We start from the raw sequence: 64,285 nt of genomic DNA, 5'->3' as shown, positions 1-64,285 counted from the left end.
CAGGACAACACCGGTATATGTTAAAATTCTTAAGATCATGTTTAAAAGCCCAAAAAAGGAACTTTCTTTCATTCAGTAATCACTTTTATTAATCAATCAACAGAAAACATGTCACAATTTGAATCTTTTAACCACTAAATTTGTTGCGTCTTGCCTGGTTGGTTAGACCAGTGTTCCTTTTTTTTTTTTTTTTTTTTTTTTTCTTTAGTTAAATTGTTGTCCTGCAACCCAGAGGGTTTCTTTGTCAGTAATGTATAGACTTCATCATTTAAGTATGTTAATTTTTCTTTAACCTCGCTGGAAAATCTTCACGTGTTCATGAGTGTAAGCTGTTTCTTCATTGCGTGTATGTGCATTTGTATAAAAGCAGGTTAATTTTATCTTTTCTCAAACTAGGCGTTACCTTAAAAGGAGCCTTTCTCTCAGATTTCTCTGCTTGTGTGTGTTTTTGTTTCACCTTTTTGTTGTGATGCTCCGGACGCCTTCCCAACCTCCACAAGTCCGTTGGCCCCAATTTTATGTGTTAAAACTTCTCTTAATTTCTCCTCTAATTCTCTCCTCGCTGCTGTCTTTTTCACAGCTGCTGATTCGTGCTGGGTGTGGTTCCCATTACCTATAATTTTGCTTCGGCCGCTGTGCTTGTGGGGGCAGTTGGTCCAGGTCCGCAGCTTCCTGTATTAACACACTAAGAGATTTATTTAATTTCATTTTCATCACTGTTAAACAGATAAGCAGGCAACACGCCTACCTTGACAGCGTAAACTGTACGCCAGTCTCCCAACACATTCCTCTCTCTACTCCTCCATAATTCTCCACTGCACACCTCTTACTATCTCTCCTTTTTATTTTTATTACACCACAGAGTAATACACCCAATTATGCCCGTCTATCTCCATGTGGCTCCAAATTCCCTCTTTATTTTAATTTCACACTCGTCAGGGGACAGGCACACAACAATTTCAACCACTGAAACGAGGAATTCAACCTTTTTATATTTCTTTACTAATCTAGACTCAACGTTTGTTCGCAAAATGTGTCTTGTTCTAGTCCGGAAATAAATGTGAACCCGTGATTACACGGCCGTTCCAGTGTTATTTCCGTAGCTATGCGGGGGCCCTCACCTCCCCAAGTCACCACCTCGGCACCCGGACGACGCCGGTCCTGGCCACGCGTCCACGGACAGGAGGGTCGCCACTCCTAGGGCAAAGTTCCACAGGTACACTAGGCATCAACCTTTGATCCTAAAATGTGTATTTGCTCTAATGTCCTCCTAATCAAACACATCAACCGTCACTGTCACTGTGTTCAGACTTCACACACACAAAAAGCACACTCAGCGCGCGCCTCACCCACAGCCAGAGCGCGCCTTACACACACAGCGCGTTTCACCATCAGTGAGACACACAGAGAGCGCTCCTCATCAGCAGAAATTTGCACAGAAACCTCTGAGCTCAACTATTAGATCTTCTGAAGCACACTGCACCATAGACCAAAATACCCCTTTCTCTGCGCTTATGACCGCCACAACGGGGCAAAGTCGCATCATAAAAGTGATGCTTGCATCCCCGAAGTTATACCCGACATCATAAACCAGGTTTTGCTCTATGTACTTCTTGGCAAGTAAAATTTTACTTTGTTTTATGACCGCAGCCCTTAAAAAAAAAAAACTCGACTGACGCCACAAACCACCGTCAAGCCTCTGTTCAATGTACTAAAATTAGCACCAACCACTACTGCACTTCACGGCCGCACCACCGGAACACGGCCGTATCATAAACCAAACCTACGGACGTGTTTCGCTCTCGCGTTGCCAGCGTTCAACCGCACCGTGAAGCCAGCATCTGCTTTTCCTTAAATCAACTTCTATTTCATAGCCGGCAAGAGCCAGGACGTAACCGACACCATAAACAAACTTCAAACCTCGACTTGGATTTGGAAAGCCCAATATGCACATTTGGTATTTATAATACAACAGGCTGTGCTTACCTTTTTATTTTTGGACCGGTCCTCTGTTCACCTCGCCTCACGATCTCACCAAAGGTCAAATCTGCACCTCCTCAGCACACCAAAGATCCGGGTCACACGGCACCAAGTTGTTGAAATCTCCCAATTCTTTGAATCTTTGGGCTGAAGGAAGGACAATACTCGGTGTATCAATGCTCAATCAACAATCATTTATTTCCATACAATTCAACAGTCAGAACATTACAACGTCCGGACGGGAGAGATGCTACCAGAGGGTCAGGCACATGTCTCTAAATGGTGACGGGTTGCTCAGCTTTTTATAGTCTCTAGTGGCCCCCAGCTAGTCGTAAAAGCCAAAACATCACATTTTTTCTCTGTTACAGCGCCTAAGTTATGACCTCGGCAGTTGTTTCTCTGCTTTCTGTAAGGTGGGGGTGTGGAATGTGGTCTATCTATCTCCCCTGTCTTTAGACACAGAGTCTCCTGCTTACAACCTTCTCTTCATGATTCAACAATTAAGCATGTCAAGAAAACAGTGTAACACATTCCCAGCAGATCAAGGATACAGAGTGATGCACATTTATCTAATGAACTAATATGTGAATATGTTCTGTTAACTCAAAAGTATAATGAGAACTAAACTACATACAGCTCACACACTCTATATTAAAGGGTATAATGTGATCTACAGCAGTATTCTAATTCAACTACTTTGATTACATATATAAGGTAACATATAATAACAGAATAATCTAATACTCTGTAGAAACTATCTACACCCTCACTTATCTTAACTGCACTACTGTATAGCTCTGTGTAAATAATCATTCTGTACATTCGATAATCTTTAATCCTACAACTGTTTACAACTTGCATAGTTCCCATTTCTGTATAGCTGTATATCCCAGATTCTGTAAAGTTATTTATTTCATATTCTGTATAGTTTTTCATATTTATATCCTGTTCATATCCTGTACATAGCTTGTACTCACTACAGCCTGTACATACTTATAGTTATAGAATATTCACAACATACTTCATACCGTGTACATTATAACATACCATAATAGACCCATTTCTGTAATATACTCACATATCTATATTATTGCTAATATATATTGTAATATATCTATATCACTAAAGCACTTCTGGATGGATGCAAACTGCATTTCGTTGCCCTGTACCTGTGCATGTGCAATGACAATAAAGTTGAATTCTATTCTATTGAATTCTATTCTATTGAGAGTGCTGTAACTAAGATTAAGAATATAATTAATTCATTGTTATTATCTTTGTGGAGAGCAAGCTACCTGAACTACTCCCACAGAAATAGATTGTCTTTTTAAATAGGATTTACACTGCATATTACTCTGGATAAGGTCGCTCTCCTGAAAAAGCCTTAAATCTGAAGTACTTGACATCCTGGAAATAACTCTCTAATGCACATCTTAAAGCAGATGATGTGTAAGCTGCAGAGGAAACGACATCTTGCTGATTTAGAAGATTTCCATTTAGCCTCAAAAAAAATAGTTTGTAGCATTAACAAAAAATCCATCACTTGACCCAGGTGTCCTACGTACAGTTATGTACAACATAACAGTGTATTAAAAACAGAGGAAAAGGTCCATGTTGTGCTATGCAAATTCACTCTCAAATGAAATCATGAACAATTATTTTTCTTTATTTTTACTAAAAATGAAGAAAAAGAATATTAGGTTGTTCAAAAAAAAAAAAGTGTGTATTTTCATTTACAAACTGGAATATTTACAGTCAACTAGCATTTGACACCTTCAAACAGAAGTTGCAGCCCAGGCTAACTGGACCACATTCCACAGATTTTCTGTATTCTTGGGTTTTGCGTCAAAAACAGAATTTTTGAGGTCACACCACAAATTTTCAATCAGATTGAGGTCCAGGGATTGGGCTGGGCTCTTTTTGGTCTGCAACCAGGATGTTACCTGCTTGCTGGTGTGTTTGGGGTCATTGTTCTGCTGAAACACCCATTTTAGGGGCATTTCTTTCTCTGCGTAAGGCAAAAAACAAAACAAACCAACAAATTATATTTAGTTTGAAAAATATGTTAAAAGTTTCGATCAAGTACCTAAAAATACTCTTCCAGTATTTTTAGGTACTGAAACTGGTCCATGGTGCCTGTTATGTGATAAATGGACCCAACTCCAAAGTATGCGAAACATCCCCAAACCATTATGCTTGCACCTCCTTGTTTTACGGTCTTCACTGTGTACTGTGGCTTGTATTCAGTGTTTGGGGGTCGTCTCACAAACTGTCTGCAATCTTCAGACCCAATAAGAACAATCTTGCTTTCATCAGTCCATAGAATATTGTGCCACTTCTCTTTGGGCCAGTCAATGTGTTCTTTGGCAAACTGTAACCTTTTCAATACTTTTTACGAGGTTTCTTGGAAATAATTTGGCTTCACATAGGCATCCTCTCCTCTGATTGTTAAAGTACTCACAGGTAAATGGAGATCTATATATCTCCCTTGATCTCTCTGGAGCTGATCACTGGATGCTTCTTTGCCATTCTTGTTATTCTATCATCTAGGCAGATGGTAGTATTCCTTTTTCTTTCCCATTTCAAAACATTTGAAATCTTTTTAGCTGAGCAGCCAATTATTTCCCCCTCTCCAATCAACTTTTGATTAAAGTTCTTTCTCCCCCAGTGCAATGTCTGGAACAACTCATTTTACTCACTGAGCAAGGGCTAAAACCAGCAGGTACAACAGCTGCTGCCTTCCTTCCTTAAATAAGGGCCTTAATTGACACCCATTTCTTCACAGATTGAATGACCTGAAATCCACACTGCTATTAATTTGAACACACCCCTTTCACTGAATCAGTCAATTACCCCCAATTAGCAGAATGCGTCTCATGTGTGTTAAGTCTGTTGGTTGGCTACACCTAGTCATGAATTTGTTCCCATGTTGTATCATCATTTTGCCAAAAGCAGTACTTAAACACATTAGTAATGTAAGACTGCTATAATTTTATTCTGTAATTATACCTTCCTTTTATGTGAAAAATTCTTCAAAGAGGAAAATCTGCAGTGAAATAGTTTAAATGAAGATCAAGTAATTAAACTACATGTAAAATAACAAACTTTTTCACAATTGTTTTGGAGAATGCTGATTAAATAATGACAAAATGTTAGCCTGTTTACAATGCCAGTAGCAGTTTATAAAAAGTTAAAATTAATATTGAGATGAATTTAGTTAATCTCATTGGTGCAGCCTGGTTCTGCTGGAGGTTTCTTCCTTTTAAAAGGGAGTTTTTCTTCTTTCGCCAAAAGCATTTCCTCATAGGGGTGGTGTTTTCCCTGTACAATACTCTGTAGTATTGTAGGGCCTTTTCCCAACAATATAAAGTGCCTTTAGGTGATTGTTGTTGTGGTGGCTTTAAGTGTGAATAATAGATAAAAAGTGCATAGAATAAAGTCATGTGTCTTTTAGGTGCTTAGTAACAATGACAAATGGTTCTAGTTCTTATATAGTGTTTTTTTTAACTTTACCTGACCACTCAAAGCACTTAACAAAATGGGAAAAAATGATTTAAAAAAAAACCCAAAACATTTGTTGTGTATTTATGGGGCGATCGTGGGCTCAAGACTTGGTAGTTCATGTTGTAATCGGAAGGTTGCCGGTTCGAGCCCTGGCTCCGACAGTCTCGGTCGTTGTGTCCTTGGGCAAGACACTTCACCCGTTGCCTACTGGTGGTGGTCAGAGGGCCAGGTGGCGCTATTATCCGGCAGCCTCGCCTCTGTCAGTGCGCCCCAGGGCAGCTGTGGCTACAATGTAGCTTGCCATCACCAGTGTGTGAATGTGTGTGTGAATGGGTGGATGACTGAAAGTAGTGTAAAGTGCTTTGGGTTCAACAGAGACTAAGTAAAGCGCTACACAAATACAGGCCATTTACCATATTTAGATTCATTATCAGAAGAAAACCAGTTCATGTAATGACATGCAAAAGGACAATATACACACAGAAACTATACAAAATAAGCAGCTAGGGCAGCCATTTTATCTTTAGGTTTTTTAGCATTGCCACGACGTCCACGTCCACGTCCACGTCCTCCTCTTCTCCCACCCCCACCACGGTACATGGAATGCCGCATGGTGGCATGCTTGAGCTCCACCAAATCCTGAAACACTGGATCACAAAAAACACAGCCAGTGTGTTGGGTCTCACTGGCAGGAAGAGGAGTGCGAGTCTTGTTAAAGTCCACTGCAACTAGAGAGGCATCACAGACATCACAGCTCTCCTGAGCAACCTGAGAAAAAAGCATTAACAAAAATAAATAAATCAAGGAACTGGGGTACTGTTTCATACTTTCTTCGGTTTCAGTAATGCTATAGATCAAAGATGCTTGTATGGAAAAAACTGAAACAGTTTGACCTCTCTGTGAGGAGGTTACATGCTCTCTGTACTTACAATGGGCTTTCTCCCACAGACAAACAACATGGGTATTACGAAATGACGATTCTACCTTGGCATTAGGTGAGGATGCAACGGCAATAAAGAGTGTAAGTGCATAGAATGAAGTGCTGTATGAATATGTGAGAAAGTTTGAACGTTACTGTAGTATAGAGTGTGGTCAGTTTGAAAACATCTATACATGCCAGTCCATAATAGACAATAATAAAGTAAGACAATAGGTAGGTAAGACAATTTTCTTACCTGCACTTTGTGTGCATGTTCAAAGAAGTGCACCACCACATTGCATTTATTACAGGCCATCCTCCACTTTGGACCAGATGTGGGGTCCAACACTAAAACTCCACTATCACACTCCACACATTGTCCAATGCCCAACGAGTTGAGAGAGTGCTGACATGATGGATGGGTACATTCATTGCATCCCATACCTGAGAAAAGCAGACAGCGCCACAGTGTCAGAGGGGCCCATGAGACCAGAAAGCACAAAGAAACAGGGTCGCTTTTCCTAAGACAGTAGTGGGTGTATTGTATGTATTGTGTTGTGTGTATTGAGCTCCTTCAATTATTCATTCATTACACAGTCAACTTCAGTTCCAATGAAGGGATAACCAGCATGTAAATATCTTGTAGTTTCCTCACTTTCTCTCAGTCTCCCTTTGATTCTGTGGTTTCATTGGAGCATGCTAGAAGAGTTGACACACTGTCCTCAAACATGCCTAAAACATTGATTAACTATTTAACACAGCAATCTTACAGAGGCAGCTGTTGTTAAGACAGTGTTGGTACAATCTTAGAAATATCATATGTCTGAGATTTTAGGGCCAAGTACAATAACCTCAGTTTTATGTGACTTTAGAAGAAGAAAATTAGAGATCATACAGGTCTTTATGTCTTTAAGACAATCCTACAGTCTAATTGGTGAGTGTTATCTGGCTTCATGGATAGATAATATAAGTGTAATGTGCTTGAGTTCAGCTGAACCACCCCCAGACCCACCTCAAGAAGAGGACCAGGGCACAGTATGCTTAAATAGAACTAGGCAGTAATCCTACTACTATAGTACAGATCACCTAGTTTAAGTACTCTGGAATAGAGCAGGGCGATATGACCAAAAATATTTATCACAATATACATTTGAAAATTTGCGATAACGATATAATTGACACTAGACAAAATACTTTACAACTCCACAACTTTATTAGTGCAAAAAAACCCAAACAAACCATCAATGTATTTTCACTTAAACAAGCAGCTGCTTTTTATGTGCATTAAAGTTAAAGGCATTTTCAGTGGAAATTGGCCGACAAATCCTCAGCATAACCATATATAATATCCACAAAACTTAAAAAGAGGTTATACACACACAATCCGGTAGTATTATGTTGAAGCACACTACGTATCACTCCGTGAGGCTCCTGACCACAGTAGCCGTAATACTCCTACAATCCATCAAGCGGTGCGGCTTCGTAGCTTAGCAAAGTCGTGCTAAAACATTTGACAGATTTTCGAGCGCCGTGTACCACATACAATCGTTTCGAGGTCAGTAAACACAACCAGAATTCATACATAAGGCACACGGGATTATAAGGGGCACTATTGATTTTCAGAAAAATCAAAGGATTAATTTTAAGTGTGCCGTATTTTCTAAAAAAAAACAAACCCACGGGAATAACAACGGCCCGCTAGCATGCTCTACCAAAAATAGTGCTTTGTCGTGTATCTGACAAAAGCTTAACCATTTCCACACCACTGGAGTTGCAGCATTTTTACAAACCAATTCTGGTTCATCCGTTTCATTCAACGATCCGCTTTCGCCCTTCTCATTCTCTGTCACCGCCATGCTTTTCCCGCCATGTGCGTATGAAAACAAAGGTACTGCGCATGCACGTTTTACCCATATTCTATCGCGATATTTCATTTCCTTATCGTTGCCCAACAGTATACAGGTATTACCGTGAACAGTATGATATGGCCCAGCCCTACTCTGGACCTCCATCTTCAAAAAGGTATTTCTGCGAAATGAAACACTCTTACAAACTACTTTCCGCTGCTCACAAGGGGCTGCCACAGCAGGTGGCTCTGCATGTTTTATTTGCCACATTTTTAACATGGATGCCCTTCCTAACACCCCCAGGATCGAACCGATAAGCTCTTGCATTTTTAGGTGAATGTGTAAATACCGTGAACAAAGGTTTAAAAAATACTATTAAAAAACTTTCAGAGCTCAGTTGATTTCAGCGCAAATGCAAGTGGAAGTATAATTGATAAGCAGAATCAATGGGCAAGCAGACTGAAATAATGGGAACCAGTTCTCTACAACATCTGGTTCTTAGTTCCCTAACCTTCACTGTGGCTCCCTGATGCCCCGTCTTTCTCGGCTTTTTTGACCATACCTGATTGACCATGCTAACCTTTTAGTGTTAAAAGAAAGAAGCAACTCTGTATTTTTGAATTGTTTAAAGTTGAGCATTGTCCATCTTGATTAAATGATTTTCAGGTTGAATGTAGCTCAGGTCAGGTCTTCCACTGATCGGAAGGATGGTGGTTTGATCCCTGGCTCCCCCAGTCTGCCTGCCAAATATCCTTGGACAAGATACTAACCCCAAGTTGCTCTCCGATGCTGCATGAATGTTACCTAGGAAGCACTTAATGTATAGAAGTATAGAAGTGCTTGTGTGAATAGGTGTATGTGGCATGTTGTATAAAGCTCTGTGAGTGCTCCAGGAGAGTAGAAAAGCGTTATATAAAAGAATCAGTCCAGTACCAGAAAATTATATTACGGATTAGTTTGATTCTTAGAGGGTTTCAAGGCTCATGCTAGTTAACTATAGTTGGTGGGCAGTGGTTAACATAACATTTCCATTCTGCCTTACCTTTCTTCATGTCCCTGAATGGCGGGTTGCTGAAGCAGTAGGGGCACAGGGGGTAGCTCTTTCCCCGCGCCCCTGAAGTCCAAAGCACAAGCTCAAAGTCATCCAGTGGACACCGGAGCTCCTTGTAAAGCTTGATGGCTCCATTCTGGGGAAGACTATAGGTCTCGTCACAGTGAGAGCAGTGGAGTCTGCTGGGCTTGGCCTGCATGCACATGTTTGCTTCATTTCATTTAAGAATCACTCACTGCCACTCATGGGCAGTTACACATTTTACCATAAAGTGGCTAAAGGCCACTTCAGATCAATATCATCACCAAGTCTGAAAACACACATCTATGTCTTCGCCGCTTCAAGCTATATTATATATATATATAAAAATAAAAAAAAAAAAAAAACACCCAGCACGCCCCTGCGGGCGGTTTATCCTTCAAGCTCGGGTCCTCTACCAGAGGCCTGGGAGCTTGAGGGTCTTGCGCAGTATCTTAGCTGTTCCCAGGACTGCGCTCTTCTGGACAGAGATCTCCGATGTTATTCCCGGGATCTGCTGGAGCCACTCGCCTAGCTTGGGAGTCACCGCACCTAGTGCTCCTATTCATGTAGCCCCTTCCGCCGGGGTTACTTGCGTAGTAGCATTCCAACAACGCCCTGTTTTCGTCTCTTGCCCACCGATGCCTTCTTGTTCCAGTAGCCCACTTTTCGTCAGGGTGCCCTGGTTCCTCAACACCTGACGCGGACCTTGTTGATCCGGGCGACGTCCGAGCCGGCATGCCTTCATATTTATCTGTCTCGCTCATGTCTGCGGTAGGCTTGCTTAGCATAGGGGGTCTAGCCTTAGGACCCTTACTGGATACAGACGCCCCAGGCAGGAATCGAACTTGCGATCCTCATTCATATATATATATATATATATATATATATATATATATATATGAGTCCTCTTCAGTCTTGTGTGGAACATACAGATCAAGTATTGAATGACTCTAGTGTGTAAGAAATAACACCATCAACACAAAGCAGCAGCCTCTGTGCAGTGCACAATGATAACATTGATCATACGTTTCAGTATAAAAGCTGCTTAACTGTTGTGCACCATGTTTACTGCCCTATGAAAAATAGAATTATACCAATGTGTCCTGATGTGTGTTTTTTCCCCCAACAGTAAAAGTAAAAGACACACTAAAGGCATTTTCTAAACTCCAAAGAAGACAAAAATACAAAAACCAAATTTTGTTCACTTGCTCGTTCCTGGAGAAAAAAAGCTAATGAAGACCACTGTGTTGGTACATTGCTCATATATCTCATATAGTGATAATTAGCAGAACTGCAGCTTCATGATTCATTCATGAACTTAAAAGTCCTTCCATCATCGGACAGAGATGGTAATAAAGGAAGCACATGAGCTTAATTCTCAAGGCCACAGTGAGTGGTCCACACAGGATAAATAAATGGTCATTTATTACTTTAAATGACAAAAGCACAGAGGGTAAACTCACGTGTCTAAATCCCAGCCATGTGGCTGTGATTTAGAATTGCAATGGTTAATTTCTTAGATGATTCAAAAATGCCACAATATATCAAAAAAGGCAGAATTTCCAAAGTCCTTGTCCTTAAACCCAGACAATAATATTTTAGGCTGTGAATCATGTTGAAAGAATTTGAACTGCAGAGAAATTTTTGCATTTTACATCTACAGATCTTGAGCACTATAGTGTTAGGATTTTCTTTTACAATCATGCTCCAACAGTCTTGATAATTCAATCTGTCTTCAAATGCTTCAGACGGGGTTTAGTGGCTTTGACTGCTCACCTGGATATACTTCATGAAGCGGTGGCATTTGCCACAGCGGGACAGCGGCTTACCAGTAGCAGCAATGGGAGAAAAGGAGACCTCCATCAACTCATCCATGTCTGGAAAAAATAACACACAAAGTCTGAGCTTCAGCTGCATACAAGAAACTGGAACCTGCAGTGTGCTTTAATAATATGTCTCCTCTGCATTCACAGGTCACATGTTTCTTGTTGATGTAAAACTGTAATTACAGCACTGTTACCCAGTCCCTGCCATGTTCGACCCATTTAGCAGAAACCAGCCTGTTTAAAGCTCTGAGATCTTTTCCATCTGACTTAAAACAGTTTTAATGGCACAGTTTTCTTACTCAAAGATTCAATGTGAGGTCACTAGCCACTTCACCATTTCCTCAGATTAGCAAACAACCTGTTCTGAGCCACAGCTACCAATAATAATCCCAATAATAATAATCAATAATCCCTTTAAGGAACTTGTGACACTGCGTTCCTGTGGTTTCACTGGACTTACTGGTAATGGAGTCAACAAAGTAGTGAAACTTCCTCTTGAAGATATCCAGGGCGTGCTGTAGGACCTGATGGTAGTTGGCCTTACCCTGCGCAATAAGGTTAAGCTGCTTTTCTACAGCACTGCGTATAGTGGGAAGCACCAGTTCTGCATCTGAGAAAAACACAATTAAATTTGCATTAATAATAATCTTGTATTTTATTAGCTCTATAAACCACTCTGTCTGGTCCTATATCCTGCAGGTATTTGGTTATATTCAAGTACCTGCATTAGTTGCCATAGCATCCAAAGATAAATCAGTTATGTTCCAGAAACCCTCCACTACTGACCAAGCACAAATTCATTACAAGAGTAAGAGAATACAAAGGTAACTTAAGCAAATGACCTATCTTGTAGTAGCCATGTACCAGGACTATGCCTAAGTTGGTTGGTTTCAGCTTGCGTCCACTCTCAACTGTCACATAGTTCCTCTGGCAGATGTTATTGATGTGGACTGGGATACTAGCATCAGTTCCTGGGGGGAGGACAAAGACCAACATCTATAAGACTGTTTTCAGAATTTACAGCCAAAGAACTGCTGTCATGCATTAAGTCCTCAAAGGTTGTCCTCAAAGATATAATAAACATGAGCAGAAAGATTAATGAATCATCCATGCAATAGAGATGACAGACTGGGTGACTGGCATCTGCAATCCGTTTCTGCCTTGCTTCCCAAATACCACACAATTAAAATATGACCAGACATGAAGTGATAACCCACAGCAGGTCCATTTCCTGGACACAGACCAGCTTTCCATCTAAGCGAACAGCTGAGTTTAAATTAAGCAATGTGCACAGGCAGCTTGTTGCTTCCATCCATCCATCCATCCATCCATCCATCTTCATCCGCTTTGTCCGGGGCCGGGTCGCGGGGGCAGCAGCCTAAGCAAAGAGGGCCAGACCTCCCTCTCCCCGGCCACCTCCTCCAGCTTGTCCGGGGGAATACCAAAGCGTTCCCAGGCCAGCCGAGAGATATAATCTCTCCAGCGTGTCCTGGGTCTGCCCCGGGGCCTCCTCCCGGTGGGACATGCCTGGAACACCTCACCCAGGAGGCGCCCAGGGGGCATCCTTGTCAGATGCCCGAACCACCTCAGCTGGCTCCTTTCGATGTGGAGCAGCAGCTGCTCTACTCTGAGCCCCTCCCGGATGGCCGAACTTCTCACCCTATCTCTAAGGGAGAGGCCAGCCACCCTTCGGAGGAAGCTCATTTCTGCCGCTTGTATCCGCAATCTCGTTCTTTCGGTCACTACCCACAGCTTGTGGCCATAGGTGAGGGTAGGGACGTAGATCGACCGGTAAATTGAGAGCTTCGCTTTTATACTCAGCTCCCTCTTCACCACGACGGACCGGTGCAGCGTCCGCATTACTGCAGCTGCAGCCCCAATCCGTCTGTCGATCTCCGGCTCCCTTCTCCCATCACTCGCGAACAAGACCCCGAGATACTTGAACTCCAGCTTGTTGCTTAAATTATTTAAAAAGTATTTAAGTATACCAATGCCATGTTTCTCCATGAGGGTGATGAGTTCAGCCTCAGTCAGGTAGTCTGGTGGGCTGGTTTGCTTTTCTATCAGCTTGATCTCATCTACTGAGAAAGTGTCTCCACGCTCACATACTGGTATGGACTCTTCCAGAGGGATGCCCTGCCATGGCATTACAGTTGTGTAACCTGAAAACAAAATGCACATTTAGCAAGGATTAGCTTGCTGCAGGCGTGGTAATTCTTTAATGTTCACAAATCTCTTCACTACGGGTGGGTGATATAAACGATATACGATAGAAACGATATAAATTTGGCCAACGATATCGGTACCGCGATAGCGCATGATGATGATGTCATCAAGCTGCTACAGCTGCGATGCTTCCGACCAAAACAGTAGTTGTAGCAACCACTATCATCTACAAATTATGCCGGGGGACAGTCATAGCAAAGAGATGAAGCACTTTTTGAAATATGGGGAAAGCTAAAAACTGTGCTTCCTCCACTTCCGTAACATTGATTCATTAATGTTGAATTCTCTCGCAGCTGTTTTATTCCCATATTGTTGCAGTATATTAATAACTAACCTTGTATTGTGGATAAATAATCTCAGTTCTTCTCCTGACTGAAGTTTGCCCCATGTATAGCATCCTGCTATGCGATTGCATTTGTCCCTGACCACCAGAATCCGTCACGTTAACATTTATTGAGTAGGAAAAAAAGTTAATAAATGTTAACGTGGGAAAAAAAGTTGGCGTTCATCCTCCAGCTTCACTGTGCTAATATTATGCTAATATAGCTGTGTCACTAGCAATCACGTAGCACAACATTATATACCAGGCAGTCCAACTTCAGTAACCCTGCAAACGCCCTTGCTGTTTAGTTTTCTGTCTTCATTTATGTCGGAAGTGGTAGCAGAGCTGTACGTTTTAACTAGTTTCAAAAGTCTCTCAGTCAGAACATGGTATGTTATGTTTAGCTGTAAACTAGCGAGCTAACTTCCTGTTAACTTCTAACTCCGTTAAATTTAATAAATTCTGTTTTCATGGATGCATGGATGTTAAACTTAATTGTTACACCTGGTAAAGCAGCAACGCTGATGATTTTATTAAAGATTAAAGAATTTAGACCGTGTTTAACTCTCAGTGTTCGTTTGACTTAGGGACCTGAAGAGACGGAGTTTTGGACCCAGATTACTCCGCGAAGCTCCTCACTACGGCAGCCGTAATGCTCTGACAATCCATCAAGCAATGCGGCTTACCAAAGTTGTACTAAAACATTTTTTAACAGATTTCTGCACGCCAAAATCGATTCGAGGTCAGTAAGCACAACCAGAATTCATACATAAGGCACACTCTCAATTTTTGAGAAAATTAAAGGATTTTAAGTGTGCCTTACAGTGTTGGTCAAGTTACTTGAAAAAAGTAATCAGTAACTAATTACTGATTACTTCCCCAAAAAGTAATCCCGTTACTTTACTGATTACTTATTTTCAAAAGTAATTAATTACTTAGTCACTTTTTAAAAACCCGATTTACAACCTGAATAGGTGATAAAGCGATAGATCTTTCAGCCCAATTCTACTTTTTCTGCATAATCCATCATACAAAATGTAATCAAATGGAAAAGTCTCTTTTTTTTAAACTTGTTTTTATCAGTTTTAATCTTTTAACTTTATGCATCAAGCGAAAAATTTAATTATATGCACCATTCTCTGACTTGAAGAAATTAGTTTAACATTTAAACCTATTTTCTGCACATTCCAGCACATAAAATAAAAAATTTTTGTCAAAGGAGCTTGCAAAGAAAAGTGTCTGGACTTCTTTAAGTTGCTTGAAGATGTTTCACCTCTCATCCGAGAAGCTTCTTCAGTTCTAAGGTCAAATGGTGGAGAGTCCCAGATATAAACCTAGTGGGAGTAACCCCCCCCCCACAGAGGGAGAAAAGGACCCCCTGATGATCCTCTAATCGCCTGAGCCAAGGTGTGAAACTGGGCGTGGGTCCCAATTAGAGATGGACCGATCCGATATTACGTATCGGTATCGGTCCGATACTGACCTAAATTACTGGATCGGATATCGGAGAAAAATAAAAAATGTAATCCGATCCATTAAATATCACGAAAGCACCTCACAAAACTTGCAACACGCTGTAACTCACCTCAGAACGTTAGCACGTCGGAGCAGTATGCATCACGTGATAGAGCGGCTGTGGCATGCGGGACCTGTCGGTGGTCTGGATAGCATTTGGAGCTTCGCTAGCAACCCGGCATTTCATCTCCGACAAAGTTATCCCCGAGAGAAGTAAAGCAAGTGTGTAAGTCTATCTCTGAATGTCTGTAAAGCATTCCTGCGTTAAGCTTAACGAGCGACTGCCTCTCGCTCTCCGGCTGCTACTTCAATCATGAAACTGCTTAATGATCAGCTGATCGGCTTTTCTGTCGCGACTCTTGTTTGTCTCTTGTTTGCTTTTGGCCCACTTTGCACCAGACAGAGGAAACCAGCGACTAAACAACAGCAGCACGTTTAAGCTTGATCAGCTGTTGTTAGAATTTATTTATTATTACTTTCTACTCCAGGATCTTTTTCTACAGCTGACGCTGGTAACTGTGCAGGGGCGGATCTAGCAAAGTTTAGCCAGGGGGGCCGATAGGGCATTAACAGGGAAAAGGGGGCACAAAGACATACTTTTCTTTCTTATTCTCATTTAAAATGTCGAGCTTTTAATTATTTAATATTTATCTGAATCTTACACCCAAAGTTTTAATCTGATGTAAAATGTATAGAAGTCCATTCTTGTATATAGTAACTGTTAAGTCTAATATACCCTAGTAAGCTATAGTACTTTTTCCTTTGGGAAGGTACCATCTGTGCAGTCTGCAATTTTGTTGAAGAAAGATGTTGAATCTATTTAATATTTCTTGAAAAAGAATTGATTTCTGTGTATTTTTTTTCACACTGCATCAAATTAAGGTTGATTACGTCGATTAAGCATCATGAGGTGGAGCGTGAGGGGTGGTTCCCTATTTTTTATTTATTTATTTTTGTTGTTGCTGGGAGTTGGAACCCTATTAGTTAGGTTGCTTAATATTTATGCTAAGTACTCTTTAAAATACCAGAATAGGGAGGATGGTGTAGGTTTAAGTTTATTAGATTGATCAGTATTGCTGAACTATGAATTTTTTTTTTTTGCATACAGGTATAACAGAATAGCTTTGGTGTAGTTGTTGTTTTAAACTTGAGTATGAACTTATACAAAATGCAGCAAGATATTTAAAAAACAGTTTTGTTGATTAAAAAAACACTATATCGGATTCATATCGGTATCGGCAGATATCCAAATTTATGATATCGGTATCGGACATAAAAAAGTGGTATTGTGCCATCTCTAGTCCCAATCAGCCAGAGTTTCGGGTGAGCTCATTGTGAAACCTGGCCCCATCTTATCATGCGAATTCCTGAGGTCAGCTGGCCCAGGATGTAAGTGGGCGTTAAGGCGTCTGGGAAGGGATCTCAAAACTGGATTATAGATGGCAGAGAGTTGGTGTCGTAAACCCCCGCCTCTGTTCAAAGATGGTCGCTCACAGTGGACATAGATGGCTTCTTTCACTCCTCTTTCAAACCATCTGTCCTCTCTGTCCAAAATGTGAACATTGGCATCCTCGAAAGAGGATTTTAGCTTCTCGCAACTTAAAGAAGTCCAGACGCTTTTCTTTGCAAGCTCCTTTGACTACGATGACCTGGATGACTGAGAACCTTCACAGACAACATTTTTTTGTGTTTACACTTTCAAATAGATGCAAGTAAAACACAGCAGAAAATAAATAAAATCAAAGACTCAGCGGTCCTTTTGCTCTATTTTCACCTGTAAAGCAGGAGTGGGGTTGGCGGAGGTTTGCCCTGGTGCAGGTGTGCCGCAGTGGTCAGTTGAAGAATCCGCGAGTTTCTCTGTGAATTTCCCATTACGTCGTTGCACACTCGGTGCTTGTTTAGGGGTTTTTTTTGCTGTAAAAAGAAGTTTTCTTCCCACGCACAATGGACGCAAATGTTTTTGTCACTTTTTATGGAATCAAACTCAAAATAAGGTCAGTACTTCCACGCTTTAAATGCTGCATGCTCATACTCTCTCCCGCACTCGATATATTATCCATTGTTGATCTGCACACAGCTGTTGTCACGAACGTCGCACTCGCTTACGTCATTGTCATGAGACATTCTCGCAAAAAAATAAATAAAAAAATCACGGTTTAAGTAACGCAGTGTTCCTACAGGGAAGTAACGGTAATCTAATTACCGTTTTTGCAATAGTAATCCCTTACTTTACTCGTTACTTGAAAAAAGTAATCAGATTACAGTAACGTGTTACGTGTTACTGCCCATCTCTGGTGCCTTAAAGTGTGGAAAATACGTTATACAGAAGAAAAGAATATATCGCGATATATATCGTTACCGCACATGCTTCAAATTATACCGCGATATGGATTTTAGGCCATATTGCCAGCCCTACTCTGCACTGAAGATCTAAGCCATAATCTGATTGTTATACAAGTCAGAGGAGTAGACAAATAGATCCTTTCTTAATGTAAAGATCTATTAAGGTTTGATCTTCCCAAGACATGTTTAAAGGAAGTGTACACAACATTAACAAAAAACATTTCTGCAGGATTCTTGTCACTCATCATATCAGCAAAGCGACTAGACTATGGGGGAACAAAGTACTGCTCTGCAAAAAGAACACTCAAGCCTGAGATGCATAGACTCATGTAAATTTTTCTTCCACATGACTGCACGTTTAAATGATAAAAATTTTGTTGGAAGAAAGGGAAATACTGTTGCAGTTTGGGCCTGTTTTCCTGCATCTGGGTAAGAAGTATGGGTGAGACTATGTTTAATGAAGCAGTAAATTCTTAATCAAGCAGCTCTAAAGCACAATGTCAGGCCATCGTTCACGGACTCAGAAAGCTGATTAAGGACTCACTGCTGACATTATTTGCAGCTGTATTCTAAAATAGTTATGAAGAACCACAAAATATAGACAGGTGTCAAATCCTAAAAACTCCATCTGAATAGTGCCACCATGTGGTCTGTATCTTGTCTACACCAAAAGGGCATACAATCACAGAGTCTGGCTATAAGCAAAGTTTATGATGTCATAAGGCACCTTTGACAGCTACATAGTCACAAGCAATTACTCCATACACTAAGCAAACAATGATGTTAATACAATGCAATGGTTTACTGCAGGTAAGTACTGCAAAATTCTGCAAAACAATCATCTATGTTTACCTGGTGATATAAGGGTTCTTCCACTACATGAGAAAGCCTCTGTGCCAATGCTGAACTCTATAGTGGTTTGTAGGTACTTGCAGTCTTGACTTACAGTGGCAATAAAATGCCGGGTAATGTACTCATATAGCCGCCAGCCATCACTTCCTGTGGGAAGAAAAGAACACATTTGGGTATACATAGTTATTGATGTACTATTCTAATATTCTACAGTGTAATAACTTCACACTGTTAGATGTTGGGTTATTCAATTTCAAATACTTTTTAGAATAGTGTGTCTTGTGCCATATTAGCACAGTAATGTATTGACAGAGCAGTGCAATTAAAACAAGTGACCAGAGTAGTATACACAGTAGTGAAGCAGCATGATCAGTCTAGCAGCATGTAACATAAAAATGAATCAGATACGATATGAAATATGACCATGAAAGTTCTGTGACAAGAATACAATATAAGGTCCTGTTTCAGTCACTTATGGATACTGTGAGGGGAGTGGGGGCACATTCTGATTTAGGACCAGAGGACAGAAGCTACTAGAGTCTCGTGATTTTTGCCCCCATGGTGCGGAACCTTCTGCCTCATTGCAGAAGTTGAAACAGTTTGTTACTGGGATGGGACGAGTCCTTTAATATACCTGTTTCAGTACCACATGGAAGCTCCTGTCAAGCATCATGGTGGCTAAGATGAAAAGGCACATGGCTCAGTACGTGAGTAGGACACAGAAAGGAAACACCAGAGGGGCAAAACACCAGCTCCTGGTAGAAAGAGCAGTTGCCTGAGACTGTAAGACCAGACTGACCAACCTGTGCACTACCTGGATTGACTACAAGAAAGCCTATGACTCAGTGCCTTCCACATGGATCTTGGAATGCCTAGAAATATACAAGATCAACAGGACCCTAAGATTCATCAGCGATTCAACAGGGACAACTTCAAATCAATAGCACAAGTCACCACCAAGTCCGGGATGTACCAAGGAGGTGCCTTGTCCCCACTGTTGTTCTGCATAACCTTGAACCCCCTCAGCCAGATCATTAACAAGACTGGCTTCTTCTGTCTGCCACGCTGGGGCCTGTCCTTCAATAATGGTTTCTCTTATTGCTCCCCTTCATTCTTGGGTTTCTGCTATCTGTGGTATTCACCAAGCACATGATCAGCTGTGACCATTGTCAATAAGACAATGTGTCATTCACACCTGGCATCGATGGAGGCATTCATGGAGAGGAGGTGACTAATGAACGAAGAGGAGCAAGAAGTGAAACCATTATCGACGGACAGGCCCCTGCATGGTATGTACCACTGGCAGACAGAAGAAGTGGCTGATATTGAAAAATCCTACTGACACCTGGAGAAAGCTAAACTGAAACACAGAGGCACTAATGGTGGCAGCACAGTACACAATACAGCACAACTTAAAAGTGAAGCACGAAGTCGATAGAGGCTGGGGTCTACCACAGCAAGCAAGATGCCAGGTGCAGGCTGTGCAAAGATGCCTCTGAGACAATCACATAACAGCAGGGTCTAATATGCTAGCAGGTAGGGAATAGTGTGTATGTATATATTGAAAATAAAAATTCCTGTTTAATTAATTAATTTTTTAAAGGATAGCTGACCCACTTTCAGGACATTTTTTCACACAGTTATTGATTTTACTATGCCTGTTGCTCATTTTTGTTGAATATTTGTAACATCTAATCTTAATAGTAACAGTTTGTAAAAAGAACTGAGTTCATCTTATTGGTGCTACCATCTACCAGTTAGTCATGCAGTGGCCCTGTGGGAAAATTAATTGCCCACCCCTGTGCTAGAGAGAATTTAAGAGTTCAAGTTAAATGGACTGATTCTTACATATAGCACTCCCCCAGAGCATTCAAAGCCATTTTTATACAACATTTCACCCACTCAAACAAGCACTTTCTTCTACTCTTTAAGTGCTTTCTATCAAAACATGCACACATTCATACTCTGTCAGATGCATCAGAGAGCAACTTGGGGCATGCAGACTGGGTCAAACCACCAAACTTAAGATTAGCAAGTGATCTGCTCTATCAACTGAACTACAGCCAACTGTGTGAAGTTTTCAACTACTATCATTTGTGAGATTTTAGAGCACCTAATGCTTCTAAATGATGACAAGCTTTGTGCACAGGTTGCTTTTGAAATCTGTTGACTCGCCTCAATAAAAATGCCCAAACCATCATTAATTTGTGACAAATTGCTTTTTTAAACCAAATTCACAAATTCCACAACAAAGGATATTTTTTATTTTAACTATAATAATATTTTAACTATAATAACCATCAGACATCCTAACATGTTATATATAGGGCTTTGAATATTCAAACTCTTTATTAACCTAACATTTCCTAGATTGACTAACAGAAAATATGTCTACAATATTGCTCATTGCTCCTTGAAGGCATGCCCTATATAAATAGAGGTGTATCATAAAAAGAGGTGATATTGTTCAGTTATTTGCCTGTATTGCTCACCTAGTTCTGCTTCCGTGGCAGCACACATGGGAGTAATAGGTGGATGATCTCCAGCATCAGTGCCCTTCCTGGGTTGGTTTATTCCAGTTGAAAGCAGAGCTTTTACCTGATGAAAAATTAAAAAAAACCTTTTATCATTTTCAATCACATTAATTTCTAAGTGGCTCTTTCTTTGTACTACTGTAGGATTGCCTTGATGTGACTGTTGTTGCGATTTGGGGTTGTGTGAATAGAATTGAATTGAACTGAATTGAATGAATCACTTTATGTATACACATATGAGCAGCCTTGAATGAATGTACTCACCTCTTCTACCCAGAAGGGGTTGTTGGTCTGCTGCTTCAGTGTTCCCTTCAGGTCGAAGTTTGCTGGGTAGTGGGTCGTCTCGGTACGTGGGTAGCTGATGTAGCCCTGTGTATATAGGCGCTCAGCAATCTGCATAGTATGCTGGGGACCCATGCCTGAAACATAATATCACATCCTTTATCACATCCTTTTTCTCTTTAATTCTTTCACATTTTTTCTTCCAGCAGACAGAGTACACCGATGAGGAAGGCTGGATGTGATTGGCTGCAAACTGGACACACTTGAAACTATGGCATAGAGGCTGTCACTAAACAAACTCTTATCCATCTATGTATAACCCAGATCACCATCTGCACCATTTACTGGACAGGCAGTGGAGCATCTTCTCTAACAGACTCATTCACCTGTGCTGCCACAAGGGCACACCCAGCAGTCTTTCATGCCACATATAATAAGTACAAAGAAATACATCATCTAACAGAGAAATGCATTGAGATATCTTATGTCACATAAGTAATGGGTGTGATGGTCAAACTCATTAAACATTAAAACAATAGAAAACCTGAGTCCATTCCTGTGAATATAAATTCCATTCAAAAGACTTTTTATGATAAGTTTAGATATAAGGTAAGAATAGAACAGAAGATACTCTCCAGTAAGTGACTGTTCCTCTCGATCGCAAAGGATAAAGTGTAAGGTGGGTTTTCCAGTACATGACCCTTACCTTTCATTGAAACAATATTAAAAGTACAAGGATCAAATATAAAGACAGTATCATTTTATTTTTGCAAACATAATAATCAAAGATCAGAACAACTGTCAGTGTTATAGCAGCCATATTCACAACCCGAATTCCGAAGAAGTTGGGACGCTGTGTAAAGCGGCGATTGGCAATAACAGTTTTATTTATAAAGCACATTGGATTACAATTTAACTCACGGTGCGTAACACAGTAGCTAAAAATAGTGGATACCCCTCAGCCTCCTAGTAGATACACCAAGGATATCCTATTCCGATCACTCAAAATACTTTACACTACACCACATATCCATAAAACACATCCTGCATCAACACATGTATCAATTTAGAATCACCAGGGAACCAAACGTGTTCAATTATATTTGAGTCAGTTTCATCTAATCAAGCTTAACATTCTTAGTTCAAACTTCATAAAGATTAAACAAACCAAAACAAGAAAAAAAAACTATTGTTTTTCCTATCCATGACTCATGAAAAACCACAACCCCATCCCCTCAGTGTATTTGTATGCTCAGGAGAAATGACAGCTCATGAAAAAGTAAATATAAATAGCTGTAAATGTAAATATACATATGTAAATACCTAAGGCAGAACTAGCCACTCTCAACATCTCCACTGTGTTTAAGGCTTGAGGCCTCTGCTTGGTCTTCTCCTTCTTACTCACCAACTCCACCTGTGAGAGAGAGCAGACACCTGCTTAAGCAAGCTGACCTAAATTTATTATAATTCAGATTGACTGGAAAATGTTTTATAAAGCAGACGTTTGTCTTTGTAGTTAATTTAATATTTGGTGAAACAGGAAACGGAATAATAATCATGACCTTCATAATGTCAGACAGCACATGTACAATAAAAAAATATTATCTACAAACCACAAAGTCTGGTTTTTGCACTCACCTGCGCATCCCTGGATGTTTTCGCCAGGTTGACAAACATTTGACCCACCTCTCTGTCAAAGACCCTAACTCTGTTCCAGTCCAGTGTCAGTGGACTCTCCTTTCCTTTAAAAACCTGAACAAAGCACATCATTTCTGTCAATACCGCACAGCAGAAAGGAATCTTTGACAGTGTGGCAGGAAACTGAGGTCATGGTTTACCTTTGCCTGGATGACCCAGTAAGTCTCTGGTTTAAAGGACTGGATCTTGTCATGGCGTTCCACACAGAAGCCAAGTGTTGGGGTCTGGCACGGACCAAAGGAGATTAACGAAGAGTCTAGATTGCCATATTTCCCTTGAAAATACTTTGTTTGGAACCTGAAAATTAGTTTAGTCAAGAAAAAAACCTTAAATGAACAGTATAAATATCTTTGATCAGCTGTAATCAACCATGTTTTCAAAGATTCTGGAATTTCATAAACCTCTGACCAGATGAACTAAGCTTTGGATGGAGGTGAAATCACACAAAAACAGTGCTCTGTGGCATTTTGAGTTTGGGACCCCCTTTTTTTTTTTTTTTTAAATTAGTGCAGTTTGAAAGTGTGGTATTTAACTAACCTTCCTCTTCTGCTTGATTAATCACACAATTCTGAGCTTACGTGAGAAATCAAAGTCAAAGTCAAAGTAAACTTTATTGTCATCTCTGCTACATACAGTACAGTATATAGAGAGATGAGACAATAAGGCTCCAGTATCACCAGGGTATTTATTTGAATTGTAATTTTGAAACCTTCTACATCAGTAGACAGCTGTGTGCGGGTGAAGAGAGCAGTGTACCGGGTGAAGGCACAGCCAATACGCAGATCCAGCTCTTGCCGTGCATCTACTGACAGAGCTTCATTGTGATTGGGCTCTCCAAGGCGGTTCATAGCATTCCAGATGTCAGTGTCAGTAATGGAGCTGAATTTGGCACGGTAAACACTCCTGGCACTTCCCTTATTCATCACTGGCTGAATGGCATCCAGCACCTTGAAGAGAATTACAGGTGAGGCAGAACACAGAAACAAACAGCACAAAAAGATCAAGAACACGAACAGGACAAAACTAGAAAGAGCACACAAAATTAAATGACAGCAGCTTGAGCATGTACCAGGTCACTAAAGGATGACTGTAGGCCATCTGATACAGCTACAACTATAAGTTTTATCAAAAAGTTTGAAAGCCTTATGTTAATAGAGAGTACTAATAAGAAACAGATGTGGTGACCAGCATTACCTCGAAACATATGTTCTCTCCTTCTTTGTCACAGTCCAACCACAAAACCACACAGTCACTGCCTCTGGCTTCAACCTGACATGATACCACAAACTTACGGTTAACAATGCAGTGCAGTGAAAACATATTTGCACCCTCCCAAATTTGTTAGTATGCTGTGCAACTGTGACACGTTTCAAATCTTCAAAAGAATTATATTAGAAAGAGAAAACCTGAAATAAATACAAAGTGCAGTTTTAAAATGATGATTTCATTTATTAAGGGAACAAAATCTATCAAATATACCTGGCCCCTTTGTTGATAGTGAATTAAATGTGATTAACTACATTTTGGAAAGCTGAGTTTAATTTGATTAGCCAGATAGCCTGATTAGTGCCAGATCTACTGAATCAAGAGATCTTTTAAATAAAACCAAGTAGGCTAAAAGATCTCAAAAAGCAACACATAATGGGTTTTTTTGTATTGTGGCACCCAGAAACAAAGTCATTTCTCAGGCTCTGGGACTCAAGTGAACCACGGTGAGAGCTATTATCCACACATAGAAAAAAACCTACAACTGAACTCCAACTCCAAAACTTCAAAAGTATTGCTCAGTTGGGTTATTCCGCAGGACAATGATCCAAAACCATTCAAGGCACTTTACATTAGGGAAAGACACTACATCAAGATCGATAACATAATAATACACCAGCAAGTCTACATCTGAACAGCTAAAAAAAAAAAAAGCCAAATAGGTTTTGGAGTGACTAATCAAAGTCCAGACTCTAATCTGATTAAAATAAGAAATCACATAACAACTAGTACCGATGTATTGTAAAGCCAATTAATGGGTCAACCTACCTGAAGAAACTTGACCATATTGAGTTTAGGGTTGGCCTCCTTCTTTTCAGTAGGAGCTTTACTAAAGAGTTCTGCAGGGTCTACTTTGTCCCAGTTGTTATATTTCCCTGGAAAATAAAGAAAAAGTGCAACATCCTTCACATTCACTACACTATTGCTGTGGACCGATATCAGCCATACAGTTCATATCACTTGATCACTGCAGTGTACTACAATACAATGACTGACACTTTTTTTTTATACAATGGTTCTTCACAGAAAATAACCCCTTCATCATCTGACACCAATAAGTTGTGGCGTTTTGAACTGTATTATTTTATAAAACTGTCCCTAATAATCTGTTTTAATTACTCCTCCCATGTAAAATTAGGAGGTGAAAAAAAAAAACAGTGAAAATTTAGATCAAGGCTGAGCAAGACCTAACATGGAGGATACCCACCAATAAAATCGAGACTCATCACATGCCCACAAACAGAAGTCATCTTAAAGTGTACAGTTTGGCCCTGGAAAATGCCGGTGTATTCGTGCACTGAGCATGCGCCATTGAGCCCCTTGCGACTTGTACAGTTTCCTAAAGAAAAAGGAGAGCAAATTAGGCATGAAAAAGGCTACACGGTTATCTTATTATAATTACAAACAGATAAGGTCATTCAAAACATTTCAATGTTCATGTTAAAAAACCAGAAGCCTTAATACAAATTTAACAGCTCAAACAGCAGATGAATTTTAATTGACAGGTCAACACCTACACCTTCATTTTGCTGCTCCTTTTATGGAGATCCCATCTCATCCTATCTCTAGCATCCTCCTCTGTCACACCAACTCTCTGCATGTCCTCCACGACCCTGCATTCCGTTTTCTTCTATGGGCTTGGAGAGTTTGGAGGTATGGTCTTCACTCCAGACTGTATAGGAATTTCAAGACCATACCTCCAAACTCTCCAAGATCTTGTCCACCTGCTCCCTACTCTCACTACAGATCACAACGTGTTTGCAAACATCACAGTCCACAGACACTTCTGTCTGAGCTCATCTGTCAGTCTGTCCATCATCACTGCAAACAAGAAGTGGCTCAGAGCACTTCTCTGATGTAATCACCAATCTGCCCTCATGCATATCTTGCACCAGTTTGGGGTCTTTATGGTGTAAGGTCTACCTTACAACATAAAGTGCCTTGAGGTGACTGTTGTTGTGACTGGGTGCTGTATAAATAAAACTGAACTGAATTAATAAATGACTTGTTTTGCTTTTTTTTTTTTTCTACTGAGCATTTTACATTTAGAAATCAATTTAAAAATGAACTTCTGAATCACGGTCAAAAACTTTACAGAAAAGTTACTTCACTTTTTTGTTCTCTCATACTGTAGTCTAATTGCTGATGAGTCATAGAAGCAGCCATTAGCACGAGGCCAAAGTGGTCGTGAGCAAGCGTCCTCTCCCTGCTTACATGAAATTTCTGGTACAGGCTGATGTCCTTATGAATAAAATGACTCTCTCAAGGCTGAATTATAATGACAGTACGCAAACTATTATGACAGTAACTAATATATTCCCCACCCCCTACACAGACACAGCTACCCCAGCCTCTTTGAGGTGAACAACCCAATCAACAATGCACACAAGCAGAAATCCAGCCAAGAACAGGGCACATATATAGAGGTAGGTCCAGAAACAGTTCACAGATCGACTCCAAGCCAAAGAACAGAGTGACCACCAAAGAAAGGCAAAGAAGCTCCACTGCACCTAACTCCAGCCAAACAGTCAAGCCATGGAACAGCTCCAGGTAAGTATGCTGCCTTTTTGGTTTTTAGTAATGCCGACTGACATACAGCAACGTTAAACTCAGATGGGCTTTAAGGAACACACTAGTAGATTTATGGATGTTTTCACATCTTTCAACTCTATTTAATTCAATCTGCAGGTTAGTAAAATTAAACAACATTCATTTTCTATTAGAGCTGGATATCGTCACAGATTTCTATAACTGAATTGATTTGATTTTGACTCAGACAGTCAGAAATATTATAATTCTTATTACTTATCAGTACATATCCATATTTTTATATATGTATAAAAACAAAGCTGACAATTGTAAGACTTTAGAGGTGCAAGCATCACAGCAGATGCCTTTTTATCAAAGTGACTGAGGATAAAACACAGAAAAAAATAAAGTAGATTTTCTTGGCCTGGCTTTTATAGCAGATAACCCTTAAAAAGATTCTGCAGTAGTTAAAAAACTGAAGAAAACCACAAGTCAGTATATGAACATTACCCAATGCTGCTGAAGTGAAAATCAGAGCAAAGTTACAGAGGTTTTATAAGAGAAATAGCCAAGTGTTTTGCAATCTAAGCATATTTTGTAAAAGCTTAAATTTCTTTGGTATTGAACCGCAGAAATTAGGCTCTCTTATCGGAGGTCGGTTTGGGAAAAAAAAATAAAAAATGGCGGGTGACAGCGTGCAATCAACAGTATACTGGTGCGTAAAAAGCAAGCAAATAATGCAGAAAACAGAGATTATTGATGGTAAACTGGTCTCTTGAGCACACTGTGAGAGAGCAGTGAAAATGTTTTTCAAACATGAAGCGTACTTTTGCTCTTCTTTTGCTGCTGGTTCAAACTGGCAGCTTCTGAATGTGTGAGATGTCAGCTTTCAGCACCCCACTGCATGTCCGCAGACATGAATGAGCTGTGCTTTGTGTTTACATCTGTTTACCTGCTCTCAATTGCTGTTTTAGCCATTTGGTGGTTGTTGAAATAGTTTTGTGAGGTTTAACCTGAGATTCTGGCGTTTCTGGCAAAATACATTTATATTTAAAAATCGATATTGCATTATTCAAACTAAAATCGATTTGAATTAGAAAATCAATTTTTAAAATCCCACCCCTATTTTCTACATACTTACTTTATTAGACATCTATAGCGGTGTTCAAATATCTGCATATCCTGACTGCACAAGTTAAGTGTATGAATCTATTACAAAAAGAAAAACATTTGTATGCTGAACCCACTACAACATTTCTGTGAGTCCATTTTTTAAAGACCAGTACAGGAATGTTATTCACCTGACTGGCAATATCTACCAGTAGCTCAGAATAAGTAATTTGTACAATAGGAAGAGGTTATGCCAGATTTCCTAATATAATAGTAATTAAAAGCTGGGTCTCTGATAATGTAGGGAGTGTTGTTCAAGTAAAGTAAGTCAGTAAAAAAGAAAAGAGCAACCCTGTAACATCGCTGTATGTGATCAATCTTGAGAGCCAGACAATGTAAGAGAGAGAACCACAACAACCCACCATGAACAGGCACAGTGAAGTGGTGGTGAGGAAATCTTTTAACAGGCAGGAGTTTAACAACTCCTGGCAGAACCAGGCTCAGTGTGGGACCCATTTACCTTCTGTGGACAAATTAGATAAAGGACCCAGTCACACCTGATGAACTGAACAGGGTGACCTTATCTACTTCAAACCAACTTCCAAAATTATGTCAAGGCAAAAGTAGCGCTGCGTGTTTTTTAACTTAGAGGTGACAGAATATTTGACACCTGTATAATATTTTTCCTTAAGAAATATGAGCGTGGCTTCCGCTAAAATCTTTAATAATTGTAAGAAGCCAAAACTTACAAAGTAGGACAGGAAGTCTAAAGTCAAAAACTATCCCATCATAGGAGACCAGTATTACATTTGCCACCTTTAGAAGGTATAGAAACCTTGGTGATGTGTCTGGGTTCACCGATAAGAAACTCATCAATCCATCAAAACATAAACTCGCTGACTGTGTGTTCAGCAGCTGCGTGTCTTTCTGCTGTGTCTGCTGGCCCTTCATCAGTGCGTGGCCCTGTCACTGAGCAGCCAGTGTGTGGACGAATCTTTCTGCACGTACAGCCTGCAGGACTACCACAGCCAGCTGGTCAACCTGCCCACCCGCATCAACGAGCGCAGCATTGCGACCTGGAGCTACGTGTAAGTGCTGGAACCTGCAACGCAAACTCTTATGCTGATTCTGCTTGGCTGAGAGAATGTTGAATGGGATGGGTCTATCCAGCAGTGTTAAGTCTAGTACTAAGAAAAAGCATCTCTCCATATTGGAACTTTACAAATTAGCAGAAAAAGCTGCGGGAGTCCTTCATTAAAGCACAAACTTTGCGAAGAAAAGCAACTTTTGTAGCTTTTTGTTTCTCTGTTTGTTTTACACAGAGAAAAATCTCCAGTATGTCTGCAGAAGTTGAGGCTTTCGTAACATTTTTCAGATCGAAAGTGAAATAATACAAACTATTGTATTAATTAAATATCTTAATTTTTATAATTAAAATATATATTTTTTAAAAACTCCACACTTTTCACAAGCCAATGAGCCATTACACTCTGAGCCATGAGCTGAGGGTTGTTAGGTTAGACAGTAATTAATATTAATAAAAATGTCTACACCACCATAACATCTGTTTTCAGCAGCACAACAACATTCCTCCAATTAACATCGGAAAGCCTTCCAAGAAGACAGAGTAAAGGTAGATTTCTTATGCCTTAGTATATTGTATATTTTATTTTATTTGACTTTGACCTTTGTCTGTACTTGAGACTATTTACATATTTTTACATTTAAGATTATGGTTTCTTAAAAAAAAAATGGAAACCAATGAGTAGTTCATTCTTAAAGACCTGTGTTTTTTTCTAATTTGAATATTTATTAATGCTCATTAATAACAAAAAAAAGTTATTCTTATGTGATTAATCAATGGAATAATCGATAGATTACTCGAATATCTGATAGCTGCAGCCCTACAAATTAGAGCTCTGGATCTTTAAACTCGATCCATTTAATAATAAAACTCACTGGCTCACAGCCTAATACAGGAGACGTGGACATCCCTCTTGTTTGTTGCAGATCAAGGTGTAACTAGAGAATGCATTTCCTGAAGAAAATGCAGTGTGAATGCTGACAGCTGAATGGTTTGAGCTGAAATGTAATAATTGCTGAATATTTAGTTTAAAAAATCTTGAATGAGCTGAAATACATTGAATCATTCACCTGAAAGCAAAAGTGCAAAACTGTTGAAAGCTGAAGTTCACACAGAAGAAGTTTCAAAGTTGGAAAGTACCTGAACGTCTTTAAAGTTAAATTAGAAAAAGCTGATTAATGACAAAAGAAAATTTAGCATCAGAAAACTTCTGAATGAATAATGAAGTCCGGTATTCCTTAAATCACTAGAAGAGTGGAATTACGTATTTTAAATGTCTAAACTCAAGAATAACAAATGAAAAAAAAAAAAAAAGCTGCAAAAAAGCTGTTGCATGCGTATGTCTGTGAGTCTGAGTTACTGATGCTCAATGGGGAAACAAAGACATTAGACAAGGTTAAAAAACTTAACACCTTCCTACTCTTCCAGGGATGCTGATGCTATTTTCTGGAGAACTGATTGGCCAGTAGGTGGTGATTTCTAATCTGGAATTTAACCTGCTCCAGAGCAGGTTAGATTCACAGCATGAGTTACCATGGTGAATTACCTCAGTAAGAAGTGAACTACCTTTGTAGTACAGAAAATCCAGATAAGCCCAAATCCAGATTCACAGTATAGGCCTACTCTTCATCTCTCACCAGGGAAAACATCGACTTGAACCGGGTGCCTCAGGTCATCCATGAGGCCAGCTGCCACACCGGCCACTCCTGCAGGGGACTCGACAGTGAATTTGGTTTAGAGACCATCCCCGTATCCCTGAGGATGCCAGTCCTCAAAAAGAACCCCAGCTGCTTCCCCTCAGCCAGCTACTCTCTGGAGTTTGAGCTCATCACTGTGGCATGTATATGTGCCATCTCCAGACACAGCTGAACACAACAGAGCATGCTATGGTCAACTTGGGCCACTGGAAAACTTCACCAACATCCACTGTTTAGACAAAGTATAGTTTTCACATCAATTTTACTGAGAAATAGCCCATTTCACTCATTGTGCTTGTTTTCCAGAAGACACTGAAAAGGTTATCAGTTATTACACACTTGTTAACAGCTCATTAAAGCAATCTGAGACACTTTATATTATACGGTGTCAATTCTGTGTCCATGTGTAGTGTTTTGACAGCCTTGTTATCACAACACTTTTGTTTAATTCGAGATCCAGTCTAAGAGTGTCTAAAAAAAGAGAGTACTGCTTTAACTATTGTATATAATATGTCATTTAGCAGTACAGGCAAACACAGGAAACAAACCAACAAGTCCAACACTGGAATCATCATTTGGATTACTCTAATTAAGACAAGCAGGCCAGCCAGGCTTATATATGCTGAGTGCCCAGATTTAAAAAATCCTTGTATTCTGAAAAAACAAAGAAAGAAACAACAAAAACAAAACAAAAACCAATCAAACGCCAAAAAGTCAGCCGATCAAAGCTAATCAATTTCATTTCGGCTCCACCATACTTCCACTGCGTGCTGATCGACACAGCTTTTACTCTGTACCCACCTTTAGAAAGGATTTTGGCAATGGCCTGAGCCAAGGACGGCTTCTCCGCTACCATCAGCACACTTCTCATGATGAGCAGTTTCCCTCAGCTGTCGCTTACTGTCCCAATCTTGTCAAAAGGAAACACTGACCTGTGCTATGCTTATCACCGGCTAACAGGCTGTGTGAGAAACTACTGCAGTGGCCATGGCGCGTTCTACCATACGAGATCTACTTCCGGGTGAACGTCATGGCCTTTGCCTCCCATTTAATTAGTTTTAATGATTTGATTTTCTTTATCGTCTTATTATTATTATTATTATTATTATTATTATTATTATTATTATTATTATTATTATTATTAAAAATTGGTAGTGACAAATAAGGTGACAAATTAAATACAGACTCGTAGCTCAGCTAACTCAACAAAACTAACAAAAATATATGCGTGAGGAGCGTAACATAATTTGAAAAGAAGCTTACCAAATGGACAAACCCAAAAATCTGAAAGAAAATTTTTATTTTCAGGTAACGCTGTCGTTTTCTTCCGTAATCTAGAGGTTTTAGATTTTGTTTAGGTTAAAGTGAATTTAAAAAACAAAAGAGACAAAAAAAGCTATCATATCTTTTTGTCTTTTCTTAATGCCGCGTTGTCGTTCTTGCGACAATAAAATGGCACGACTGTGTGTGTGTGTGTGTGTGTGTGTGTGTGTGTGTGTGTGTGTGTGTGTGTGTGTGTGTGTGTGTGTGTGTGTGTGTCAATCAAAATTTGGACACAAGATGGCGGTAGACGACACGAAATAACCGGGTACGTCAGTCATTTTCTTCTACCCAAAGTGAGAAAACAGATCATCTCAGCAGAGCAGGTGTTTGTTTTTCTAAGAGTTTTACGTATATCTTTGTGTTTGGTTGGTTGTTTTTATTTACGTGTTTATTGTACTGATGAAGACCAGCCATGTGAATAATGGCAGCCTGGATTCTGTTAGGCCGAAAGCAAACAGTGACAATGATCAGAATAAGAAACAAAGATGTCATGCTGTCACTTCTATGATCCACCTTTTTTTTTCTTTAAACACTGCTACACAGCTGTGTGTACATCCATCCATCTAGTACATAGTGTTCTTTGAGAACTGCGTGGGCCACTGGGGCAAAAGGGCAAGAGCTAGAAAAGATGCAGGGAACTGAGGGTGTGGAAGCTGGTCTTCTCTTCATCTTTGGGGAAGGTGATGGGATGCTGACCCCAGGCAGATGGTGATGAAAGAATTGTGTGTGTTGTTTCATTCACCCCCTCCGCTACACTTCAAACTAAGTCATCAATTAAATGCATCCTTACAACCGTTCCCTCCATGCTGCCCATTGAATAGGCAGATCTTCTGGGCTCAGTCTGTGGCTCTACCATTTTCTCTTAAAGACAGTGTTGCTAACCAATAACACTTATCTGGTTATTAAACTGGCTATGTTTTTATTCTAATATTCAGAACAGTCTTTGAGGATTCTGGAAAGAAGTCTTTTTAACCTTTTATAATTTCCAAATATCTCTTGTGTATATTTTGGGAAAACAGTTTGTTACCTCTGTGCCATAAATTTTACTATGAGAAGCTACACACCTCCCTCTCCCAAGCCACCTCCTCCAGTTTGTCCGGGGGGACACAAAGGCATTCCTAGGCCAGCTGAGAGATATAACCTCTCCAGCATTTTCTGGGTCTGCTTCAGGGCCTCCTCCCAGTGGGACATGCCCGGGACACCTCACTCAGGAGGTGCCCAGGAGGCATCCTTGTCAAATGCCTGAACCACCTCAACTGGCTCCTTTCGATGTGAAGGAGCAGCAGCTCTACTCTGAGCCCCTCCCGGATGACCAAACTTCTAGCCCTATCTCTAAGGGAGAGGCCAGCCAGCCTTCGGAGGAAGCTTTTTCCACTGCTTGTATTCGCAGTGTTGTTCTTCAGACACTACCCAAAGCTTGTGACCATAGATGAGGGTAGAGACAAAAATTGACCGATAAATTGAGAGCTTCACTTTTATACTCAGCTCTATCTTCACCACTATGGACCTGTACAGTGTCAGCATCACTGCAGCCACAGCACCAATTGGTCTGTTGATCTCCTGCTCCCTTCTCCTGTCACTTGTGAACAAGACCCCAAGATACTTAAACTCCTCCACTTAGGGCAGGGACTCGTCCCTGAGTGGGCACTCCACCCTTCTTCTTCTTGAGCATCAGATTTCTAGGTGCTGATTGTCATTCCCACCGCTTCACCCTCGGCTGCAAACTATTCCAGTGCAAGCTGGAGGCCATCACCCAATGAGGCCAACAGAACCACATCATCTGCGAAAAGCAGAGATAAGATTCTGAGACCACATAAGTGAAAGCCTTCCACCACTTAGCTGTGCCTAGAAATTCTGTCCATAAAAATTACAAACAGAATTGGTACAAAGGGCAGCCCTGGCGGAGCCCATCACGCACGAGGAATGAGTCTGACTTATTGCCGGCTATGCGGACAAACTCTTGCAACAGTTCTATAAGGATCGAATGGCCCGTAGCAATGGGCCCCATACTCCCGGAGCAACCCGCAGTACACCCAGGGGGACACAGTTGAATGGCTTCTGCAAGTCCACAAAACACATGTAGACTGGTTGGGCAAACTCCCATTCACCCTCAAATTTTCTTGACAGGATAAAGAGCTGGTCCAGTGTTCCACGACCCGGACAAAAACTGCATTGTTCCTCCTTTATCCAAGGTTCGACTAACAGACGAACTCTCCTTTCCAGCACCCTGGCATAGACTTTCCCAGGGGGGCTTAGGAGTGTGATCCCTGAACACAACTTCCAGTCCCATTTCTTAAAGATGTGAACCACCGCCCCGGTCTGCCAATCCAGAGGTACCGCTTCATGTTTCATTGCAATTTTGTAGAGGCATGTCAACCAAAATAGCTCAGGGTGAACCTCATCCACCCCAGGGGTTCTGCCACCAAGGAGTGCCTTGGTGGCAGAACCCCTGCCTTAGTGACCTCACCTCAGCCAAGTTGTCCCCCTCGTCTCCAGTCTCTGTTTCCTACGAGGAAGACTTGCCAGTGGGATTAAGGAGGTCGTCGAAGTATTCATTCCACCGCCTGACAATGTTCTCAGTCAAAGTAAGCAGCGCTCCACCCACACGACACACAGGGCAGGTAGAGCACCACTTTCTCCTAAGTAGCCTGACAGTTTACCAGAATCTCTTTGAGGCAATCTGCAAATCCTTTTCCAGGGGTTACCACCACGACAGGCACCAACCACTTTGCAGCTGCAGCTCAGTGTAGCTGCTTTGGCAATGGAAGTGCTGAACATGATCCATTTGGACTTAATCTCCACAGTCTCCCTTAGGGACTCCCTATTAACAGGACAAGCCTCTGTCAGAACCAGGCTCAGGAAGGGGTGGCCATCTGCCACAACTGCCTGGGGTGAGTGGAGGAAGACGAGATGAAGACATACTGTGGAAGAGAGCCAGAGATTATTAAGAATTAATGATTAATTGCAGATAGGTGTACATATAGTGCGTGACAAAGGTCAGTGAAGACAAAACAGTCAGTGTATCATGGGAAGCCCTCAGAAGGCTTCCCTTCTAAAGGGGCAGGTAAAATGCATACTATTGTATAATACCAATTATGTAAGTGTTCTGATAAAAAATTATTTAATTATCTTTGTTTTGATGATATATAGTTCCAATATCTAAAATTTAAGAAAATACAATACTGGTATTTTTGTCATTTGCCTCTTGAATGGGCCATCAACTGTACATAAGCCCAGAATGATCACTTAATAATCCGGTCAAAATTATCACCAGTAGTAGAAGATTCCTTTAAAACTATGAAGTAGATGGCCCAGAGTAACATGTAACACGTTAAAAAAAAAAAAAAAAACCAAAATAATTATTCCAAGTATTGAGCCTTGGGGGACACCACATACGAGATAGATTAGTCCTTTTTCATCAGTACCTACTCAAGTCAGCTTGGTTCGACTTGAGTCGACTCAGTTTTTAGGGTGGTAGTATTTAATTAAGTGGTAATTAGGTGGTAGTACCTGGTATCAGGTACTTTTTTTAGTACCTACTCAGCTTAGGTTCCAAGCAACCTGAGGCGATACAAAAATGTATACAAAATACTCCAATCTCTGTTTGTTTAATACATCTCTACAGAGATTTAAATACGTAAATGTGGCTTGAGTTACACATAAATGATTTTGCTACAATTGCCTGTAGTTTTGGGACAGGCACTTGGGATAGACTAACTTGTGTAATCCTGTGGGTGGGTCGTTGGTGTTCACAGATATTATGGTTTTATATTTTGTTATTGTTTTTAGTATTAATTTCATTTCAAAGTTTTATTTTCAGTTTAGTCTTAGTTTTGAAAATGTGTATGCTCATTTCAATTTAATTTTTGTTGTTTGAAAAGTATTTCACTTTATTTGAGTTTTGATTAGCTTTGTGATGTTTTCAGCCACAAGATTTATGACGTTTACAACAGGCTTTACGGTGCAAATGCTTTGTTACAGGGACATGCTAGACTCAGTAAATATATTAACCAAATGATGATACGTATTTTATTTGTTTGTTTCACATTTGGTTTTTATTTTTATTCTACTAAGGCTTGTGACTACATAATCTTAACTCAGTTATGAAGCAATATTGTGAATGTTGCCAATTTTGTAAAAGCTCAGCAATCTGAGCACTGCACACAACACTGCTTAAGAGCATAGAGCTTAATATTGCCCCTTTTACTGTTCAGGTTTCCGATGGTCTTTGTGTCCCTCCTGGTTTTCTTCCTCACATCTTCACTGCTTAACCAAAAGAGCTGCTGAATGTACATTAGCCTGCGCTGCTCCTCCCTCTCTCTATACCATTAGAATAGCTGTTGCAGGCTGTGTTGCTATGGTGACATACTCCCCTTTTCCTCTCCAATGTCGGATCCATTTGGAATGGTGCTCCGATAGCAAGTTCAAATCTGGGGCTGTAGAATAGAAATATTGTGGTATTGATCCCATGCAGAAAGAACTGGGAAGCATTTCAAAACTGGTGCAGTGCAGACAGATGAACATTGATGTCAATGCAACATATACACGAGATCTCATGTGTACCCATAAGGCTCTTTACAGCAAATAGGGAAAATGTACATCAGATAAATTTTATTTATATAGCATCAAATCCCAAGAGGCACTGTAAGGTAAAGACCCTAAAATAATACAGAGGAAACCCCTAACCCTAATCCCAACAATCAGATGACCCCCTTTTGAGCATACTTTGCAAGAATGGGAAGGAAAAAGTCAGAGAGGAGGAAACAGGAATGGGAGGAAGACAGGATGAAGACACGCTATGGAAGAGAGCCAGAGATTAATAATACCCAACGACTGAATTCAGATTGGTCTATGTGGTAAAAACACATAGTTGGGGAAAAATGTTAAAACAGTGAATGAATATGAACTTGTTCACGTTACCACATTCACAAAATCTTCAGAAAATCAGTGTGAGGGACCAAGCAGCCAAGGCATAGGGGACACAGGGAAAAAAATGTCTTCAAAAAGGGTTTTTTCTGTTCTATTTTAACCCTCAAAAAAGTTCAAAAGAGAAAATTCAAAAACATAATTAGCTGGCCCATAAAAGAGGTCAATTAAATATAACTTTACAAAAAGTAATGTCCAGAAACTTAAATAAAGTGGACACAACTCACAAACTGACCTAATTAGGGTAGCTTTTATAGTGGTTTGTCCGCCGCACTATGAAGTCTGGGATATGTTGGGCCATGGAGGATACACGGACCCATCCTTAAAATACAGGGACGCATTTGAGGGCCGCATTTCGAGCAGCCTTTGAATTGGGACAGCCTTTGTCGCGTTGCTGTGATGTAATCGGCCTTAAAAATCGGCCTTTAAGGCTGCAGACCCTGAATTGGGATACAGCCATAGACTCTTGGATGTGTCCAACAGATTGACAGGTGGTGGGATATGGTGTATACTGGTGCAGTAAACTTAGAGTTTAAAACTTGTGATTTTAATACACCATGTTTCTAAGATGTTTGTACTGTCAAGTGAATCTAAAAGAAGGAAATTCAAGGTCATACAAGTTATTATGTCTTTAAGACATTCCAGTAGTTTAATTAATTGGTGTGTGTGTCATTTGACTTCATTGACAGATAAGGCTGGGTATCATCTGCATAAAAATGAAAACGTATGTACTGTGCCTTCTAATAATACTACCCTCAGGGAGCATGTATGAAGTACAGGTCCCAGTACAGGACCCTGTTGAACTCCATAATTAACCTTAGTGTGTGAAGAGGACTGTTTACGTGGAAAAGATTTGGAGTCTATCAGACAAATACAATTAAAACCACGGGAGCTCAGTACCTTTAAAACCACATGACTTTCTGATCCTCCTCCTTTTACACATTGAAATCTAGAGCAATGTCTGAACATATTTTCTTTAAAACTATGAAATATTAAAGCCTGAAATTACCATCAGAATGAATTAGAATGGGATTTGTACAGCTTGTGGTATATATATATATACCACAAGCTGTACAAATCCCATATATATGTGTGTGTGTGTGTGTGTGTGTGTGTGTGTGTGTGTGTGTGTGTGTGTGTGTGTTTAGCACAAATTAGAAGAATTCATCATTTGATAATTTTATGCTTTATATGCAACAATTGTACCTTTTTTTTTTAAAGCAAATAGGATATGGTTCAGCTGAAAATGTTTTACCTGGGATTAGAGTGACCCACATCTTGAAAATGAAATAATCCACTTATTTAACTATTTTCTGATTTATAATTAGAGTGCCATCTGGAAAATGCAGTATATTGCTTCAATTGTACCAGACAATCTACCAATATCTTTGTTTTTGTGATATTTATCTATTTTCTCAGTTGAATGAAAATGACACTTTCTTCATTTTTGTGACTAAGAATTTCATGCTAAAAAGCATTCCCCATGATTTATTTTGTAAAATTGTGTAATTCAACTATATACCATTCAGAAAATGTCACTATTTGTCTTGTGGAAGTTGCAATTTTTTATATTGAAAAGCCAATTTAGGAATATTTAATAGCAAATGGCCTGTATTTATATAGCGCTTTACTAGTCCCTAAGGACCCCAAAGCGCTTTACATATCCAGTCATCCACCCATTCACACACACATTCACACACTGGTGATGGCAAGCTACATTGTAGCCACAGCCACCCTGGGGCGCACTGACAGAGGCGAGGCTGCCGGACACTGGCGCCACCGGGCCCTCTGACCACCACCAGTAGGCAACGGGTGAAGTGTCTTGCCCAAGGACACAACGACCGAGACTGTCTATATTTATATAACACCTAGCACGCCCCTGCGGGCGGTTTATCCTTCAAGCTCGGGTCCTCTACCAGAGGCCTGGGAGCTTGAGGGTCCTGCGCAGTATCTTAGCTGTTCCCAGGACTGCGCTCTTCTGGACAGAGATCTCCGATGTTGTTCCTGGGATCTGCTGGAGCCACTCGCCTAGCTTGGGAGTCACCGCACCTAGTGCTCCGATTACCACGGGGACCACCGTTACCTTCACCCTCCACATCCTCTCGAGCTCTTCTCTGAGCCCTTGGTATTTCTCCAGCTTCTCGTGTTCCTTCTTCCTGATATTGCTGTCATTCGGAACCGCTACATCGATCACTACGGCCATCTTCTTCTGTTTGTCTACCACCACTATGTCCGGTTGGTTAGCCACCACCATTTTGTCCGTCTGTATCTGGAAGTCCCACAGGATCTTAGCTCGGTCATTCTCCACCACCCTTGGGGGCATCTCCCATTTTGACCTCGGGACTTCCAGGTTATACTCGGCACAGATGTTCCTGTACACTATGCCGGCCACTTGGTTATGGCGTTCCATGTATGCCTTGCCTGCTAGCATCTTGCACCCTGCTGTTATGTGCTGGATTGTCTCTGGGGCATCTTTACACAGCCTGCACCTGGGGTCTTGCCTGGTGTGATAGACCCCAGCCTCTATGGATCTTGTGCTCAGAGCTTGTTCTTGTGCTGCCATGATTAGTGCCTCTGTGCTGTCTTTCAGTCCAGCTTTGTCCAGCCACTGGTAGGATTTCTGGATATCAGCCACCTCCTCTATCTGCCGGTGGTACATACCGTGCAGGGGCCTGTCCTTCCATGATGGTTCCTTGTCTCCCTCCTCTTTCTTGGGTTTCTGCTGCCTGAGGTATTCACTGAGCACTCGGTCAGTTGGGGCCATCTTCCTAATGTATTCTTGGATGTTCGTTGTCTCATCCTGGACTGTGGTGCTGACACTCACCAGTCCCCGGCCCCCTTCCTTCCGCTTAGCGTACAGCCTCAGGGTGCTGGATTTGGGGTGAAACCCTCCATGCATGGTAAGGAGCTTTCTTGTCTTTATGTCAGTGGCTTCTATCTCCTCCTTTGGCCAGCCTATTACCCCAGCAGGGTACCTGATCACGGGCAGGGCGTACGTGTTGATGGCCCGGATCTTGTTCTTACCATTCAGCTGACTCCTCAGGACTTGCCTGACCCTCTGCAGGTACTTGGTGGTTGCAGCTTTTCTAGCGGCCTCTTCATGGTTCCCATTCGCCTGTGGGATCCCCAAGTACTTGTAACTGTCCTCTATGTCTGCAATGTTGCCTTCTGGTAGTTCAATCCCCTCAGTTCTGACTACCTTCCCTCTCTTTGTTACCATCCGACTACACTTCTCCAGTCCGAACGACATTCCAATGTCATTGCTGTATAGCCTGGTAGTGTGGATCAGTGAATCGATGTCTCGTTCACTCTTGGCATACAGCTTGATGTCATCCATGTACAGGAGGTGGCTGACAACTGCTCCGTTCTGTAGTCGGTATCCGTAGCCAGTCTTGTTAATGATCTCACTGAGGGGGTTCAGGCCTATGCAGAACAGCAGTGGGGACAGAGCATCTCCTTGGTAGATCCCGCACTTGATGGTGACTTGTGCTATGGGCTTGGAGTTGGCCTCTAGTGTTGTACGCCACATCCCCATTGAGTTCCTGATGAAGGCTCTTAGGGTCCCATTGATCTTGTACAATTCTAGGCATTCCAGTATCCAGCTGTGGGGCATTGAGTCATAGGCCTTCTTGTAATCAATCCAGGCAGTGCACAGGTTGGTCAGTCTGGTCTTGCAGTCTCGGCTGATTGTTCTGTCTACCAGTAGCTGGTGTTTTGCGCCTCTGGTATTCTTGCCAATTCCTTTCTGTGTCCCGCTCATGTATTGACCCATGTGCCTGTTCATCTTAGCCGATATGATGCCTGACAGGAGCTTCCATGTAGTACTGAGGCAGGTTATTGGTCGGTAGTTGGAGGGGACCGGTCCCTTCTTGGGGTCCTTGGGGATCAGGACCGTCCGGCCTTCAGTTAGCCATTCCGGGTGTCTCTCGTTAACTAGCAGCTGGTTCATTTGTGCTGCCATATATATATATATATATATATATATATATATATATATATATATATATATATTATACATATATATATATATTAGGGGTGCAACGGTACTCGTATCGATATTGAACCGTTCGATACAGTGCTTTCGGTTGGCTACGCATATGTATCGAACAATACAAAAATGTTTATTTGTTTTATCAACTTTTCTTCTGACGATGCTGTCCGTGTTGAGAACTCAGTGGTCTGCGTTCGACTACTCCCCCTAGACTGCACTGTCGAGCGCAGATCCACTGAGCGCAGCACAAGCTAGCAAGACAGAAGCTCGTTGCAACATGGCAAATTGAACCTCCCCCACCCTCATTCAGATCTGGCGTTTGGAATTATTTTCCAAACGCCGTCCAGCCCCACGCACGGGGCAGTCCACGGTAGCTTGTTAACGGAGATTTGCCGTGTTGTGGCATTAACCTCATTTCAGATTAACGCTGACAGCACTAGTGGGAACACAATGAATATGACTGCACATTTACGCCGACATCATCCTAGTGCAAAGACAGGTGGAAGCAGACAAAAACAACAAGCACGCATGCTACAAACTTTACCCAAGTCATTTAGACAGCCGTTAGCACATGATTCTCCTTATGGGGACCTGATATGTTTAATATGCTGCTGAGAATATAGCCCAGAAGAAGCGTATAGTATAGCTTTTATTTTGGAAAGAGACATTTCTCTGTAATAAACTCTCTTTTCCAAAGATGAGTGATTTCTCGATCAGATAGATTAATTTTTTTCTTACTTTGTTGTTTCAGCAACATTAAATTTAAAAACGGTACTTTTGAGTTAAAATATATATATATAATTTTAATAAATGACAAATTAAAAAACCATGAACATTTTTTTGTATCGAAAAAATATTGAACCATGACACCAAAGTATCGAACTGAACCGTGAATTTTGTATATATATATATATATATATATATATATATATATATATATATATATAAGGGGTATGATCGATGTGGCGGTTCCAAATGGCAGCAGCATCAGAGAAAAGGAACACGAGAAGCTGGAGAAATACCAAGGGCTCAGAGAAGAGCTCGAGAGGATGTGGAGGGTGAAGGTAACGCTGGTCCCCGTGGTAATCGGAGCACTAGGTGCGGTGACTCCCAAGCTAGGCGAGTGGCTCCAGCAGATCCCGGGAACAACATCGGAGATCTCTTTAAAAGTATTCGGCCCCCTTGAACTTTTCAACATTTTGTCACATTACAGCCACAAACATGAATAAATTTTAATGGAATTCCACGTGAAAGACCACTACAAAGTGGTGTACACTTGAGAAGTGGAACGAAAATCATACATGATTCCAAACATTTTTTACAAATAAATAACTGAAAAGTGGGGTGTGCGTAATTATTCAGCCCCCTGAGTCAATACTTTGTAGAACCACCTTTTGCTGCAATTACAGCTGCCAGTCTTTTAGGGCAGTGGTCCCCAACCTTTTTTGCGCCACGGACCCGATTTATGCCCAACAATATTTTCACGGACTGGCCTTTAAGGTGTGGCGGATAAATACAACAAAATAAAACTAGTACCGGTACCGAAAAAAAGATTTATTCATAACACACGTGAAAAGACCCAGGAAAACCGAGTTAACGATAAAAACGATAACAAAATAGCGCTGAAAAACGATAAAAACCCTGAAAACCATACATTTCACACCTGAGCCTCAACTCTTGCGGCCCGGCACCAAACGACTCACGGACCGGTACCGGTCCGAGGCCCGGGGGTTGGGGACCACTGTTTTAGGGTATGTCTCTACCAGCTTTGCACATCTAGAGACTGAAATCCTTGCCCATTCTTCTTTACAAAACAGCTCCAGCTCAGTCAGATTAGATGGACAGTGTTTGTGAACAGCAGTTTTCAGATCTTGCCACAGATTCTTGATTGGATTTAGATCTGGACTTTGACTGGGCCATTCTAACACATGGATATGTTTTGTTTTGAACCATTCCATTGTTGCCCTGGCTTTATGTTTAGGGTCATTGTCCTGCTAGAAGGTGAACATCCGCCCCAGTCTCAAGTCTTTTGCAGACTCCAAGAGGTTTTCTTCCAAGATTGCCCTGTATTTGGTTCCATCCATCTTCCCATTAACTCTGACCAGCTTCCCTATCCCTGCTGAAGAGAAGCACCCCCAGAGCATGGGGTTAGGTATGATTTTTGTTCCACTTCTCAAGAAGTGTACACCACTTTGTATTGGTCTTCCATGTGGGATTCCAATAAAATTGATTCATGTTTGTGGCTGTGTGTGAAAGCAAATGTGGAAAACTTCAAGGGGGCTGAATACTTTTGCAAGCCACTGTATTATCATGCTATTTGCAACTACATGAATGTACTATTCCTGTGTGATTTATTACTATTACTGAAGGTTCCTCGCCATACCAATCTGAACTAGATATTTAAATCTTAATATAGCGATTGCAGCGATTTCGTATAGAAAACTATTCCGCGAGTATATAAAACAAGTCCGCGGGACCTCTGGCTAATACATCGGGTTCCGTGTCGGGCTCGTAACTGAAAACTAGCCTTACTTTGTTGTCTGGGTCAACTTTGCTAGCGAGAGACAGAGAGAGGCTTGAAAGGCTGCTCCAGCGGAGCTTATTGTTTCGGAGGAAAACACGAACACAGTGTACAGTCGAGTCTTAATAGCTTACATAAGGGGCATGGCAGTCCATTCTCCCTCCAGCACGGATTACACTGCCCATGAGGCTACATTCTTTAGGGCTATGCCTGTAACACTCTGCCTATTGCCTTCATATTAAATTATTTTTTTTAAATATTTCTTCACGTCATTATGTGGGCCGCATGTTTGGGTTTCCACTGGTGTGGAATTACCAAAAATAGAGAGGGCATAGCCTAACATATGAAACAGGAGGAGACCACCGTGTAATCCATTTATTTCAACAAAGTAACTGTATTCTGAATACCACCCTTTAAAACGGTAACTGTAACGGAATGCTCATATTTGTATTTTAAATATGTAACGGCAGTACATGTATTCTGTTACTCCCCAACACGGACAAAAGGGACAAGATAGGAAAGAGCAGAAAGGAGAGCCGGAAGGGGGGCGCCCGATCTGGCTTCCCACACCTACCCGCCGGATCGGGCTGTAAGCTCTACCTCCCCACTGCCTCCCAGAAAAGAGAAGAAGAGCAGAAGGAAGAAGAGTTGAATATTTTCTTTTCTTTCACAGTTAGCTGACTGCCTTAGCTACCCAAGTGATGTCAGTCCTTTTTAACCATAGCCAGTGACTGGTCCTCTCAGCAGTGTTAGCTAATTTTCTTATAGCCTGCCGTTGCACCTGTCCTCTGATCCCAATCTCTCTAAGCAGTTTTGCTGTTGTACTGGCAACAAAGCAGCCTCTGTCCTCTGCCTCAGCTGCCAAGTTGGCATACCGCAGCTTCTTACGCTCTAATGTTTCCTCAATTGCTTCCTCCTGTGGTACCGTCAGCTCAATGACATGCGCATGTTTTTGGGAGTTATACCAAAGGACGAGGTCTGGTCGTGGTCGCAGAGTAGTTGTTACAATCTCTGTGGGAAAAATTAGCCTCTGATCCAAGTCCACTTGCATCTGCCAATCCCAAAGGACAAGGTCCTCCCATGGTACCGTCAGCTCAATGACGTACACAAGTTTTGGGGAGTTAGACCAAAGGACGAGGTCTGGTCGCAGAGCAGTTGTTACGATCTGTGAGTCCATGACCACTTTAATTCACAATAAACTAGAGCCTTCCTTAATACTTTCATGCTGATTTACCCATGTTTATTATGCCAAAAGTAAACTATACCAAGATGGTATCATGCAGTACATTTAAAATGTATAAACATTTTAATTTAAATGGCACCCTCTTCCCACACTTCTGTTTAATGTCACTCCAGATCCAAACCAAATATAAGTTACAGTTCACAAATAAAGAAGCACTATTTTGTTATGCTTTACTGTTTATTGTGTTGATTTTCTATTCTTATTTGCTCTTAAATCTTTAATAGCTTATGTCTCATGAAACCTAGTTACTGAACTACACTGAAATTTGTTACTGCACAATACACATAGTACACACCTGTAAACCTCTATTTATACTTTCTATTCAGTTTAAAGAATTATTTTCAGCAACTTATAGCTCATTTCTTTTTCTTTTTTTTGCATAAGACATGTTTCTTTCTTGTTCTTTTTATAAACCATCACTGGAAGTCAAAGTATTTTCCTCAATCACTAGACCTGGTGAAGTCTGATTGTTTCTGTGGGATCTTCACTGTATTAACCATGGTTCTCCCTACTTCTCAGACTCCCCAGTGTCATCCAGCCTGCTCATCAGCCATCTACTGACCGCCACTGATACTTTCATCATCCTTCATGACCAAGTACCTAGCTGCTTGCCCACTGCCTTCCAAGCCCCATTCCCTGTTCTTTCACATGCTTTCCTGTTATCCTTCATTCACCTCTAAAGACTTAGTTTTAAAATACAAATAAATGTAAACATAAATCTACAACAACATCTGTCATCAGAGGGAAGATAATCTAAAGCCTTACTTTTGCATTGCTCTTGTACATTTAGTCCACAGTTACTTTACAATATCTGTTTCATTTTATGAAATAAGATGAGTGACAAATTAAAGGTGTTGAGCCACCACATTCTGCCAGTACAGATTCAGTGAGCCTTACAAATAATTTTGTAATTCTCTGGAACTCCGTTGGAGGAATGATATACCGTTCTTCCAAAATATATTCATTTGGTCTTTTGATTATGGTAATGGAGAGCGCTGTCCTGCTGTCTATTGTAAATAAATAATAGTAGTAACAAATAAACTATTCAAAAACCTCAGTTAAAGAAAACAATCTCAAGCAGCTAACACGTGATATGCATATATACTACATTATTTTGGACACTTTATTTGAGTTTTTACACATTTTTTTTTAAAAATATATTTTATTCCAGTTTTGAATGCAGGACTTTAACATTTTTTATGTTCTTTTAATTTCACTGTCTACAAAAAAATAAGTGCACATAATGTCATGGGATTTTCACGTTTGTGAAATGTATTCGTATTTGCTCAGCTACATTTAGCTAAGGGCTCGAGTTACTGTTACATCTTCACTGACCATGATAAGTACCCGAACAGTAATCCATAATTCCTGTGTGCTATGAGAATGTAGGATTTTTGGCTTCTGAAAATTCTTTTCCGGAGTCTTGGCAATCAGAGGAGTGACATTAAAAAGTAATTTTATCAATTTAACGATTTCTTCCTACAAAACACATAAGCTGGCTGAAAACCAGACTGAATCCTGTAATCACTTCAGATAGGAAACAAATGTCCACTACATAAAGCCTGATGACAAACAAATACTGTTCAAAATGTGTGCTCATGCTGAATTAAAGATTACATACATGCAGTACTTTTAGTGGAGAAAAATGAGTGAAGGACAAATAAGACATGGTACAGATGAAAACAATTTAGTTCAATCAAAGTCCTACTGAGTTTAGGTTTTTTTTGTAATAGAATATATTAGTTAGTCCTTTTTTTGCAGTCCCATGATAAGGGAGCAAATGCGATCTTCAGGGTGCAGCTTGATTGATTGATTGATTGATTGGTAATTTATTTCAACATGTGAACAATATACAAGTACATTTAGAAAAGAAATGAGAGAAAAAAAATATACTATACAAATTACATACAAAAAAACATTCTGATTAATTTACATGTTGAAAGGGAGTGGGAAGAAGTATACACTTATTTAATCCCACCCCTGTCCCATAAATTATCAGTGAATATTTAGTCAGCTTCCTTACTGATATAATTTGTAATAAAAATAGTGAACAGATTTCTGATATACTATATACTATAATATCACATCATGAATTTTTTGTTTGTTTGTTTTTAAATAGAGACATTCACTTAATTTAAATATTTTCCTTTTCTTTATAGATCGAGAAGATCATATTTTTATAACTCTTTTTGAACAGTTTTATGTTTGGACATTGCTTTAATTCCATATTCAGTTTGTTCCATAGTTTCACTCCTTGAACAGAAACACAAAAGCCTTTTCTTGTAGTACGTACCTTCATTGTTTTGAAGTTACAAAAACCCCTTAAATTATAACTTCCTTCTTTCAAAAAAAACATACTCTGAATATTACCTGGCAGTTCTTTATTTTTTGCTTTGAATAGAATTTGTGCTGTTTGGAATTTCACTATATCGTCAATTTTCAATATTTCAGACTGCAAAAATAGTGAGTTTGTATGTTCCCTATAACCTGCATTGTGGATGATTCGAATTGCTTTCTTTTGAAGAGTAAAAAGTGAATGTAATGTGGTTTTATAGTTATTGCCCCAGACCTCTGCACAATAGCTTAAGTATGGTGAAACCAGTGAACAGTAGAGAATATGAAGTGATGTTCTGTCGAATACCTGTTTTGCCTTGTTTAGTACTGCAATGCTTCGTGATACTTTGGAATGAATATATCTTATGTGAGCTCTCCAGTTAAGTTTTTCATCTATTATTACCCCCAGAAATTTATTTTCACTGACTTTTTCAATATCAACACCATTTATTTGAATCTTTGCATTAGTATTTAAACTACTATTTCCAAATAACATAAGTTTAGATTTATTCAAATTTAATGATAATTTGTTTTTATCAAGCCAGAACTTCACTTTACTTATTTCATTAGTCATATCCTCCAATAAATTCTGCAGATCATCACCAGAGCAAAAAATGTTTGTATCGTCAGCAAAGAGAACCACTTTTAATACTTTGGACACTTTACAGATGTCGTTAATGTACAAGTTGAAGAATTTTGGACCCAAAACTGACCCTTGGGGTACACCACAAGCAATGTCCATACATAAGGAGCAACCACCATTTATTTTCACAAACTGCTTTCTGTCACTTAAATAACTCCGGACCCAATCTAAAACTACCCCTCTGACACCATAACGTTCCAGTTTTCTTATTAATATATCATGATCTATAGTGTCAAATGCCTTTGTCAAGTCTATGAATAACCCAGCCACATATTGCTTTTTGTCTATGGAATTTGTGATGTATTCTATTGAATCTAATAGTGCTGATGATGTTGATCTGCTTGATCGGAATCCGTACTGACTCTCAGTGAGTAGTTTATGTTTATCTATAAATTTTTCCAGTCTGTTTTTAAACAGTTTTTCAAGAACTTTTGAGAATTGAGGTAGTAAAGAGACAGGCCTGTAGTTTGTGAAATGGTGTTTGTTTCCAGATTTGTATAGAGGTATAACTTTTGCTATTTTCATTCTGTCTGGAAATCGACCAGTTTGAAATGATAAATTACAGATGTATGTAAATGGTTTTATAATAGCCTCAATGACTCTTTTAACCACTATCATATCAATATCATTACAATCCAAAGATTTGTGATTTTTACATTTTTTGACAATTTCAAGAACTTCATTTTCATCAACGGCTGTGAGAAACATAGAATATGGATTTCTGTCAATCAGTGTATCGGGTTTTTCCTGTGCTTTCCCAGGATGAGTGATTGTTCTTGCTAAATTTGGTCCAGCAGTTACAAAGAATTCATTGAGACTATTTGCCACAACATCCATATTGTATTCTTCATGGTCATTACAAATGAAATACTTGGGATAGTTCTTTTGTCCAGTCCCACATTTTATAACACTGTTCAGGATTTCCCATAATCTTTTATTATTATTTCTATTTATATCTAATTGCTTCTTATAGTATTCCTTTTTACTAAATCTAAGTATATTAGTTAACCTATTTTTATATCTTTTGTATCTGATTTCAGCATCTTTAGTTCTCGTTCTTAAGAACTCTCTGTATAGAGCATTTTTCTTTATACATGCATTTTGCAGACCTTTTGTTATCCATGGACAGTCCATATATTTCTGTTTCCTACTATATTGCTTTATTGGACAGTTGGTATTGTACAGTAATGTAAATATTCTAAGGAATTTATTATAAGCACTATTAACGTCCTGTTCCTGATATACTTCACCCCAGTTTTCCTTCAATAAATCTTTTTTAAATGCATTCATTCTTTCTTCTGTTCTTACTTGTCTGTACTCTTTTTTACTGTCCATTTTATTGATCTTGTAATTTCTATCATAGATTGTAAAAATTGGAAGATGGTCACTTATGTCGTTAATCAGGAGTCCACTTACAGTCTTATTTTCAATGTCATTTGCAAAAATGTTGTCTATGAGAGTTGCACAATGTGATGTAATCCTGGTAGGTCTAGTAATTTTAGGGAATAGATTCATACAGTGCATTGTGTTTATAAATTCCTCAGTGGTTTTATGTTTATTTGGGTTTAGCAAATCAATATTGAAGTCTCCACAAATGAAAACTTTTTTGCGAGCTAGTTCAATAAATGTTTCTTCTATCCAGTCTTTAAATGTCTCAATACTACTACCTGGAGCTCTGTATATACAGCTAATGATTACATTTTTACTTTTTTCTTTACAAATTTCAACTGTAATACATTCTAGTACATTATCAATCACCATCGTCATCTTTTCCACCACATTAAATTTCAAGGATTTGTCCACATACAAGGCCACTCCTCCTCCTCCTTTGTTTCGCCTAGTTATAAATGTGAATTCATAACCCTCCAGTTCAAAGTCTGTTCCTTTTTCCATATTGATCCAAGTTTCTGATAAGGCAATGACACTAAATGGATGTGAAAACTGGTTAAGATATTCTTTGATATGACTAAAATTAGCATAGAGACTTCTACAGTTAAAGTGGATAATTGATAATTTATTCTCAGTTTTAATCCTCTGATTGTAGTCTTTATTTGTATAGTAGCAGCAATTGTTATTGTTAGATGAGAAAAAGTTGTTGTCTGGATCTATTTCATGCTTCACAATGACATGACTGCTAAACAATTACCACAAATAAACTAAGATGTACTGTCACAGTATATCTGAAGCAGCAGCTGTTGTGATTTGGAGCTATATAAATAAAATGGAGTCAACAATTTGTGAGATGATTCATTTCAATCAAGAATCATTTGCTCTGCTTTATTCTTTAACTCATTGACACAGGCAATATTAACAATATTGCTCTCACTCATCATTTCTTTCTCCCCCCCCCCCCCCCCCCCAAACACCAGAAGATTCAATAAAATGAAATTAATTAATAGACCATTTATTTAGTGCTGGTGGGCCTGAAATACACTGTGTTGGACATGCAGGCCTCGGAGAAACTGTTCCCCCAAAACAATTATTTGTGGTGTTTGAGAGAACAACCAGGGACAGAGAGGTGTTCATTTCAAAGAGTTAACCCTACACAACCTCTGTGATTAAGTCCTGGAAGCGGCTGTGAGAGGAGAGTCCGGAAAAAACGAATGACGTTTGATTTATTTACCTACAGAGGTTCCAAACAGCAGGCCTAACATCAGAAAAATATCTAAATAATTTGGAGCAGCCTCCTGGCGCGTTGAATTTCGTTAAAGATAATTGTCCCGGACACGCTGACACTAAAATCCCCCGCTGAGGAAGCTGCATAGGAATTATTTTTGACCTTTTATGGTTTCATTCATTGCGCTAATCCTTGTCAACTCCATTAGTTTGGCCTGTCCTTGACTAAATGGAGCTCCGGTTGATCTAAACTGGTTAGGTCAGTACTCAGCTTCTTCCAACATGTGTGGTCCAGCAGTTCCCCGCTTTAACCCTTTCACTGGTGGCGTGTGCTGCGGCTCCGTCAGGAAGTCTGTTTTCTTTTCTCTCGCTTTAACACAACACGCGGACGAAAACTACTCCAGTTGGTTAATAACTGTGCGACATTAAAGGTGCCGGTGCTGGCTGTGCCAAGTGCCTCGAGAAACCATGAAGCGTAGGAAGAGCATTCGAATCCCGACGTTGCTTTAGCTTTCCACTCCGCCGGAAAACATAGTTCCTCAGCAGTACACGGTTCACGTTGGCATGTTGCTATGGTTACGAACTCCTATACGTCTGTAACAAAACTAGAATGTACACAGCGCGGACTGATATGTGTGCGTGGGGAGTGGGGTTGCATTTAGGTCCTTGTAAATTGACGCTGTGTTCACGTAATTTAGGATTTTTATTGTAAAAACGCCGCAGAAATGTTGTAGTAGGAACTGTGAAAATTGACACCATTAACAAAGAGTGGTTTAGGTTTGCTGAAGGTTTATTGATATTTATTTCAGGAGAATAGGGCTGAGCCAGTCACGAACAGAGATTAACAAATGCGGGATATCATGTATTCGAGTATTCGGCCATTTTACTATTTAAAAACTCCGATTGCTGGCTTGTCTGATTATACCTGTGATTATTCCTCTTCAGCGAATGAAAGTTTAACCTATTACCAAATTACTAAGTACAAAGCTGGAAGTAACAGTATGTTTTTGTAGATCTATTTTCAAAACACAAACCCTCATAAATCCTTACACAATTTTCTCCTCTGCTCTGTTCAGAAATATTAGTCAGGACTCAGACTATATGTATTATTGTAGAATATAAAGCGCCTTGAGGCGACTGTTGTTATAATTCGGCGGTGTATAAATAAAACTGAATTAAATGGACTGGCTCCTGCTTTTTCTAGGCTCCTGTATTTCCTACCTTTCGTTACAACGTGAATGCAGCATGGTGTTACCACGATTAGGCTACAGTCCTCGGAATGCCAGGAGGCCAAACCCCGCCCCTCGCGAAATTTTTTTTATTCAGAACACACCCCTGCGCGACTGCATGGAGGGGGGGAGGGGGGGATTTGGGGCACAGGATGTTTGAACTATTTTATTCACAGATGTAGTAGTATACGGATGATTATCAGGACCCATAAAACATACAAAAAAAACCCGTGAATGTTTTTGATTCCCTGTTCTGCATACAACCATATCAAACAACATGGTCTGCACATGTTTTCATAATCAGAGATTTTGTTGGGTTTTTTTTTTTTTAATTTAATTTTTTTTTTTTTTACCAGTGTTGTGGACAACAAACAGTGGCATAGTCTAGAAGTCAAATGATGTTCACTCTCCTCTCATTAATAAAAATTTAATAATAAACACAGCAACTACACAGGATCAGGTATGATGTACTGTTGCCTCTTTAAATAGAACCTAGGTTAAAGTTGTCATAGCTCCGTCACTAGAGCATCAAAATGAATGACACTTTGTAAAGTTACACTCATTTTGTACCCTCAAGTATGAAATGAATGAAATTTCTGTTTTTTCTCTTAGAAATTAATTGTTTTCTACATTTATATATAAAAAATCAACTGATGCGTTAAATTATACATTATAACCTTGCTATCTTCTTTCCTAAATCTTTATTTATTTCTGTACCCCTACAGTTGTTTTGTGACCCAATTCAGGTGCAGTAACTATGGAACTATTGCTTTTTTTTTTTACTCAACTTATGCTATTTACACAATAATGCATCAGTCTCAGCATTTTGATTTACACACAAACACACACATAAAAATTATTTTCATGCTGAATAACCTACAGGCCCTGAAGACAAGTTTCTCCACTATAATTAAATTCTTTAATTAAAGGTGTAAGAGACCATGCTCAAATGAATTAATTGTTTAATAAGACCAAAGTTATAAATAAACACACTTTTTTCCCCAGAGTAATTAGTTTATACCACAAAACCCAATTTTCAGCTTTTCATGTATTTTGCACCTGGGATTTTTGCAGAGTTGAAATGCTCATGTGCCTGTCTCTAAACACTTTGGGTTAGCTTCTGTTGGGTTGTAAATAAAATAGATGTGACAGTCAACAACAAAAGGTTCAGACATTGTTCATAGTGCATGTTTGAGGTACATTTTTCATTAAATAATGAACACAATTCAGTGGGCTCCATAGAAGATATAAACAAAGTATTGATCCTATTGTGCTAGTATGAGTCTGATTGCAATAGCAGCATACTGCTTTACACAAAGCACTAAGAGTTACAGAGAATGAGGTCATGTTGACCCAGAAATCAGAAAATCAGATAAATGAACCACAAATACAACAACCTTGCCAGTGTCTTCAAACTAACCTATGATGACAAAAACTAACCGGGTTATTGTCATGTCATGGCAGCAGATATACATTGACTTATGACTATCATAACACAGAAAACAGCAGAACCCTCAAACACCAGCACACAGAACACCCAAATGAAAGAGCACATCCAGATATCTGTAATGATAAACATGAAACGATACTTGGTTTCTCACTTTCTCTTACAGTATTTTAAGATATTTCTTAAATGTTCGCTAACTGTTTTTTCCAAGCATTAACACTCTTGTTGTGTTACATCAGTCCCAGAGCCAGCATTTATGGTCATATTTAAGCACTTGGTCACAAAATACAATCTTATACTACTCTCTCATAAAAAGTATGCTGCTTTTATTTTATGCTACTATGTGAAAGTTCAAGATTCCAAACACTATAACGTACCTACACTGAGCATCATTACACCTAGCTGCAAAGCTAAAATGCTGCATATTTATAAACACAGAATTATAAAATTACAGCTATATAGATTTCAAATACTAGCCATATTTTTCCATTTGCCTTAAGTAGCAATTTGCAATGCAAGCTTTTTATTTTATTAAATCTATTTTATTAAAGTAATAGACACAATTGACATGAGTCATTTATAGATTTTCAGCATAAAAGCAACAAAGTAAATCAGAAAACTTGTTTTATGGAAAAGGTTTAGTGTGTTATTTTAATCAGTCCAAAAGGATTAATTTTCCTTTTTGTATTATAGCAGTAAAGTGCAATGGAATACACACATACAAATACAATAAATACTACCGCTAAATATTGCATTTGTAAGTAGGAAAAAGCATGGGACATAAATCACAAAAGTCGCAATGCAAAAATATTCTAATGGAATCCCTTTAAATAATAATGATCCACACATCAGCATGTCTGACTGCCTTCACAATGGCTTTTTGTTCTGACTCTGCTGCAGGCTTAATTCTTAGGATCTAAGTGTCTTACTCGAAGTCACCTGAGCAGCAGTGAGATGGCTACTGTAAGTCTGAGTTAGGACAGCCCGTCACTACCTCTGTGGGCTTTCACATGCAGATGTGACTTTTTGAAACGCTTGGATTCATGAGTTGATGAAATCACACCTTTTCCATGTTGCAGGCTTGCATTTCCACATGACTAAGCAAACATTGCCTATGTTGTTTTCCTGACAGAGCCAGAGTTGTGTCCTGCTGCTACTGCCCCTGACTGATCACATGATCTGTACATGGGCGGAGCTAGAACACACATGGGGGCTGATGAATTCTTGCAACTGTGATTGGCTCAGAGTCACAATGTGACACATTGATGCCTGGCAGTCAATACTGTTAAGGGATTTTCTTTTTCTTGAAGGCCACAAAAGCACAAATGCTCAGTGGGACAGCATGTACTTTGTATGGAGACGAAGCCAGACTGCAGTCAGCCTGATGCCACACCAACACAGGATTATGAAATTGTGACGCGGATTTTTTGAACATGAAAATACAACTCTCGCTCTCTTGCTAAAGTCTTCCCCGGTAAAGTGTTGGATAAAAACTTTTTGTCTTAGTTTAGGACCTGTCCCTGTCTGGGAGATCTGGCTGTGTGTGTTTTGGCTAAACTGAAGCTTGTCTGCAGCCCTCAGAAGAAATGTCACATGTGATTAAAAGAACGGCTTTCCAACACGTTGTTACATCAGCCAGTTTGATTAAAGATACTCTATCAACACCAGGCTGGATGAACAGCTCTGTTACACCACACTAATGAATTATAAAAAGAAAATCAACTCACAAGAGATAATGCTCCGTTTGGCTCCATTGGATGCACTGAAATCAAGTTGTTGTTGTTGTTGTTGTTGGTTTTAAGGTAAGTCCCATGAGAGCGGGCTGATATGTATGGTTCTTGTCTTTTATCCTTCAGCAGCACTGTTGGCAAAGAAAAAGGTGAGCTGTTATTTAGGATGCTGCCAGTTCTTTTATTTCCTATGAAAATGAAGGGCAGGGATCCCTTCAGAGTGTGGCAACCTTTCATTAAAGTAAGCTTGGCCTAAATCTTTCTGTGACTGCAAAAGTGTTTTTGGAAAACTCTTTGTGCTGTTACAGATCTATGAAAACTGAACAGTTCCCAAAACATAACTCCTGTTATTTCTGTCATCTTGTGTCCAGCAGCTACTTTCACTGCTGAGAAGACTCTGAAACCCCTCACAGAGATGCATTCAGGAAGTGGAGCTATTTGAGCTGCTGACGTGCTTATTTTACACAGAAATGTTGAAAAATACTCACTGAGCTAAAACCAGAGCACATTACCACACGGAATATCTGTAACTTTGTGCCATCTGTTGTACAATGTTTAGTAAAAGCTAAACTGACAAACACGGGCCATGCACCCAGAGCAAACTGCTGCTTATCTGCTCAGATTTTTATCACCATATTTTTAATGTGACTCCAAGCAGCTCAACACTTAATGACTTTAGTGCTGAACAGCTATTCTGGCATATGTCTTCTCAGTTTTTCAGTCAGAACACTATTCCATCTTTAAAAAAATATGCTTTACATGTTTCTCATTTCATATTCCTCTCACATTCACTCTGGTGTTTGTTATTTGGTATTCTTTCTTTGTTATTTGTGTATTTTTAGATTTTCTTTTTAGATTTAGATTTTCCCCCCAGTTTAATTACAAGTGAAATTTCAGTTCTGTGGCCATGAGGATGGTTTGGCCATACACTTTGTGTTTCATCAAATAGGAAACTGTACAGATTTAACGATGCATTATATTCATCACAAAGAAATTCACTCGCAGCCAGAATTTGAGAGTGAGGCTCACAGCTGGAGGTTGTTTGTGGATATTTTTCCAAGGAACAAAGAAAAACAAGAAAACACAAGTTTGAACTTTGATTTGAACACAGCCCAGATGTGTGTGGACCCGAACGGCGGTCGTCACCACTAAATATGGGCATGGAACTTCCTGCGAACCCACACACCTCCCAGACTGTCAAGCAGAGACGAAAGTGAGTGCGCGTTTCTCACATACCATCTACCGCACGTCATGGCACACAGATCCGTGCAGAAAAGAAAGGCAGTGTCATATTTATAATGCGTGACTTATGTGTCACAGTCCGGGATCACATTGGTTTAAAGTGACAGGAAGTGGGAAACACCGGCTTGCAATTCATCATGAGAAAATATCGACGGGCACGTGTTCTCGCCGTGATATTTAGCGCAAGGCAGCACCGTCCCAGCACTTGTCCCTGTACGGAGGCGGGTCTTTTCCTCCGGACAATGGCATTATTTGGGCTCCATTGGTCAGGAATGGCACATTTCACAGGCTGTTGCCCTCCTCCGAGCGTCGACACAGCGCCTCCAGTGAGCCCAGCCGCCTTTAACCTTTTCCCACCCCAACCGTTACCCGCTCACACCACACCGACACATGCTACCGGGACCGGTGCAGCCATACGTGTCTGTGCCCACCGAGGGTCTGGGAACCAGTTATGTCCACGCTGCAGGAATACACATTCCACACTTCCTCGGCTGTTATTGCACCCGCATGTGTTTGAAGTGAGGGTGGTCCCGCTGCGAACACCATACTCTAGTCCACCGTCAGCTGCCATTTTCTGGGACACTGATGGAACAAGTTGCTGACTGCGGCTCTAAGTCGTCATTCCTCGCAAGCACCATAACACGATGTAGCACCTCACAGGCGGGTAATGAAAAATTTGTGAATGAATAAGAGAATTTGTGCTCATTGTTAAAATTAAACTATACAATGACGTTCCATTGGTATGTGACCAATCCCGAAAGTGATGAGATAATATTTCCACCAATAAGAACACAGGCACAGAAACGTACCAATTGGAAGCTGGCATGCAAATAAGGAATTTGTCTCGGCAAGAGCTGAATGTCAACTAGTCAAAGATGGAGTCCGGATCTGGGAGGCCGTGAGGTTGCCAATGGACGAAACAGCCTTGTTTTAACCGAGGAGCCGTTACGCCGGTGGAAACGGATGTGTGCGTGGGAGATAGATGGTGACGGCTCGGACGGTTTTCCCACTGAAGTGCTTCAACTTGGTTCCGTTGTGCTTCTTCAGTGTGTTAAGGACCGGCCCTGCCTCCGTCAGGTACCGTTGTCTGCGGGGGGAGAGAATCCAGCCACTGCTGCAGGCGGGGTAGCGTGGAGCTCGCAAACAGACGTGGATGTCGGTGGGTGTGATTGGCCGTGGAGAGGTTTCACCGCCTCTCCTAGCTTAAAACTGTCGAGCACTTATTGTACGTTTGTGTGCGTGTGTATGAGAGGGGGGAGGCGTAGATTGCGGGCAAAGTGAGAACACGCGTCTTAGAGAGCGTGATTAACAGGCGGGTGCAAGTAATCTTTGCCAACGGAGATATGAAAACTAAGTAGTTACTATCACTGGAGCTAGTCTGCAGCCTTCAGAAGAGCTACGGGGACACCCGGTAGTTCGCCACGGCTGTCAGCGGGGCCCAGCCCGGCTGCAAAGCAACCGTTAGTGCGAGTCCAGTTGAAGTTGTAGTAGTAGAATGCTTCAATACACACCTCGAACTTTAGAACGACCGAAGCTTCGCGCAAATTTTTCCAGACAAGTTTGTGGATGACTGGGCTTTGGTTATGCGGCAGACAACATGCAGGAACTGAAGAAACGTGTGTGAGATGGATATAGATGTATATCACACAAATTACACACAGGACGGAATGTCCTGTGTGTAATTTTATTTTGGTTTTCTTATTTTGGTTAAAATATGTTAAGAGACGTCGTTGCGTTTTTGCCGTTAACCTGACATGTAGCGTTTCTTTGGGGGCGTTTAAGTTTTTCAGCAGCAGAAGTAGAGCCGCGTGTGTTAGCTCGCGCTGCTGCTCTCGTTAGTTGGCGCGTGACGCGATGTGAGAGTTCAGACGGGAAAGCGAGCTTCTTCAGCTGATTGTAAACTTGTTTCAACAGTGAAAATAACAAGCCCCCTTCCCTCCCTCCACTCACAAGCCCCGCCCCTCTGTTTCCTAAACGAGGAGGGTTTCAAATGGCCACTTTGGCTAAAGGGCCAGGAATAGTAGGTATTAAATGAAGGTTTGTGGTATTGTATCGCGGAATTTGCTCTTTGCCCTATATACATCTTCTCCACCCTCGTTTCCTCCAAGCGAAGTCCGCGTGCTGCCGCGTGCAGCGTCTTGCAGCTTTTAATGTTGACCGGAACAAATGACAGGAAAGCTGCACGCATGAAACCAGCATCAGCAAATGCTGTGCTGCCATCAGTTCTGTGTTACACAGGACCCAGCGTAACAATGTCTCTCCAATTTGCATAGATTATATGCTTTCCTCCTTAGGCCTGTGTGTTTTCCGCTGTATAACCGCACGCTATTGTAAAAAGCCTGCTTGCTTTTTGCACGGCCGCGTTTGCAACCTGTTAATCCCGATAGCCGTGTGGAGGCTCGCGCTGAGCCACTGGCCTGTCTCCATAGTTTAGGAAGGCTGGAGCTGATGGCTTGTATGCGGGCTGTTCAATGGAGACCGCACGGACCGTGTTGTCCAAAGCCCTTTTTCTGTTGTACTACTGTGAAATCAGATGAGCAGTGCAATATTAAAAGGGCATTGGCTGACACCCCCACCACACGCACGCACACACCCCATCCCCCTTACACTTGTCGGTCCCCTTTTCGCGTTCGTCCAAATCTTAGATGTAACAGGACATAATGTTAGCTTTAAGGTGACTGGAGTGCTAGTTGTAAAGCTACGGCTGTGTCACAGTTTAAACTGCCCCGTCTTTACTGTGTGTGTGTGTGCGTGCGCGCGCGCGCGCGCGCGCGCAGAGGTCAGCTGCTTTGACGATGTTGCACTACTGTATCATCGCTGAAGCAGTGCAATAGTATTGTCATAGCATTCGGCCTTCGCCCTCCACTCCCAGCAGCGGGGAGACGGATGCCGACAAACGGAGGAAAATAGCGAACAAACATTTCCGCGAGCAGCCATAACTTACGCTCCAGCATAGTAGTTCCATGTTTGCTCGGTCCCTCAGTGAACTGTGAGGCTCAATGGAATAAAGCCTGTAATCAATTTTTCTTTATCACTTACAGTGATACAGTGAATTTCCAGTGAGAGATGAAATGCGTTTTATTTAAATTCCTAAGTAGCACGTAATGACTTTAAGTTTTACACATTTTTTTTTAAAATAAAAGAGTCCCCTGGCTTAACGATGAATTTAGTCTTTTGTTTTTCTTGAGCTAAAAAAAAGTTGTATTTAGGAAAGTCCCTTAAGAACCCCTGCAGGTCCCCAGGGGGCAATTTGGGAGCCAGTGGCGAAGTTCAGAGGTTATTATGACAGGAAGAGTGTGTGGCTTTCCTATTCAACATGCTGCCTTATTTCTTCAGAGCCATCCAGGGCTTCTCTCCTGGACCCCGCCTCTTTACAAAAAAAAAAAAGAGAACATTTTGTTCACAGGCTGCCTCAGTCTGCATTCACACCAGCTGTTCATACTAAGTAACTTTTTTTTTAGGTCAACTGAGCCAACTTTTCTCACGTTTTGTTAGGAGTGAACTGTGCTTCCATGATGCGCCATTGTATGAAATCAGACTGAACTGAGACCCTCCTGGGTCAGCAGATAATCACAGGAGGGAGTGACTAAAATCACAGAAGAAGGGGAAACTGTTTTATTTGTAAAAGTCATATGATATTTACAGCACAGTCTCTAAACTCAGTGTGTGTGAAAGTCAGTCCGGCTCATTTAATGACACTGAGATGATTGAGAGATGATGATAATGAAAATGCAACAACTTTTTCTAATGCAGTGTGTGCTTATATTAGCACAAACCCTTTTCTTAAGTCCTGTAGACCTGGTCTTTCCAAAATGTATGAATTAACCTTAAAGATTTTAATGTGTAAGAAATGTGCTTAGTCTTGATTTATGTCCAGTCATCCAACTTTTTTGGGTTGTGTACTTTGTTTTTGTTTTTTTGTTGTTGTTGTTATGTTTTTTTATTTGTTGTTGCTGTTGTTTGTTTTGTTTGTTTGTTTTTTTTAAAATAACTGTCTGCAGTTTGTGTGGCTTTACGGTATGTGCACGTTTTCCTGGCGAAAATGTTAGTTTTTTTTTTTTTTTTAAAGAGTAACTGTGTATGTCTTTGCTGTAAACATGCAAGTCTGTAGGTTAACGCTGCACGCTTTTTCTTAGTTCCTCAGAGTGTGAGTGGTGCAGTGCAGCGCTCCCCTTTTTTTTTTTTTTTTTTTTTTTTTCTCCCCTCTTTCTCTTTCAATTGGCTTTTCAAAGCATAATTTAAGTGTGCAGGCTTGAAAAAGTCACGGTGTGGGTGGCATGGGGGGTAAGTTTCCTATTTGAGGCAAGTCAGGGTGGGGGTGGTGGGCCTTGTTAAGGAATGTTGAGGGCAGGGCCACTCTGGTTGGGCGCAGGGGGTTGGAGTGTGAGAGAGAGAGAGAGAGAGAGAGAGAGAGAGAGAGAGAGAGAGAGAGAGAGAGAGAGAGAGAGAGAGAGAGAGAGAGAGAGACTTGCCTGTAGCTTTACTTAGCCAATTTTGCAAGTGACTGTGGAATTTGCTGCTTGTTGTCTGGCTCAAGGGGGAAGTGTTGTAGTGAGGTGTATACTGGAGATATTGTTTGCAGTCGTGTCTTTAGCTGCTTGTTCAGTCTCTTGTGTCTAATAATGTAATGAGAAAACTGAAAAACGAGAAACTATTAGTGTTGGGAAGGCCTGTTATTGTACCACTGGTGGATATCATGGTAATTATTAGTGGAGATTCACCCTTCTAGTTTTATGTAAATATGACTAATGTTTAGGGTAGCATGGTTGTTAGCACTGTTGCCTCACAGTTCAATTCTACCATCAGGCCGGGGTCTTTCTGTGTGGAGTTTGCATGTTCTCCCCATGTTTCCATGGGTTTTCTCTGAGCTTCCTCCTAAAGTCTAAAGATATGCAGTGAGTGGGGTTAAGTTAACTGGTCACTCCAAATTGCCCATGGGTGTGAAGACGAGGTAATTATTAAAAAAATAAATAAAAATAAAAAGCAGGATATGCATGTCATAGTAGTCCCTTGTTTTTAATGAACAATGTTACAGCAGCAGCTTTTGTCATTTTGTCCAAATGGAAATAGTAAAAGCTTCAATCAGCCAATTGTGTGCTGTCACAAATGCCAAAGTACAGTGGGAGAGGTTGGATGGCCAGCATGCAGACGCTTGCTGCTGTGATGGTGATGACAGGCAAATATCAGAGCAGACTGGCTCCATGTGAAATGCAGCCTATAGGGACGCTTCAAGCAGGAGAGAGTTATTCTGCAGCTTCTGTTAATGTGTCTCCTGACTGACCAGCTATATCTAGCCCCTCAAGCACAGCAGCAAGTAGATCCAGGTGTAAACGCACCTTAACCACCTCCAGAGGTGAGACATCCAGTTAAAAAGTCAATGTGTAAATGCTTCAAGGAGGCCACAGGAAGTTGCTGCACACAAACACATCCTGGTAGTGTTGTTCTCAGTTTCCATTTTATTTGCTGCAAATATGAATCAAATGTGTATAAACAAAGCACTTAGCATGATGAGCAAATAAAACAGATGGAGCTGGACTGGGAATCAACCCCAACCTGTTCATATGTTATGCTGTGAATAAATTCAGTTTAAATGCAGTTTGCAGTTGATTAGATCAATTATTCAACTGCTTCATTTGTGAAAGAAAATTAACCATGGTAGTAGTATTATTATTATTATTATTATTGTTGTTGCGTGAAGGGGGTTATGGAGTAGATCAACGACGTGGTCAGGACCCTGACTATTTCTTGAGCACAAAGTGGGAGAGAAGAAGAGTGGAATTAAATTCATCTGTTGTCTCGAATGTCTTTGGTTTTATTGAATGTCACTGAAAATGATGTAGTCTGCCTAACATGTTTTCTGTTACCAAAAAAAGAGGGAGCGAGAGAGAGGTCATTGAAAGGACCAACAAAGATATTTATTCATCATGCAGTGAATAAGCTGGAAGCCCTTTAAACACACTAACCTAAAATGGAATAAATCATATTTATAAAACGGGGAAAATAAAGCCATTGGAAAACACTACAACACCCCTTTTTCAAGAAGATGTGAATTAAATTTTTCTGCAAAGAGTCCAACATTTGAAAACTCCCTGTGAAAAAAATAAACTCTTTCAACTTACTTAAATTAGTATACAGTCTGTCTGAAAAAAATGTGATTGCTTTACTAGTTCAAAATTCTCTAAACATTTCTAAAATGTGAAAGAAGAGTTAAGTTAACGAATGTGTGTAAGCTAAGTTCTATAAATTGAAGAAATTAAATTGAAATTCTTTCACACTTGTTTTCCTTTTTTCCATTTAAAAAAAAAAAAAAAAGGTTCCTCAGTTAACAGGGAGCCCTTACAGCCATTACTCGGTTGAAAGATGACATGAGTCTGCTCCCAGTTACACTAGGATATAACAATGCAGTCTTACAGTTTTGGAAATCTAGAAAAATAGTTTAGAAATACTCCATTTCTCATGTGCATGTTCCCCAAAATTATTTTTCTTTTGTCCAGCCTCATGTCACCAATTTCATTTCAAAAAAACATACAACTCTAGTGTTTATAAATAAAAATAAATGAAATGAAAAGTATACACCAGTTGCTGAACTTCTATGAAAATAACAATTTTGGAAACCTGGCCTGTTATTCTTGTACTGCTGGTCCTAATGCGAATGCAAGTTGAAAGGTCCGAGTTCTTTTGTCAGTAGTCAGTACTGTATAAATTATGATTTAAAAAAAAACAAAAAAACAACAACAAAAAACATGTCTGTCGCTTTGGATGAAGAGTGCAATACAATTCTGCACACCAAGCATCCACTTACCTTTATTCAACTTCTAAAATAAAAATTTGACAATCGTAATGCAAACAGGAAGCAGAAAATTGTACAGAGACTGAATGAGAGACACACACACACACACACACACATAAATATCTTGGAGAGGACAAAGAGCTTGTTCAGCATCCCATGATTAGAACTAAAACTGCATCGTTCCTCCTGAATCTGAGGTTTGACGGGCTCTTGTGTCCGTTAACCTGATGTGGACATTAGCAGGGAAGCTGAGCAGTGTGGTCTTCCTGTAGTTGGAGCACACCCTCCAGTCCTTCCTCTTAAACCACCTTAATCTGCCAGTCGAAAGGCATTGAATGTTGCCTAACAGAATCTTTTCGAGGCCAACCAAAAGTCTCGTTCCATGCCCTCACCAAATGCCTCCCACACGTATTGATTTTTTTTTTTTTTTTTTTTGGCTTTAGCTACTTCCATCTACCAATTTTCTTTGGGAGAACCTACCAGGAGCAAAGGCCTCTAACAACACGGCCATGGAGGGGTGGTTTGTCAAAAATATCCTTGTATCATTTTCCCACAGCTTATCACTGATGGGTGTGGCAGCTAGTTGTAGGAGTGTTGTCTATTATTATTATTATTATTATTACTATTATTATTATTATTAGTGTTGTTGTTGTTGTTGTTGTTGTTTTGGTAACACTCTTTTTGATACAAAGAAGAACTATCTTCACTTTTTAAATTGGCTTTATTTATTTTAAATCAGACTTTTATACCTGTCTGGCACTTGTTGGCTTTGTGAATAATAGTGATTTGAGGTTTGGTAGCCAGCCCTTTCGCTCCATTAACGCTTGTTTTGACACATCATTTAGAGCAAAAATGTATTATTTTAAAAATGTGTGTGTGACATTTGTATCAAAGAACAGATTTGCATTTTTTTTAAGTATTCATGTGGGGATGACCATTTATAGCCACTTCACAGACTTTTTCGTTCTCTCATTTGTTATGTAATAAGTCATAAGATGATGATGATAATCATTTTATTAAGGTTTCCGAGTTAAACATAGAACAGTGAAAATGGGAATAATTTCATTGTATAACTACATACACATAACTGATTTTTCCACTTTATATTTTTTAATTGTCAGTTTAAAAACCAAAAACTTATATTAGAATATAAAAACTACTATGTTGGGTATAAAACAAGGTTTGAGTTCAGTATATTGTTTGCCACTTCTTTTAAAGTTCTGTTTTCCTTGTTGCGACCTCTTAATGTCATTTTTCCTTTTTTGACTTTCAAAAAAAAGTACATTTCTTGATCACCTGTGAAACAAATTGATTTTTGTTTTATTGACTTTTGCAAATTTGTATATTAAACTGTGAGGGCTAGAAATGAACTTAAATACAAAAGTTCATCATAAAACTGTTTTCAGTAAGTGGTGTGTTCTGAAAATAAGCCCATTAAAAATGATTTTCTCCTGTGAAACCATGCATTTCTGGATTACTTTCAGCATAGTGATATTTTCAAATCATTCCCTAGAAGTCAGATTATGGCAGCTTCCACTGGTCCGTCTGCCATTTTACCATGGACCTCAAATAGAAAACACACAAACTTGTCTTTTAAACTGATCTGACATTCATGTTGAGCTTTTTTTTTTTTCCTGTTTTTTT

At 40.2% G+C, this 64,285-nt stretch overlaps 2 protein-coding genes and 1 long non-coding RNA gene across 5 annotated transcripts; 1 reads left to right on the top strand and 2 right to left on the bottom strand.

The window, feature by feature from the left end:
• Positions 1-3,630: 3,630 nt before the first annotated feature.
• Positions 3,631-34,417, bottom strand: top3b (DNA topoisomerase III beta). 2 transcript variants are annotated; one of them, XM_076890693.1, is made up of 18 exons: positions 34,397-34,417; positions 25,394-25,525; positions 24,955-25,061; positions 24,115-24,189; positions 23,677-23,867; positions 23,061-23,217; positions 22,861-22,974; positions 22,546-22,636; positions 21,205-21,359; positions 20,899-21,004; positions 18,407-18,553; positions 13,137-13,310; positions 11,991-12,119; positions 11,609-11,758; positions 11,099-11,199; positions 9,293-9,494; positions 6,660-6,847; positions 3,631-6,252 (listed from the first exon to the last, which is right to left on the bottom strand). In XM_076890693.1, the coding sequence occupies exons 2-18, from the start codon at positions 25,434-25,436 to the stop codon at positions 5,971-5,973; spliced, it is 2,412 nt and encodes an 803-aa protein (XP_076746808.1). In that variant the 5' UTR covers positions 25,437-25,525; positions 34,397-34,417; the 3' UTR covers positions 3,631-5,970. The 2 variants fall into 2 exon arrangements, with proteins under 2 accessions (XP_076746808.1, XP_004574243.2); XM_004574186.2 differs by lacking the exon at positions 34,397-34,417 and adding an exon at positions 31,408-31,615.
• Positions 26,567-30,980, top strand: LOC143421343 (uncharacterized). 2 transcript variants are annotated; one of them, XM_076890456.1, is made up of 3 exons: positions 26,567-26,736; positions 28,741-28,913; positions 30,550-30,980. In XM_076890456.1, exons 1-3 carry the CDS (start codon positions 26,722-26,724, stop codon positions 30,776-30,778), a joined length of 417 nt encoding a protein of 138 aa, XP_076746571.1. In that variant the 5' UTR covers positions 26,567-26,721; the 3' UTR covers positions 30,779-30,980. The 2 variants fall into 2 exon arrangements, with proteins under 2 accessions (XP_076746571.1, XP_076746570.1); XM_076890455.1 differs by having other exon boundaries at positions 28,738-28,913.
• Positions 34,418-35,584: 1,167 nt separating the features above from the next.
• Positions 35,585-57,027, bottom strand: LOC143421455 (uncharacterized). Its single transcript, XR_013101112.1, has 3 exons — positions 55,846-57,027; positions 54,607-54,740; positions 35,585-36,365 (listed from the first exon to the last, which is right to left on the bottom strand). It is a non-coding gene; the product is annotated as an uncharacterized LOC143421455 (long non-coding RNA).
• Between the last annotated feature and the right edge of the window lie 7,258 nt (positions 57,028-64,285).

The sequence above is a fragment of the Maylandia zebra genome, linkage group LG12 (genome assembly GCF_041146795.1).
Source record: "Maylandia zebra isolate NMK-2024a linkage group LG12, Mzebra_GT3a, whole genome shotgun sequence".
Classification (NCBI taxonomy): Eukaryota; Metazoa; Chordata; class Actinopteri; order Cichliformes; family Cichlidae; genus Maylandia; species Maylandia zebra.
This window is presented reverse-complemented; position numbering and strand designations above follow the sequence as displayed.

Excerpts from the sequence above, each read along its gene's own strand:
- LOC143421343 (XM_076890455.1), top strand. Across the intron at positions 28,914-30,549 it reads ATTGCGACCTGGAGCTACGT|GGAAAACATCGACTTGAACC; the intron begins GTAAGTGCTGGA and ends ATCTCTCACCAG.
- top3b (XM_004574186.2), bottom strand. The coding sequence starts at position 31,477 with ATGAGAAGTGTGCTGATGGTAGCGGAGAAGCCGTCCTTGGCTCAGGCC. Across the intron at positions 25,062-25,393 it reads GATGAGTCTCGATTTTATTG|GGAAATATAACAACTGGGAC; the intron begins GTGGGTATCCTC and ends TTTATTTTCCAG. Across the intron at positions 13,311-18,406 it reads AAGAACCCTTATATCACCAG|GTTACACAACTGTAATGCCA; the intron begins GTAAACATAGAT and ends TTTTGTTTTCAG.